This window comes from Hetaerina americana, unplaced genomic scaffold (genome assembly GCF_022747635.1).
Source record: "Hetaerina americana unplaced genomic scaffold, ioHetAmer1.1.p SCAF_822, whole genome shotgun sequence".
Lineage (NCBI taxonomy): Eukaryota > Metazoa > Arthropoda > Insecta > Odonata > Calopterygidae > Hetaerina > Hetaerina americana.
This window is the reverse complement of record NW_027287453.1, coordinates 1-61028: the sequence shown is the minus strand read 5'-3', so window position 1 is coordinate 61028 and position 61028 is coordinate 1. Positions and strand designations below refer to the sequence as shown.

Below are 61028 nucleotides of genomic sequence, written 5' to 3'. Positions count from 1 at the left end.
ATTTCACATTTCATTACATGCCAAACACGTTGACTCTCAAGCTATATCACGATATCAACTAGAAAAATAACTCTCGCGAGACCTATGTCCACAAGTTTTTCATTGCATTTAACTGCTTGCATATTTATTTAATATATTATAGATGATTTCCGTATTTCGGGAGTGGCATTAAAATTAGTTTTACTTTTGTCGCGTTATCAACTTTATTTTGAATGTTTTTCAGTAAAACACAATATTATTCCATTATGGAGACTACTACCTAGCCTTCATTTCCTGCGGTCGAAACGACGATGTGTCCGCCCGCCAAATAATTAAAGCCTATTTCCACATCTTGTTTCAGTGTCCAAATTAATCCCGAAACTACCCTCCTAATCGCCACATTTCACTCCGTTCAACATGGCACATTAAAACACCCCTTCACTTCCATTCTCACCCCTTTACAGTAGAATTAACATTTTCCCTCCTTCCCTCTTGCTCAGGCAAGCGTAGAGCTCTTCTCTTGGAGCTCCACACTTTTGATTCCCTACCTCTGAAAGCGAGACCGTTTATGGCTGGAATGGAATGAATGTGCGTGAGTTTCTTCTCTCCCCCAAAGGTCCTGAAACACTTGAACGTCTGCAAGGCTTTGCAGTTGCGGTAACCAGTAAAAAAAATAGTAAGAGGAACCCATTATACCTGATTGCGTGGATAAAATAGGAACGCTTTCACGGTAAATATTTAATGCTGTTTAGAGCATCGGATTGGGGCCAAAACAAACTATTTCATTAGGTCACTCAATTTACTCATCCTAGTTGTAGAGTTATTTCCACCCACGGTATTTCAAGTAATTGAATTGTGCAAGGACCATAGTTAATCCATCCACCACCTCAACTGTGCGTGACAAGCATTTCACATCCTTATATCCCGAATGCTCTGCTGCTTGCAATATGTTAAAACAGTCGATTGATTACACAATTTTCCAAATATTCTTGGGTATTGATCTAATGAATTTAACCCTATTTGAAAAAAATGCTCGATAGAGTTTCCTGCATTATTACCCAAATATTTAATTTACTCCAACTGGCGTTGGGAAATACTAAGGATAACGATGTTTTTGCAGTAATGGAAAAGATTATTATTACATAAAGAAAGCGTGTCTGCCAGGAAAAACGGGAAAATAATAAAAATGCAAGATCAAAAAGTTTAAACAACCTTCATATCTTCGACATATATTTGATTTAAAACATTATGTTGGGATCGTGGGTTGCATGAACCGTAATAAGGGAGTAGACTCAAATCAGCCAAATCGGGTCAACTTCTCCGATGGCTTCTTCAATGTTGGGTTTCCGGTTGGAGGAAAAATTTTCTTTTGATTAGAATTCAAATTAGATGTTTCAAAACTTTTTGTAAGGGGTTTCTCTTCAACATATATGGATATAAATAAATATATCCAAGAGATTTCATGATATCTTCTCACTATGTCGGTCCATTATAAGAGAATGTGTTGATTAATGAATACATATAAAATAATTTGCAGAACTTCGGAAATTTGTTCGCCAAAAATAATTTTATCAAAGGAAACTTTCGTAGGAAAAAAATGAATTTATTAGAGAAGCGTTTATATATATATATATATATATATATATATATATATATATATATATATATATATATATATATATATATATATATATATATATATCAATATCACACACGTACTTCAGAGATATACGAGTCATATGTTATCATTGATTAAGAATAGTCTCACACAGTTACCAATGCTTTTTTCTCATAGCCATTTCATTTTCCGTATTTAAGCGTGGAAGTTAAGAAATTCATTCCTCCGTTAAATATTACCCCATATTAGAACTTGATGCATATGGAAATCAATATTAAATGCATTTAGAGGAGCAAATATGTTAATTATAAATCAATAATGGTAATTCTCTATTGGACCATGATATTGATATTGATAAATGTGAAAAAGACAAGAAATTAAAAAAAAACCATTAAAATTCACATTTCACCTTTATTACCTCGATTAAGTCGTTTAAAAATAGTTTGCTAGATTCCTAGTCAATTACAAGGAAAGGATATAACATGGTATCACTGTCAAAAGACTGCTTAAGCAGAGTACTCTGCTACCTCTGCGATGGTAGTTTACCTCTTCTCTCTTAATTCAAATGAACCCAACCCTTTTAATATATTACGGAATAGGAAGGGAGTGTTTGATGAATAAGGGCCTTTACTTTTAAGGCATGACTGAAGAAAAAAAGTCTCTTCTAGTGGAGCAGGAAGAGGAGTTTGAATTACGACTGAGAAATCACTCCAAGTTTCACGTAGATTGACTTCTCACAATCATGATTTCTTTACGTTCACCTCTAAGTAGGAAATTTGAACTGTGCGATTTCCTTCTCGAGAATCGAATCCCTTTTAGGGAATCTCCTTCTCGTAAAGAAATGGAGCGAGGACCGTAAGTAAGACGCTTGGGTGCGTTTCTTCATGCCTTTGAAATTCGACTGCCACCATTCCTATCAAAATATATACAAATACGAGTATATGCATGGAGAAACAAGGGGTAAGAATTTTTCCTCCCCGTATGGCGGAGCATTCGGGGTTGTCTCGGAGAGTTATCGCACGACGAGGAAAAAAAAACCAAAAGAAAACGAGAAGAGAGATAAGAGAAACGCGCGAGAAGACGCGTCTAAAAGGGGACGTGGAGTGGGAAATGGAGCACGAGGGAAGAAGAATGCTAAGATGGAAAAGGAAAATAAATATCCTGCGATAGGAAAGAGCAATAAGAAGAAAAAACGATATCCTAAGGAAGGGATCTGATGAGAGGATAGAGGAAGTTAGGAGGAAGGATTGGAGGCAAAAGATACCGAAGACGTTGGCTTCCCCGAATATATAAATCGAAAAGAAAGTAAAAAAACGCGTTCGCCAGGCATCGCCGCATAAACATATACATGCGCTACCATTTGCTTCTCCCTTTATGAAGGACTTGTTCGGATGGAGTAGAGTGAGAGTGAGAGAGAGAGAGAGAAGGGACGAGCACGATAAAAGGAGGACAAAGCAGAAGACACAAGAGATGGGGAGGAGGGAGGAGAAACAGGGGGGTAATATTCCATTCTCGTCGACTCATCCTCTCTTTGAGCGGATACGTGCACACAAGGGCGCGAGAATTCTGAGCGATGAGATCAAGCTCGCAGAGAATGCAAGCGGGTCGACGGAAGATGAAACTGGAGATCGATTTAGATCCGAGGCCAACATCTTTGATAATTGAATTCGCAAATATGTCTCGGCACCGTGTTAGTTCGCTAGACTGAGCAATTTCAGTTAAGTCACGCACACAGTTTTGGAAATATATTTTCTGTACCTTTGGGGCACTCAAGGTTGCTCGGAAAGTCAAACTCAACGCTAACCACCATTTTTAACTGAATGTTACAAAAAAGGCCAAGAATGCTTTCGAGGTACATTTTAATATTTACCGACCGGACACGTAGAATTCCTCGTGCAACACTTTTACGCATTTAAAATGGACACTCTTTTCAAGCGATATGTCATCTTCAAAATAGAAGAGAGTATTTCAACTTTTTTTAAAACTCGTTGTGTTATTTTCTCTCACGGGACCATGCTTGAATTAGCACGTTACTTTATTGAATAATATCTCTGAGATTTTCAAAATAGCCCTTCGAATTCCGGATTTATGATAGTTTTCCTCGCAAATCATGGAAAGACATAATTTAAAAAGTCGGCTCTTATAGACCAAAAATAAGGAGAAACCAGGCTTTGCCGTCGGAATGTTAATACTCATGAGATATTTATGATTTTATATTGGAACACCTCATCACGGTCTGAAGGGACTTTGAAATACATCAAAATGAACAAGAGCATGACTCAGGACAGTTTTTCACCAAAAAATACCTGCCACTAATATCGATTTTAAATTTACGCGGCTCGTTGATCCTTGCTCTTAAAAAAGGCACAAATAAAAGGGATTGTCATGTGTTGATTCTGACTTAATAACCCTCTGTGCAAATGCTCCAGACATCGATTGTTTGCTCGTTTACACAGATCTGTAATATATTCCGCCCTCACTTGGACGAATCACCTAGGTTAGCCGCACTATCTCCATTCCATCCTGCAAAGAGCATTTTATCAGTGAAGATCGGCGATATATCTTATGACAGAAAAGTTGTTCGCAGGTCTCATGACCGTTAAGTCCCAACGCCCGGGCTGTAACGGATAAAACACTACTGACCTCCACCGAGGTTTCTGAGTTTGTGGATGTTTGGGACTTAGGCCGTCCTCAACCGTACCCAGAAATACCCTATTCGAATGATGAATGATGCGCTCAAAGGCAAATCCGTAGACCGCATGTTTGAATGTGGCGTATTTGATACCTCCTACTGTCAGATAATGGATTTCTCAGAATTGAATCGCAGGGCAATATTCCTCAGACGTTGGAGTATATATCTGAGGATTGACATTAGAGTAAAATATGTACATGGAAACAAAAACAGGCTCTACAATTTCATCGGTTGTAAGTCGTTTCTCGGAGAACAGGACCGCCGTACCATTTTATCATGAGGTCACACACCTATGCTATTGTGTTTCCAAGATATTTCCAGAAAAGTTTTGTATTTACTTCAGGGCTGATGACAGACTTCCTACCTTATCCCTTAATATCAGCCTTTTTTCTCCGAACTTGGAAAAATGTTGAGCATTAATTTTCTTTGTGACTTTCCAAAAGTGTCTTCCCTTCGTATTTTCCCAAATATTTTACCATCTTTCTTTCCGCATACATATTTTCATTTGGTATTCAGTTCACGACGGATAATATTTCAAATTTATGAACTGCGCGTCTCAGAATCAATGGTTCAGATATTAACTAGAAGCGTTCACCTGGGAATACACACACACACATGCATGCATATATATGCACATATATATATGCACATATATATATATATATATATATATATATATATATATATATACTCATATATACAGAAACATATATAAGGAAAAGGGATAGGAACACGTATAAAGGACGAACACAATAGAGGTGGGGAAGGCGGAATCGAACGGATCACAAGAGTAAAAATATTTCCTCAACCGGGACTCGAACACCGGATCTTTCCACTTGCCGGGCGGATGCTCTTAACCACTTGAGCTATCGAGGATATGTAATTTACCCTGAGATCCGTGGGTCTTATATGTCGCCAAGCGCCCCGATTCTTTAGCCAAGAGATGGCGTCAGGGGGCTGTTTCACCCACCAAAGGAGAAATAGACAATACACAAGAGGAATTGTCTATTTCTCCTTTGGTGGGTGAAACAGCCCCCTGACGCCATCTCTTGGCTAAAGAATCGGGGCGCTTGGCGACATATAAGACCCACGGATCTCAGGGTAAATTACATATCCTCGATAGCTCAAGTGGTTAAGAGCATCCGCCCGGCAAGTGGAAAGATCCGGTGTTCGAGTCCCGGTTGAGGAAATATTTTTACTCTTGTGATCCGTTCGATTCCGCCTTCCCCACCTCTATTGTGTTCGTCCTTTATACGTGTTCCTATCCCTTTTCCTTATATATGTTTCTGTATATATGAGTATTTATTCGCCGTTTGGCGGGATTTCGTGTTTGAATGTATATATATATATATATATATATATATATATATATATATATATATATATATATATATCCTGTATATATTCGATTCCTGGGTAAGGCACTCTGGGAACCTGCAGCTCCACCCAAGTTATGTGATTTTTCGGGTACCAGGTCTTCCTGGGAAACCATAACCGGCACAGGAAATGGAACTGGCCCCCCTACCCTGATGTGTTAATTTCACACGCCGTCGAGCTTAGTACTGGGTGAACTCTACCATCACCTACCAAACCGACCTTCGGGTTGATTACTGTGTTTATGGTTAGCAAAATTCAAGCTGTACATATTTTATTATTAAATTCTTAATTTTCCTCTGCATTATAAACATAGCCTTAAGGGCAAAGGCAGTAGATGAAGGCATTACATTTGGAATGAAACTATAATATAAGATGATGAGCCAATGACTGCATTCGAAATGCAATCTTGCATTACCATTTATTTTACATACCGAAAAAGATAGCCCAATATCACAAAATAATTTCCGCCATTCTATGGCCATCACTCCTTGACCTTGGGTAAAACGTGCAGCATGACGCCGATGCAGAAAAAAAGAGTATGCTGTTTAAGGAAAATATTGATAGTTTTTTTTCAATATTGAGTATCAGATTTAAAATGTATCAACACACTGAAATACAATAAGTACAAAGAAACAATAATATTGCATGATTATTGCGCACTTGACGTCTTATTTACTACAGCATTAATGGAGTGTGGATGAGGAGTAAAAAACTATATGGGGGCAGTACGGGAAAGGGAAGAAGAGGAGAATCCAAAAAGGCGAGACAGAGAGAGAATCGCGGGGAATGGGGCTTCATCTCGAGAACGAGAAGGGAGGTGGAGCGAGAAAAGATGGGGGAGAGAAGCGTGGAATTCGCCCGGGAAATATTTTTCGAGCGGATTGGCGGATAAATAATATCCGTCCGGATTCTTTCTGCGGCGAAGACGTTGTCGTCCCCATTACTCCCGGTGACAATGCGGCTCCCGCAATCCAATATCCTTGCATATTAAAGGAAGTCCTCGACCGAATCTTTTTCGCGTCTTTTATTTTCCCCACGCACTAGTCGCACCCATGAACTAGTCCCATCTAATCTATCCCAGGGACTAGCCTTTAGCTCGAGATCTAAGCACACAATCCGCCCGGTCTCCGAACACTCGTTCCTTTTCCTCTCTTTTCCCATGGCGTGTGCGCGATATCGGGATGGGCACCGACGGAGGCGTCCACAAGGGTGATCTGAGATTCTCGCATACACGTAAACAGACACAACAATTTGAATTTCCGGATAAAAGTAGTTTTTTTTATTTACTGTCCTTGTTCTCATTCAAGTACTGCGTAGGAAACATTTCATTTGCCTCGAAATCTCTCCTTTCTTACAGGGGATGGAGACCTTGACGTATTCGGGAGCCTTTTCCTAAACTTCCCTCCCTGGTCCCTGCCCTCATTCTCTCTCTCTCGATATTGTCGCAGAAAAGAACTCCGGCTGAGTCATTAGCTCATGCATTTGACTATTCATTATTGCAGAAGCAGGAAAACAAAGGCTTTTTTTTACATTTCGAGATTTTATTGTCCTGCTCGAAGGAGAGTTTTAATTATCTAACAAATCGTCATTCAAGAAAGTGGCTAGATATATTTAATTTGCAAATCATAAGCCAAAACGTAATCATATGTACAATTAGCCATTGCTTTGACCTCGCTGTCATGTCACTTTAACAATACTGTTACAAATACTTTATGACTATAAGTGATTTACTCTAAAGATCAGTGACCAAATATTTGGCTTGTGTTTTAAAATACTAAGGTAAATAAACTAAAATAAATAAAAAATGCTTCGATTTTATTACGCAAACTGTGATAGGCAGGCATTGATCTTTATAAAATTGCTAATTTTAATAGCATGCATTCAGCAAAAAAATCAATTTTCCTATTGTGAATATTTCATATGAATACCAGGATTTGGTTTTGAAACGTTGCGCATCTACATTTACATGTGTTTCGACCTGAAATCCATATTAAAATTCACCGTCGCAGATGAAAGTTAAGTGACCGTCAGGAAACCACCCATCTGGTATCTTAATTGGAAAAATAGAAAAGAGCACCAAATGTTGTATTGCTAATTTAACATTTCACTGCCCGTAAAGTAACTCCATAAAGTCACAAAAATGTCCTTACATTAAACATGCAATCGCGAGTTATTTACATCGTTTGATAATGAGGGCTTACTTAATAATCATCGAGTATAGTTGCGCAAAAAATTACATGATTAATTGACGGGATTAAAGGGACTCATCTCAATGAACCCAAAATAAAAGCATTTCCGTAATGAAATGCGGAGCAAATAGAATATCCTGCCATATATACTCAGATTAATTGCCTTTGCTATTCCCCAGATTTAAACTCGGTACCCCCTGATCACCAGCATAGTTACTGAACCATAAAAACACTACATATATCAATTTATGTATATATTTGGTTATTAATGTATTTAAATAATAGTTCTTCCATAGTTCATCTTTATTCATCGGTTAATGCAAATGCCTTTTATGCCACTTTAATGGAACGAATTATTTACCTAATGTTGATACGGAGAAATACCATTAAAACATTGAGAGAACTTATTATCTATAACCTATCAGTTACCTCACTATCAATCTTATAACCTAACAATTACTTCATTATAACCTTTTAAAGTTTGACCTTTCACTATAGAAGTTCCTTAAACACCAGTCGTAATTCTTGATATGAATCTCAACTAAGTAACGTAAAGTTACTAAACCTTCACGCTTGCTATACAGTCAGGTAGAACTTTGCCTTCGTAGCTTGGAGTTTTAATGCCAAATTAATGACCTTCCTTGAGTAACAAGGCTTAAGTTGCCTCAATATATGGATATTCTTATTAATTCAATCAACTTGCAATCAGGTCACTTTTATTGTTTTTTACGTGATATGTTTACTACTAGTTTGATATGTATGATATTCACCGAAAATAAATTTGCACACTAATTATTTCCCATCCGAGCCATCGCGTAACTAAAATGCGTGCTCCGTAATCCTGTAAATAGGACACTTGAAATTTCTTATCATTCTATCGCAGAGTTATGAAAGAACTGACGGGTATGGAATTTAATATGTTTTATGCGCGTTTCGCCATCGTTAGTTTCACTAAAGGGAATGTGTTCTGTAGAATATGAGTGCAACTTCGAATCTTGCGATCGTCAAAACAATGGATGCATGCTTCAAGTAGGGATGTTCGCGTTATTGAACAATACCGATGAATTGCACACGTAGCGAGTAAAATAACCTTCTAATTGGATAATAAAGAAGAGTATCAATTGTTTTATCGCCAATTTAAAAAATCATTACCTACGAACTAACTAATAACCTAAACCTAAAAGTTTTTTCAAGGTCGTTAAATGTAACATTCATGAATTTGACAGCCAAGGAATTCCTCAATAGCCATCGAAAAATGTTTAACCAGAAAGCCTGTGATGATTGGAGGGGTTTAAAGGGGCACCTGATCTCAGTGCACCCCGTTACATTTTCCAAATGAAATGTGATGCAAACAAAAAATCACGCATGAACTGAAATCGTATCTCATGTGAAGGTCCTTGAATCGATTTACTGATGAAGTTAAATGGAAACATTTGAGTTTCTTCTGATCCCACCGTGACTAAACCGAAACCTCTGTGAATATATCCCTAAAGCTTACAAACCCGATTTCAATGGTTTGCAAGCATGCATGTTCGAACGAATGCATGCATGGTGATAAAACATCACGATTGAACAGGCATAGAATATCAGACGTATTCGACCTCACGTTAGGGACAAGACAAAGATAGAAGACAGACCAACCACCCCTTCTCATATATTCACTTTCACGTCCACAGACCTACAACAACGACGCTCAAATTGGGGAGTCGTCGGCATGCGCCACCGCCCTACTGTGCGGCGTCAAGGCGAACTTCGAGACCGTCGGCCTGGACTCGAGGGGGCGCTTCGACAACTGCTTCTCGAGCTTCACGTCCCGAGTGCCCTCGCTCATCGACTGGGCCCAGAATGAAGGTGAGGGGACTGGGGAGGGTGGAAAGGAAGGGGCTGAGGGGCGGGAGAGTGGCTTTAAAATGGAGGAGGGGGGGTGCCTGAAAAATAAAGGTGTCGTATTAGGACTCTTACTATTCTCGACTGCACAAAAGGCTCCATCGCCACACGCCAATGCATTTCTCGCCCTACACTAATGCGTTGGGAGTCACGTGCTAGTCCAGTGATTGTCCAATATGTGTGTTTACCAAGCACATACACTTCAATAGGAGGAAATTCACCGTGCTTTTTACACCCCAATGGCCGTAGTACTCCTCTAAGTGAGCTCGGACGTGAACTTAAGGAGGATGTACTAAGGGCATGTACTTGTCTCGCCTGGCTTTTCCCGTACACTTGACGTACTCTCAAGCCATGTAGTCGAAGATATCGTCCATGAAATTATTTCAAGGAATTTTAGTCCATGTTAGATTCGTATTCCACACCCTCTCGTAGTGGCTATTTCTTTATCCCACTCGTACCTTTAAAAATCCATCTAAAGGTTATACCTTAAAGTCCTTTGTGACGTTGCAGAGTAGGCCAGCAAAACGTAATGTATACTTTTACGTAACAAATATCATTAAGATCTTCCATCTCCAAGGTCAGCCGCTCCTTTTATCTCTCCTTACTTATTAGTTGGTTGAGTTGGAGTTAATGACCATAAAAGAAAGCATCTTTTGACTAGGATTAAATATTTTAAATGTGAATTTTTTTTAAATAACTAAATTTGAAATAACTAAGCTTTAAAATTGTTTACAAAGATGGCAGTGGGCCTCGAGTTAATCATCTCATTACACGTGATTCACTGATGCACTACTTTCACCTCATCTTCTCATGAGAAATAAATGAAAGGGGCATATCCGTTGCCAATTATAAAGAATCAGATCATTTCAGTGAATAGCGAAAAGAATGATACACAAGTAATAAGGTTTTTAAAATTTATTTTTTAAAAGCTTTTTTAAAGCCTGTTAATCTTTAAGTACATGCTCTAAGCCACACATTGGGATATTTAAGTGCTAGTATTTCTTTACGGTGAAGAAGCACCTTAAAAGAAGAAGGGGCAAAGAGTGCGTACTTTTGGGACGCTTCCAACCCAATCATTCCACAGTCTGTAAGAATTTCGAGGAAACACCCAAAACGGAGCTTCTTTCAATTAATAATAATTGGTTTCATATTTCTCTTAGTAAAAAAAATCCTCCGCGGTTTAATTATTACTTAAAAACCACAATATAAGATAAAAGAGGCTGTAAATAATGCCATGAAATATCGAAAAAAATGGAATCTCCAAGTTAATGTAAAATAATAGTTTTAGTTGTCTCGAATCATAATTAATTGCAGCCTATTTTTTTAGATAATGAGGATTAGTTAGCCATATGCACATATCTTCAGGCAACTTGTAACTAAATGTTTTACCTATCAGCTTTTAAGGTGTATCGCTCAATGACCCAAATTAAATTTCAATTTGAATGATAACCAAAAACAGATAATAGTCGGCTCTCATTAAACATCTAGCGTAATCGAGAGAACGTTACGCTTCATGAATTTTTACTATCAAAGAAAGAGAATGCTCAATTTTCTACCCAGCATGATCCACTATGCCTGCCTTCCTCACAATGCCTCTTTAGAATATTCTAAGCGATGCTTTTCATTTTAACTTCCTACAAGATTCGTTCCAAAAGGCCAATTTATTTCATTGCTATGCTGAGATGGTTAGACCTTTAATTAAAATGGGACATCGGTTTTAAATGGGAAAAACGGACTTGAGCGTTTGAAACTTGCACTGCCATTCTATAGAAACCTATATATGTCCTTATCATCCTTTCCATCACGACAGGGAAATCGACAGGGGTGGTGACGACCACGAGGGTGACGCACGGCACACCGGCCGCTCTCTACGCCCACTCCGCCAGCAGATACTGGGAGGACGACGGGAAGGTCCCTCCGGGGGCCAGGCACGCATGCAAGGACATCGCGCGGCAGTTGGTCGAGGAGGAGCCCGGCAGGAACATCAACGTAAGTTTGCTCTCATCTTCCATTCACTCAGTCCATCCCAGAACGCCTTCCACCGTCAAAATCATGTATTTTTCATTCAAAGCGCGACTGTGGTTCGAGAGAAGGATAGAGCGTTCTCAACCACGGAATCCCTTGGTAACCAGGAGTTTATCCTCACTGGAAAAAATAGATGCGAAAGGCGATATCTCTTCCCGGGCGATCTACATTTCGTAAACGCAGCGCTCCAAAAGGATGAAGTATGCCCTTCCCATTGTGACGAGTGAAGGACTGGGAGACTTACTCGGCCTCAAACATCCATCCTCCCAGATCAAAACTGTGACCGGGATTCCCCGCTCCCCTTCCCGAGCGAACTCTCTCTTGAAAACAGATGGAGCCAGATGTTGTAGCCAGGCTTTCAGGCTGGTTTATGGAATCTTTTCGCGTCTGTTCTATCAATTTAATCTTGCTTCGCATAATTAGGTAATCCACTGCACGCCATTCTTCCGCTGTGTTTATTCACCAGGAACCTAAAATGTGTCATTATACATACTTTCAATACAAATGCATGTTTGCGCATGATTCTAACGATTGTTTTCTCCATTTATGTCATCTTATTCACTTTCTCATTCCTTCCTTTATTCATTCAATCATGTTGATAACGATTTTGACGCTCGGTGTATCTCGTAAATTTCCCTTGTTTACCCGGAATTAATTCCTTCGTTAGTTTCTCACACCTTCTATCTGCTGCCCCAGAACTTGTAAAGTCTATCTTCCCTTTCTATATTCTGCTTGCATAACATTCTTCACGCTATAACGCCCTTCAACGCTACAATACCCCTCAAAAGGTATTATCTTAACCAACTTCATCTGCTCTATACGGATTTCACCGAAGAATATCCTGTCTTCGCCCACCATATTAAAAATGTTGTCATCCCTCCCTAAACAATTTACCGTCTCCATTTTTTCCAGCGCACACATCTCAAAAGCCTCTAATCTACGCTCATCCTCTTGCTTAAAGACTAGGTTTTGTAAGCGTGCAACGTAGCTCTTCATAGCTCTAATATCTTTACTAATCATTTCTTCACGTCTTACCCTAGAGTCACTTTCATAAATCTCCTTCTTCTTGCAAAAGCTACACTCTCTCCGACGTTCTTCTCTTTAATGTTCCCACTTTTTTCCTCCATTTTCCAGTAAATTTCTCCTACGTCACGTTAAAAAAGCCTGAATTTTATTTTAGAGCAATTTAGAACATTGCATGTAACGCAGGATGTGAAGAGGAAGACTAATGTTACCAGAAATGAGTAGTAGTGCAAGGGAAAACGAACAATGGTTTGAAAATAAATCCGGAGTTGGTAAATAATTAAAAGTAAAGAAATAACACGATAATATAGTTGTAAGAATAAAGTAGAATTGTCGGGCATCGATATACTATGCTTATAAAACCTGTGTTTTATGCAGTTTTTACAAATCACTTATCTTATTTTGAAGGGAAATATCGATGAAACGACAAAAAAAAAGATTAAATCTTTACGCTGCCAGGTGGAGAAGCAATGCTCTTACAAGCAGAGGAGAAGCGCTTGGCAAATACGATGTAAAAAGAGGCGAGAGTACACAACGGAAGGTCTTGGAGTGATGCGCAAACAGCCTGGGTAACATTGGATATGATGCCATTGGTGGGGTTGTGCCGCAAGCGAAAGAATATCTTTCCCAACTCGCATTCCACTATCCTGACGACACATGCCGGAATCCCGTCTCGCATTGCAAGAATTGTAATTTTGTCTTAGATGACGCATATATAACATTAGTCTAAGCTACATTAATTCTAAGAATACCATACCGCATTAAAATCGATGATACTGGTGCGGTCGGAATAAAACTAATTTTTTTAAAAACGAATTGAGGATGACAAATGAATAGCTAGTGTGAAATTCAAATTCAGTAATAATAGACTGCATTCCATGATAATTTTGAAATTAATTGAGTCAAATTAAAAATTGAAATGCAAATGAGAGGGTATGAAGTGGAGATGGCTAAATTTTCAATGCATTTGAGCCGTATCTTGGACGAAAAAGCGCATTTTGTGGATATAAAAATGTCGATGGTAATAAAAGATTTACATACAATATTAGTGCCTAAGACTAGTAATGTGATGAAAGGAAAACGTTTGGTATTTTGAGCGTTACATTGTACGATCGCATAATATCGAGAACTATTGTTTGAGAAAAGGAGATCCTCGTAGATTGGAGATGTAAATATGGATGGAGTTGAGAAAATGGACGTAGAGGAAGAAGTGTTGGATAAAGAGGTACTTGGAGACAAGAGGAAGTTGTTCAGGGAAATGCTATGTAAGCGGGGGATATGGAGAAAAAGGTATTTGGGATGGCATTAAAGGCGGTGGGAAGTGGGATGAGCCTAAGAGGAAATGATGCAGAAAGGAATGAGGAGCTGAAGAAGGAAATGAGGCGGGGCCAACGGGGAAGTGCTCGTTCTGCAGAAGTGCTTTAGTAGTCCATGGAGTGTGCAATAATTTTCAAGGACCGTCCGGTATCTCCACCTGTAATCGGCAGGCTACTTAAGGTCAAAAAAAGTGAAAACATTAAAAAAACTGTAACGTGGATCTGTCATCAAAATTTCCATAATAACAGTATTTATCAAATGAATGAACTAACCATGTTTTTAATGCAAGAGAGAAACTAGTAATCAGCTTCCCAGGTTGAATTCCAACCAAAATCTATGTTACCTCGTGCGCGTTTATACTCATGTATGATCGATCGATTGTCTACTCGATCATGTGCACACACAAAGGCAACGTGCTTCTTATTCCTTGATACTAGGGAGGAATAAGAATAAAAAATATCAACAACTATTAATAAACTTATCCTGTAACTTTTACATTTTCTAAACGAGATAATCACAAGTTATCAGAGAGTGAAATGGTTTCCAGCAGCACCCCATCTATTCAATTTTCGTCAAATTATACGTCCGATCATTTTTATTGGGATATTATTCACTCACGGAAATAACAAGTTAAAACGGACGCAACTTGTTTACTCTGCAGTAACATCATTATGAACCACCTTAAAAAGGTTAACGCTTGAAGCAAAAAGTGCAATCATTTGTTGCTGAATGCTACACACTGTTTGATAGCAGTAAAAAAGGATTTTATTTTCTACGACATTATAAGGCATTCTTAACGATAAATAACCCATTCAAGAAAATAGCAATAAAGCAGCGAAAATTAAAGTTTCAGAAGAAGCTCGAACCGAAAACCGTAGGGCTTGGTCGTGAATACAATGATCCAAATATGATCTGATCGATTCGGTCATTTATTTCACGTGATGAATGCACGTACCTAATGATAGTGACATAATTAGAAAACGTTCTTAAACAAAGTAATACTAATTAGTTTTAATTGAAGTTTAAGTAAGAAATCGATGTTGAAGTAGTTGATCATTATGAATGATGATTCAATTCTCATTGGCAGTTTATCTTTAAATATGTTAAGATTTATTTCCCCAGCAGGGATGAACTTAAATGCTGAAAAATTCGTCACGCATTATTATCGAGTATGAATGATATTAAATCATAAACGTTTGTCATTAATGCATTTACTTTTAGGATAAATATGAATAAATAGGAATACTATAATTTTCCACAGCTAAAATATTTATTTATTCCAAAGTGTTACATTGATTATGCATCATCCTCAAAAGAACAAAAATAAAAATTAAACTACGAAAGAAGACCAGCATTTCTCCCATCGTTTCTCTAATGTGTAATGTCTTTCTAGCTTGCTATGTGTTGCTTTCACAATATTATGTAACATGATTATGTCCATATAATTTTCTAAATAAAGTAATTTTACGTGTTTTTATTACAAAATTTACCAAGTTTTTGGTGTGATCGACTCAAAAATGAAAAAAAGATGATATTTGCTGGTGTCACTGCGTTCCAACATACCCATTAATTACTACGATAGATGGTACGCGGCTGGGCCATTGCCATCTATAAGCGTTATTCATAAAAATTATGCATGGAGATTAGAGAGTCGATCCATTATTCTCTGACAAACGTTGGAGAGGATGATGTAGCGGGACGCCATTACAAATTGTCGTGCGAGTTTAACCCCCGTTGCCTAATGACGGAGCTATTGAATCAAAATCGTGGGATTGAGATTGATATCCTAAATATTTTGTGTTAACACTTGGGCACTACAACGCCGTTGTGACGCTCACATCACGCAAATGTGTAAAAGTTTCGGCACGCATCGTTAGGCTGCCTACATATTTAATATCCTGCGTAGGGGACCGATTTCAATCAACCTAATGAATACTCATCGGATGAGAATTTATTTCGTCCAGGGACAAACTCCATTCACATGTCAAAAGCGGATAAATGGCGGGACCCTTTTGCGTGAGCCAATGCTATCTCCTCAACGTAACTCGTCCCTCCCCCACCCACTGATTTTCCAGGGTGACCGTCCCGGACGCCTCTGAACTTCGACAGGCCGAGACGGGATGAGAGCGGGTTGGGGGTACATAGAAAAGCAAGCGGATGGGAAGCGGGGAGTGAGTGAGTGGGTGACCGAGAGAGAAAGAAATAGAGAGAGAGAGAGATGGAAGGATGAGAGAAAACGACCAGCTTTAAAGTGTCCACTCTTCCATGCATCTCGAGCCGAAACTCCCCTTTTGAAGGACCCATAGGACGGATAAGTCCGGGACCTTTTCGGCATTACCTTAACAACGAGCAAGCCCACCTCACCCACGCGCACACTCACGCAAACCCTACCCCTCCTGCCGGCTTGAACGCGTACAAACGCACACACCCACACACTCTCAAAACGCCTCATTTTGACCCGGGAGAGGTAGAAAAGCCCTCTCTTCTCCTTAGGCAGGTTTCGGGTGAGGCTGGAGAATGAGGGGTTGGACTCCTGCTTTCCCTGCGCTGCTGTTACCCGCCACCCCCACTCCGTAGGAGAAGAAGGAGAGGAAAAATATCAGTCGTGCCACTTTAACGTTCCCCGTTGGCCGCGGAGGGCAAGGAGGGGGAGGAGAGTATGCAATTCTTCCGGAAAGATATAGTATATGATTATACAGAAAAAGAGATAGAGAAAGAAAATTTGAGAGAATGATGGGTGAAAATGACGGTGGGAGAATTCAAATCTGGAGGGACTTTTTTAACTCATTGTTTTTATTTTAAGACGAGATATATCTAAAATGAGAGGAGAGGAACCTGAGAGAAAAAAATCTGAGACAGAGAGATCATCTCAGTAAATGTGAAATCTGTTTGGTCTGTATATATCATATGCGTATGTGTATCGTGTGTATGTATGTATGCATGAATGTAAGTACGTACTTATGTGATGCTATTGCAGTAATGAGATTATTAATCGAGAGGAATATAGAACACAACCAGGAGGTATTTGCCTGTTTCGTAGATTTCGAAAAAGCGTTCGATAGAGTGAATTGGGAAAAACTAATGAGTATCTTGCAGAAAATAGGAATAGATTGGAGGGAAAGGAGGCTAATCCGCAACCTGTACATGTCTCAGACTGCTCAGGTGCGGGTGGGAAACGGGGAGTCAGGATGGGCAGTGTTAGGAAGGGCTGTAAGGCAGGGTTGCCCATTATCACCGTTGCTGTTCAACCTGTATGCAGAGGAAATGATCAAAGAGGCATGGGAAGAACTCGAGGTAGGAATGAAAGTGGGTGGGGAATTCGTAAAATCAGTTAGGTTTGCTGATGACCAAGCTTTAGTTTGTCAGTCAGCCAAGGGGCTGCAAGCATTGCTGTGTGAATTGGAAATTCAGTGCGACAGGTATGGGATGAGAATCAATATTAATAAAACAAAGGTTATGCGATTTTCTAGAAAGAAAAAGGCCAAGCTTAACATTAAAATAGGAGGGAAAAAACTGGAGCAGATAGGACAGTTTACGTATCTGGGAAGTGTTTTGGACCAACACAGTCAATGTAGTAGGGACGTAAGGAGAAGAATTGCGCTGGCAAGGAGGCTTTTACAAAGAGGAGGGAGTTGATGAGGGGGACGTTGAGTAAGGATATTAAGAAAAGACTCGTGAAAACTTTGATATGGAGCGTAGCTATGTACGGCGCAGAAACGTGGTAATTGAAGCGGGAGGATAGACGTAGACTGGAGCTTTTCAAATGTGGGTGTGGAGAAGAATGGAGAAGGTGAAATGGACAGAGAAGAAAACAAATGAGGAAGTACTTGGTATGGTGGGCGAAGAGAGGGGTTTGTTGGGAGAAAACCTATGGAGGCAGGAAAAATGGATGAAGGGCGTATTGATCGGCAGTGGGATGTTGAAGACTGTGATAGAGGGGAGAATATTAGGCAAACGAGGAAAGGGAAGGAATAGCATAGGGATGTTGGATGAAGGGAGGAAGAAAGTAGTCAGAGATGAAGGGGGACCTGATGTGGAGTACGATGCTGGATTTTGTGTTTTGATAGGAGTCACAAAATATTTATTTAGTAGCTGTGTCCATCCAAAAACCTACCTTAACCAGTAGACTACCTAATGATAATAATAATAATAATATATATATATACCTGTATATATACCTGTATATATACAGGTATATGGTTAATTTTCATTATGCACATATTTTTAAATGTTTACATATGAAAATTAATTTCTTGGCGGAAGAAGTACGCCAAGGCAGTACAGTGATAATTTTTTGTATACATTGGGTAAAAATACACAAAGTAACGGAGACTAGGTCCGATTTGAATTCACTTTTAATGCAAATTTTTGGAATAGAACAAAATTTATTCTTTGGAAAAAATTATCTCACACACAGATGACAGCATATTTTATTCAGAATTATGATTTTATATTCAGTTACTTCAATAAGGAGCGACAATTAAGTGGTCGCATTCTTTCTTCAGCGTTTATATAATTTACTAACGTATATTATGTCTTATGTCGACAGCTTAGCAGACGCTTCGTGCGTTGAAAACAGCGTTATTATCGACTTATTTCTTTAAGAGTTAACATTTAAAGTGCATCATTTTGTATTTTCGAATTCAGTTACCTTAATGGCTGGCAAAATTAAATCACATTTTTCCACAGCATTATTACCAAATCGTCGACCCACAGACAAAACCGTGATGAAGAATTTGCCTACTTACATGAAAATGCCTGTAAAAACAATTAAATCCAAATCAACTCTACTTAAAAAAGCACTTTTGCTTTCAATAGCGTTGGAAGAATACAGGATATTAGGGTTTATGAGGATATCTCAATCGTGAAATATACATTGGAATCACTCAGGTCGTGTAAGCAAGAGATCATGAGCAAAAATGAGAGAAATAATTCATCGCTGTGGATTGGGGGAGGTTACGTAAAATAGTTTCCTAATTAGTAATTTCTCGAACACTAATTAGCTACTACTAAATACCATGTTCATACTTATCGTACTCACTCATTACCTTATCCTCGTTTCCATATCTAGTTCCTTGTTAGATATGCATGAAGTATATACTTGGAACTCGCAGTTATACCCTATTCGCAGTTTTTCCTTAATAATCAATAATTTATTTTAAAAATCTAATGTCCCGGTAATGAGTATTACTTCTACTCTGATTGCGACACAATTTATTATAAATATACAAGTTTTACGCTATTCTAAGCGCTGCGGTTTTCTTTACGTTCAATTTACTGCCTTGTATCTAGAATATCGTAAAAAAATGTTTATTTAAAAATATTAAGTACCTGTTATGCTTACTCCTTGCCTATTGTAAAATCACTTCCTTTCGTGTACGTTCATCTGCTTTTAACAAGGATATAAAAGGAACCACAAGGTCTCAACTTTGCAGGAGCCAAAATATATTTTTTCTAGTTATTTATCTATTAGAGATATCTAATGCTAGGAAGATAAGGAGGGAGTGGCGCGAGGTCACGATCTTTCCTCGCAAGAAGACCTCCATAGACTACCACTACGCACGACCCTACCGAATAGAACCAGACTCGGAAATAACTGCCCACGTGGTCTACGTAATTGCTCCTTCGAGTAGAGGCGGATAACTGGGGCGAAATGAAGGAAAGAAACAGCAGCACTAGCTCCTCCTGCCTCACCCATGATTCTGCGGGTCTAATTGGACCCGAATGCACTGCGCGTAGAGCTCTTCACTAAATACAATAATTCAGCTCACGTAAAGACCTTACTAGGGAGTAATTAATGAGCTGTTCTTCTCAGTCTACCCTTAAATTGGATCTCGAGTCACGAATATGTGCTTTAATAAAATACACGCAAGCGAAGCTGGTGCGCGAAATGTATCTAGATAATTCAATGGCAGGAGGAGCTTAAGCCTTGGAATTAGCAGTCAATGGACCGCAAATAGATTTTGGTAGGTCCTAGTATTTCACGGAACTATGTTAAGTGAAATTTGCGAGGTAGCAACTTTGACCCTGTTTCTTAAGCAAGTCGAAAATTCAATGCTAACGGTATTTTAATCCCTTAAAATTACTTCTGAAGAGAATTGCGACATATTTACCTCCAAATGTACGCCATGGAGTCTATGAACAAAATTCTTGACTGGCGTAGTGTTGGGCAAAAATTCATCTTCTCTAAGTAACGTAAAAGAATTTAGCTTTTGATTCGTCGATGCTCATATTAGTATATCACTGCAGGCGTTTTCCTGAACCATAAATCAAAGTAAAAGGATAAATCATAAAATAAATGAGGTATGGTATGGTATTGAGACAGGAAGATTTAAGACCTTTTCCTTGCATAATATTGAACCAAATTGTGAAATAAAGTGCCATTAATATTGCTAATTTTAATATGTGCTGGAGACATTTTTAATAAGTTCTAATACTACTCATATTTTTATTTTCCCATCCATAGTAAACATTAGCTCCAATGGTTATTTTAATATTTCACGTTCCATTCGATTCCCTATTGCCATTCGTAATGCAACCATCAAATCATTATGAATCGCTTAGGAAACCATGCTAGCTTATTCCCAGCATTCATTAAGAGACACTGAAATAATTATTTCTTGGAGGTACCCGTGAAATGTCGCGAAAAATCTTATTAAAGCCGTAATTTTAACAATTCATTATCTTAATGCCTTAGTGATTTTATCATGCAGTGGCTTCAGCACTCGTAAACGTTTCACTCTCAAAAAGGGCAAGTCGCGCCGGTTTTGTTGCGGCAAAGAATTTTGTTGGAAAATTATTGCACAATTTCCGCCATTTTATTGAATAGATCTCTTCTGTATGCGCGGGATTTTATTTGCATTCATCACTTTCATCCCGAGGCATTTCTGCCATAGCTCACAGGAACATTTCACGTTTTGAAACGAGCATCCATGAATTTACACCAATGGATAATCAGCGGACACAATGCGTATTCAATGAAAAATAATCTGACTCTTGATCAGTAAGAGATTTAAAGGATTCCTTCTCATGTTTCCCCATAGTGCAAAACACATAGACGTAGGCCAACGAGTATAATTAAACTCTAAATTACTTCGAATTAAAATCATCTTGAATAAAATAAATCATTAAAAACTTTCCTTAACATGTTTAGCTGAGGTATATTTCGTATCTGATACTTTAATAATATTTGTATGCATCTTTAAAAAATAGTTTCATAAATGCTGTTAGGATAAAAATGTGCTATAGAAATTTACACCGGAAAAATGTTATTACTATTCTTATTTTTTAAATCACATTTAATAAAAACGCCAATTTACTGTTTTTAAGTGTCGCGTTCCACTTCATTCCCAATTGCCATTAAGGCATCCATTAAGTATAAATCTCTTAGAAACCCGACTGGCTAATTTTTGGCCATTCATTAGAGACGCTTTGATTAAGGATTTCTCCGAGGAAGTTATTACAGCTGTAGGTATTATAACCATTCTCTTCTCATTGCTAGGGAAAGAGGGCTCTTCCATTTTATACGTAGTCATTAAAATAAGTCGAAACTCTCTGGAAGAAAAGCGGTCCCACTGCTCTGATTCTATTGGGCGTTCGTCGACTGAAACGAGAAGAATGAGCGCTCGTGAAATATCACGAAAAATCCTATTCTTGTCCTCTCATTCCTATTTATTTCGCAGAGGATTTTGCTGGAATCCCATTGACAAAGGTCACTTTGAAGGGTATGCAATATCATCCAATTTAATAAATTCAATAACTTATTTTCAGCCAACCTATGAGAGCATTTTTGTTTCCTTACAACTAAACTATATTAATAGAACGAATTTTGAAAAGCAGTGCTCTAAACCAGGCCAATTAGGTCGAATAAATGCTCTTAAAGAATAATGTTATGGTACTCACTTAGCCAAAATCAAAACTCTGAAAGTTATTTCCATTTGATTTAGTTTTATTTTCACTAATTTGCTCATCTATCATTTCATTTACGCATTATAGTTCTACGAAAAATGTCCATCCAATCATCTCAGACAGAAGCTGATTGGTGGGTGATCGAAATTGTGTCTAATAGTTTTAAACTTTAAATGGGACCCTGAACAGAGTTAACTGGACAAACGGATTTTAGCTTCCTTTATCTCGACTTCAGATGATGTATAAAGATAAATTAGATAAGAATGTACAATCTCGACAAAATGGTTTGAGAAGAAATATTTAAATAATCCCTTGAATTATTGCTGTTGTTTTGGAATTCAGGAAACGATATAAAATTGAACTGCATTCATTTCATGGCACACACCTATCATAAGAGGGAACGTCAGAAGTTACCTAAGAGATATTGAGTTTTTGAAAATACTAAGTGAGTGACTGAACTGTATCCCATTTTTACTGTCAACATTATCTCTTTAAACATTAATACGAATTTCCCATCGATTAACTGACAGCCCTTAAGTTACTGTATAAAAGTATTTGGCTTACTGATTTCCGCTCTCATTCTCGCTTACATCCAATCCATTCTCATCGCCTATGCTATGCTTTCCGCCGTTTGAGGTGTTAGAGGACCGGTTTAACATTTTTTCACCCTAATTCATCAATTCTTTCCTAGATTAACTGATCCACATTGTGCCATCAATAATCCTAATTGTGCAATTCTATTTTATCCAGTAAGCCATGCTATTTATTTTGGTTTACAGCTCGAATTATCAATGGCCGCTCCGATTAACTGATATGCGCTTCCGTCTTATTAAACTTTCAGAAATCACCTGCTTCTGATTTCAATTGAACCAAAACAGCCTGTAATATATTTGTTTCCACGCGTATATTTGACTCAGGAGTGTCATCGGTATTGAAATGATTTTCTTCCAATTCGCGAGTTCATGATCGTAATTTTTTTAATTTGCACGTAGATATTAAAATTATAATTACCTGAATTTCACAGGGAACATATCACATACAGAACCTCAAAACTTGCCTACACTTGAGAACAAACAGTATCATACATATTAGTTAGCCAAGGTTAAGCATCTGCCTACAGGCAGACCTAAATAAATCTAAGCAGCATAACTTAAAGAAACAGAATTAGTTTTCTTAGCGAGATGCCACCGATTCCATCATACTTAAAGATAAAGATGAAGTCAAAAAAAAGACAAATCCATATACCCAGATGTGGGGGGTTCTTCGAATTAGGAAACTCAGAAAAGTTTTTCGGGCCAAGGTTGCCAATATGCTAGTGAAAAGGAAGTCTTTAAAGACGTAAAGAAAAAAATGTGAGGGAGGATAGTGGAAATTAAGCTTAGTTGTACAATGAGTTAGCGGTTGAGGGAATAAAAATATAAAGAGGCGGAGAAATGGATTGAAAACTTCCTTAAATCCGCCCATTTCAAAATAATCCATAGGAAAGGAAGCATTGGAAGTAAGGCGTAGCCAATCTGAGTAAGTAGATAGCGGAGGATATCTCTTTGGAAAGACTACCCTGTGGTTTAAAATGTAAGGGAAGAGAATCACATTTTCGAAGTGATTTCCATTAAATAGCTCGATTATCAGGCCACAATAATCTAGGTTTAATTTTATGGGCTTGAGGTTTAGTCAGCGTTTGGAAAATTTCAATTTGTAAGGGGAAATCGCTTTATAAGCACGGCACACCGTCCGTTGGATAAGACGTAGAAATTGTTGACCGTTATCTTAGATGGGTGGAAGACAGTCTGACGCCGCCAACCTCACTCTTTAACTCTCTTCTTTCCACTTAATTAACCTTTCTTACTTAAGGAGGTAAAATTACTCCGATATTCGCGTGCACAGCTTAATCGTAATGCACAACATTATTGTTGCGTGAAAACAAATGGCTTGAGTAAGAAGAAGGTTTTCTCAAAGGTTACTCAGACGTTTCCCAACTACAGATGGAGGGATTCAGAGTGGAGAAAATATTACGGGTGATTAGACTGAGGAAAGAAAAGCCTTTGTATTGGAAAACTGACTCACTACGCCGTTTTCTACATCCAAATATGTGATATTATGCCTGGGTTATTTGAAAAAAAAACATTAATTTCCTCTGAGGGAACGAGCATGACTTCATCTTCACCTCTTTTTTTCTCTCAAATAAATAAAAGACAATGAGGTTATTAATTGGGAGTGATAAGAAAACCAATAATTGATGATAAATGCATACAATTGCTATAGTTTTAGAAATTATATCATGTACTTTATCGTCGGCCATTTGTTTCACAAGGAGCTGGGAAGTTATCTTCGCGTGGGCTATGACAGTTTCAAAAATCGACTCAACCATTTTGCAAAATACAGTGTAAATCATGTTAATTTAGTGATGAGACTTAAGAATGAGAAGTGATGTGTTACTTACCAATTTGTCTTTCATCAATAACTGCACATGATGCTGGGCCTGTTATCCAAATGCACGCGTTTAAATGTTGATGAAGTGTTCTGAAAGGAGAAAAACAGTGAAACGCAATGAAGGAAAACTGCTGGAGGAAAAAAACATGCGTTTTAGTTTATTTGTTTAAGAGTCTATGGCATATTTCCTGGATATGATAGTTTTTTCAATATTAAGTGGGGTCAATATGGTTAATTGATATGATGAATTTAGGTATCTTGAAATTATCCGATAGCCTTTCGGTCTACGCTCTTTGAGAGTGTAGGAATTACAGTACCTATTTATGTACCAAATTGGTTATGAAAGTTTTAAAAAATATATCTTTCTACAAAAGGTATTAGTTATATTTATAATTAACGATATTTAACGGAAAGTAAAATGTGGAAAGAGATATTCCCAAAATTAAAAACCCATATTTTTTCGAAACTGACGTCCACTACTTATTACAATGGTGTTTTAACCATTTCATTGTAGCTATAAATTTACTAAAATGTTTGAGTGTAATAATAAAATATCAATATAAAAAATATAGGTGAGTATAAAAAAACACAAAGAGTATTTCACAATGTGGTTATTTAAAAAAAGGCCTGGAAGGAGAGCGTAATGTATTTAAACAAAATGTTATTCGCTGATGATTGCTGTAACCGAGATAATGATTGTATTCTTTTATAAACTAATCAAAAGTCACAAAGAATTCAACTATTCAATGCATACATTAGCAACTTAAATATTAGTTAATACATCTTTTCCTCGGCGTAGGCGAAAACGTTTTAGTTTCAAGGGGATAAATATTTCTCACAAGAAGTATGGAGAATATAATCGAAATACATTGCTATGATAATTATGAATATATATATATATATATATATATATATATATATATATATATATATATATCAATTAATAATATTTGATCATAAACCAGCTGATATATTGTGCTTTTGACACCGAGACTAATATGAGCAAAAGATGTATCGATACCCTATCTAAATTTTCGACAATGCTTAGATAGCCTAACAATTTGCCATTGACAAAAGACAATTTTTGTTTGTCCTGTATAAGTTTAAAGAGTTCCTCTTGGATAAAATGCTTTTAATTTACTACAAAAACTTTTATTTTTTATTGATTTTTTGTTACCATTGGTTTTCAATGCAATATATAACTTGCGATGCATCTGCGTTGATCGTACTACGTGCAGTCTATCCATGTCTATCCATTTAAATTAGTACAAACTGAACAGGTTTTCGCTCATTATTTTAGAGCGGTATAAGGTGCTTTTTCACAGCCTTTTTTTAATAATTTCATCACATAATTTTAGCACCTAACCGTGTGTCTCGAAAGCCTTGAAAGCAGCCCTACTAATAAAGCATTACTAAAAACCTTGGCCTTTCTGAAGCGAGCGGATGAAGTGAGGTGGGGAAGAACGAAAGATAAGGGAGCATCGTGCGAAAACGCAAAAATAAATATTCGCATAAAAGAAAACAAAATATTAAAGCAAGGAAAGTGGGTTGGAGGCCGTTTTCACGCGACGGGAGGAGGAACGAGGGACTAAGGAGGCTGAGCAATGGGGAGGGGAGCGGAGGAAAAGGAGAAGCAGAAATATGTTGGCGTCGCCCTACTTTAAGAAGCGAAAGGGAAAAAGGGAGAGGGGCGGGGTGGGGTAGAGAGAAACGCTGGTGTGGGCGACGCTGGTTGGGATGGAAGGAGCAAAGGGGAGATGGAGTGGGGGGACCGGGAGTGGGGGGCCGGCAGGATAGCTCTTGTGGTGGTGGTGGCGGCGGGCGGTAGGGAAATGGAAAGGGTTGGATGGCGTGTACGTGATGCGGTTACATGAAGGCGGGTTATGCGCGGGCGTGGCGGAGGATGGGGTTGCTGGGGGAGTGTGGGGCAGGAGGGATGGTAGGAGGCTTTTGGAGAGTGAATGTGTATGTGTGTATGTGGGGGGGGGTGAAGTAAAAAAGAGAGAGAGTGAGTGAGAGTGAAGGATTTGGGTAAAGTGAGGGCATGCGAAGGAGAAAGAGAGTAGAGAGAACACAAAGAAAGAAGAGTGAGAAGAGGGAGTGAGAGAGAGAGGAAGAGAGCGGATTGGAGAGCGCGCGAGGGTGAGTCAGGAGAGCCGGCGGTCGTTACGTAGGTGGCGGTGACGGACCGGTATGGATTTTTCTTCGCCCGAAAGTGCGTCGAAATCCATTTGATCAGGACCCCTACACACCCTCCTCTCTCTCTCTCTCCTCCCCTGAATTTCTCTCTCTCACTTAGTCACTCTGCCTCTTCTCTTTCTGCTACCCTCACACAATCCTACATCCACAAACTGCCTCACTTCCTGAGCGGTTCGGAGTAGTTCGACCCACTGCCGACTACATTAGGGCCTTTTGGATAAACTAGATTAAAAGTGGCTTTGCAATGAGATGGATAGACGTAATGCACGGGCGAAATTGAGACCTCCGAACAGTCTACCCCGTTTAAAGCACCACGGTTATTGCTAAATTGAAACGTGTGAGAAAAGAGCAGAGAAGATAGTTTGACTCTCCTTGTATGTATGGAGAGCAGAGTAGAAAAATGAGCATGCATATTCCTACAGAATGACATTTAAAAAAAAACTATAAAAATACCTTAGAGACAAACTTCGAGAGCCTTAAAGCTAGCAGAAAATAAAAGACAGGAGTGATATATGATGCTAATTATATTTGATTTACTGGACTGTAAAAATATAACAGGCAGAAGCAGTAAATGGATTTTAAGTAAATTGGTGGAATTTTTGAATTAATAGTAAATCTAACAGACAGATACAAACGAAGAAGGAAAAGTTAATTATGAAAAGATTATTAAGCCATAACTAAAGAGAACGCGGGATATGTACGCTTGTCAAATATGCAAACAAAAGTCTCCTGAAATAAATCTACAATTTAAATCTCGCATAATACATTATTTGCTTTAAATTAGAACTTCATTCGTACAGTACGTAATTTATCAGTTAACATTGTGTGGATAAATTCACTCGCACGTTATTTACTATTGAATCCTATTTTATGAAAACACATTTACCCATGAATTACTCACTATTAAATTGAAGCGTTAAAATAGATAGTCTAGATATGAAATGTAGGTTTGAGCTGTGTTTCGAATGTCCATGCACAGCTTATTAGATTCTTAAAGTGTTCCCGAATGCCATAAACTCCATGTCCACTAAAGTATTTCCTATTCTCCTGCCACACATTATTTCTCCTTGGTGCTATCCGAAAATGCCAATTCCTTACATCCTTATTTACCGGTTATCCAACAATTACCCTTTTATTACAGATTTCAACATCCCAGCACCTTTCAATTTCTCATCCTTTCACTTTTTCGGCCATCGACAAATTTCTCTTTACAAATTTATCTTTTATCCTACCATATCTGGCATTAATACCTTTGTCCCCGTCTTCATGTGGCTTACTTCCTGCATCCCTCCTAATCCCAATGCATCAAATACCATCAATCTACTCTCGCTCCTTAAAAATAGTGTTTGAATCATAGAAGACTACTCTTATGTTCCATAATAACATTTTCATAAATCTATTCCTACCTGAGTCACTTAGTATTTTTTCTCCTCATTTCATATGCTCATTCTAATCATTACACCAGTTTTTTTCTATTCCTTTACACTAGCTTGTACTTAGGGAGTGTATACTGGTTTCATTTAAGCTTAATATTTTTTATAGTTTTACTTAATTATTTTTGTTAATAACTATTCTCATTCAATGCATTACACAATGAAATACGTTACGAAAGCACTGCGATGATTTTGGGTACCTTGATCGTGAAATATTTTTCATTTTTAGTCCTTTGAAACTCATAATTTTTCCTCCTTCTGTTTCTCTACTGTAAGCCCTCCTAATGCCATCTTTGCTATTAACTCGGTGTATCAGTCCAAATGCATAACAGAAAATCCATAATCCATCTTACTTCTTGGTTATTATTGCTCATACCTATTCTCCATTGGACACGCCTATTTACATTACATTATATAAAATTTACAAAAAGGACATATTTTCATTATATATTCCTTAATAAATGTATCATAATAAAATAATAATAATGCACTATATTTACTGCGTTCCTTGATCGATCGTTCTCTCAAAAATCAAAGAAATAAATAAAAGTATAAAGTGTGAAATTTTCTTTTTTGTTATTGCCCTGATTATTGCAATAGAGTACTGTATTCCGTTTCGTTTACAAAATTTAACTGTAGTTTACTTCATTTTTTTAACTTTATTTATGATTACCAATTACTGGTGTAAAAGATCTTATTAATGACCTCACAAGAAAGCACTCAGCAAGAAGTGGGTTTGTGAAGGTAAATACACGTATACTACCTTGATCAAAAATTTCCCGGAATTTATTCAGAAAATTAAAAATACAAGTTTATTCATCTAAATCTATATTGTCCCCTTCAAAGTAATCCCCATCGACTGCAACACACTTATGCCAGCGCTTGATCCAATCCTCGAAACATTTTTTATATTCGGTTTTCGGTATGTCCATCAGTGCTTCCTGCGATTTTTCCATTACTTCCTCTCGGCTGCTAAAACGCGTTCCCCGTAATGGTTTTTTTAACTCGATTGAACAGAAAGAAGTCACAGGGAGCCAAATCAGGTGAATTCGGTGGCTGTTGGATGGTATTTGTTGCATTTTTCGTCAAAAAATTACGAATAATGATAGCACTGTGCGACGGTGCGTTATCATGGTGCAAAATCCACGAGTTTTCTGCCCACATTTCTGGTCTCTTTCGGCGAATTGCTTCACGCAAACGTCTCATAACGCCCAAATAATACTCTTTGTTTACTGTCTGGCCTTCTGGCAAAAATTCATGATGCACTACACCGTTGTAATCCATGAAAACCGTCAGCATTGCCTTCTTTTTTGACTGAAAACGACGTGGTTTTTTTTGGTCTCGGCTCATTTGGTGAACGCCATTCACTTGCCTGATGTCTGGATTGCGTGTCGTACTCATAAACCCACGTCTCGTCTCCAGTAATGATCCTTTTGATGAATGTGGGATCGGATTCAGCCTCGCAAATCATGTCTTTTGCGACGTCAACGCGGTCTCTTTTTTGCATGAAATTGAGGTCTTTTGGAACCAACTTTGCTGCTACACGACGGAAACCCAAATCATTAACCACAATGTCTTGGGCGGATCCATAGGCAATGTTCAAGTCCTCCGCTATTTCTCTGATGGTTAATTTGCGGTTATTGACCAACATTTCTTTTACTTTATCAATTTTTTCACCGACTTTCGATGTCGATGGTCTGCCACTGCGTTCATCATCTTCGATTGACTCACGACCACTTCTGAACCGCTCGTGCCACTGGTAAACGACCGTTTTTTTTAGAGAATCGTTGCCGTGAAAAAGTTCGTTGTTGCAAATTTAAATTCATTTCGGCAATTGTAAAAAATCGCCAACACACACAGAGATAGATGTACTCTTGGCTACGTAACTTTTGCAAATGTCAAGTTATGACACTAAGATTTAAAGGGAATATCAACAACAGATGTACCAATTTAACAAAAAAAACAGAACTCAAATCGGAACGATGGGAGCGCCACACGGTGGTTATTCCGGGAACTTTTTGATCAAGGTAGTATGTACTCGAACTGATAGAAAATTTATTAAGATAAAAAAAACCTGGGATATTGAAACTGGAAGGAAAATGGCGTTGGTAAATGGGAAAATGATTGAGTAGGAAAAGAGCGAAGTCAGCGATCAAAAAATATACAAGGTCGCACACAAAAGTAGTAGGACCTATTTTTTCCCAGATAGAATGGAAAAAAGGTGGTTTCTCGGGCTGAGTTCGAGGGAGGAGAGTCTACGGAAAGTCTGGAGACCGGTAGTAGTTGGCTCTCAGCCTTTGCGGAGTGCACATCGTTTGTTTTTGAAATACTTATTACGTAACAGCGTTACGCTTCGTGAGCCGATTATTTAAAACAGCGCTACCCTATCAAATTTGACGTGAAAATGGGTAAAACCGAGAAAGAGACTCATGACATGCTCAAGGCAGCTTTTGGTGATAACGCCATGGGTAGATCAGGTGTTTTCCAGTGGCACAATTTGTTTCGGGAGGATTGAGAAGATATCAATGACGGCGAACGTTTAGAACGTCCTTCGACCTAAAAAAGTGACGAAAATCCTGAGGCAGCATGTCTGCCTGTGGAGCGCAAGGTCGCTGGTTCCATTCTCATGACATAATATTTTTCAAAAAAAAAATGTAATGGTTTTTCGGAACGAGGCCAATACATATTTACAAAGAAATACAATAATGGTATTTAGGGACGATACAACGAGAAAAATAAATCCCTGAACCTATGGTGAAAGGCAGCAGTTTCACTGCAGTACTGCGATGTGGAAGGCAACAAGAAACCACCACATAACTAACATGGTAGTGGTAAATAGCATATTTGATCAACTCCGAGAAGAAGATAAACATGGAAGATGCCTGGAGACAAAACACGATACCAAATTGACTACATCCTTGCCAGGAACTAGGAAATAGCCTAGTTAGGAAGTGTAAGAGCTACACCGGTGCAGATATAAATAGTGATCACAACCTGGTGATCATGGACAACAGACTGCGATACAATTGATGATGAAGAAAGCGAAACAACCCATTTGGAACACAAATATACTGGAAGAAAAGAGCGGCAGAGAAAGGTTCACCGAGGTCATCGAAGGGAAATAGAAGGAAAAAATGAAAATACCATCACAGACGGACGATGGAAAGAAATGAAGAATATAATTACCAAAACTGCAGATGAGCTCCTTGTGAGTGAGGCAGATATATCTAACAAGACAGCTCAACAGTGTATACGAAAGAATAAAATATAAGAATCGAAGAAATGAGAGTGAATACTTCTATAAACAGTTGCGGAACCAAGTAATACGAAAGTGCGCGAAGGCAAAGGAAGAATGGATAGAAAACTGCTGCGAGGAAATTAATGACAACAAAAGGAGAATAGCGAGATGGCTGATGAACTAGTGAAGAGGCAATTCAGAGAAAGAAAAAGAAAATCACAAAACATCCGCACCACTAATGGAAATAGACTAATACATAGACGATGGAGACCTTGGGAATAGATGGAAAGAATAAATTGAAGTCTTCTATCAAGCTCCGAAACCACTAGAAGATGGTTTAATTGAAGATGAAAGCATGATAGGTGAAGACGATCGGAGTCCGCAGATATTAAATAGCGAATTAGAGAGATCCGTGGATAACCTGGGAAACAAAAGAAGGGACCAGGAGTTGACAAAATAAACGGAGAAATAATCAAGACACACGGGGTCAAAGCGTAGGATGCCCTCTATGGGATAATAAAAGATAGCTACGACAGCGGATAGATATCAGACGACTTCTAGAAAAGTATAATGATTGCAATACAAAATAAATCAAAAACAGATAAATGAGAGGGACACAGAATATGGAGCCTGATGACTCAAGCATCAAAAATCCTTACTCGGATAATTAGCCGAAGAATAGAAGAATGGATAGAAGGATCTTCTCAGAAAACAAACTCGAATATAGGAAAAACCGAGGGCCAAGAGAGGCAATTCTCAGCTTGAGATTTCTGGCTGAAAAAATGAGACACGTAAATAAGCCATTATAATTGCCATTCGTGGACTTGGAGAAGGCCTTCGAAAACGTCGAATAGAACAAATTGTTCAAGATACTAGAAACGCTTGGATTGGACTACAACAGCAGAAGAATTATCCACAACCTCTACGAGAATCAGAATACAAAAATACAAACGAAAAATAGAAGAAAAATAGAAGCCAAAATAAACGAAGGAGTAAGACAAGGACGTAACCTCTCGCAAAAAATATTCAACATATAGCTGGAAGAGGCAATAAAATAAACACAAGAATTGGGTATCAAATGAGTCAAGGTAAATGTAGAAGAAATCAACATGCTACGGCTTGCAGATGACATCGCAGTAGTGACGAAAACGCGAGTGGACCTGCAAGCAACTCTTAAGTGCTATAAATCATGTGATGGGGGAATATAATATGAGCATCAACAAGAATAAAACTAAAATCCTTGTTTGCGGAAGAGAGAAGCTGAATGCAGATGTCACTATTCGTGGAGTGAAACAAGAACAAGTGGAACCCTTCATCTACCTGGGCAGCGGCATAACATGGGATGGAAGAAGTTCGACCGAAATCAAGCTAAGAACGCATGCATGAAAGAAAAGCAAAGTTGAAAGTACCTAAGGCTGGAAACAAGGAAGCAATTCATCAATGCTTTCGTGTGGATTTTGGCGCTCTATGGTTCCAAGACTTCGCACATTGGAAAAGTGGACCAGCGAAGAATAGAAGCTTTTGAAACTTAGCGCTGGACGAGAATGCTGAAGATTAAATGGACAGACAAAGTAGTGAACGAAGAGGTATATGGAAGAGTATAAGAGGATATTACCATATGGAGAACTATACAACAAAGAAAAAATAGATGGATTGGACACAAATTGAGGTACAATGGATTGATTAGGAATATAATAGAAGGAAAAATAAAAGGGAAGATTCCACGACGATTACCAAGAGACATGTACATAGGAAAAATTAAGAAGGACGTAAATTATATATAAAAAATATATGTATATATATATATATATATATATATATATATATATATATCTATGTATACACACACATAGAATGGCTTAAGAAAAAAGTTAATAAAACGAAGTCAGAAGATCCTTTAAGAGACAAGATGTGAAAAATACAAGGATACGAAAATGAACAAAGACATTATTTTATCATTATCACTACCCATATTATCAATTTATATATTTTCCACCACGTTTCCGGAAAAAAAATACGAATGGGGTTAAATTACTGGACCGGGAACATCGCAAAATTTAAAAACGGGACAAAAACGGAATTTTTATCTGGAATCTTATCTGATGTCAAGTGTTTGGTCAGAGGAGGAGCAACTTTGCTCGGAATGTTTCTATGCAAACAAACGAGATGAAAAATGAGAGAAGCGGGTAGCCGTTTCCCTCAGAACAAGAGAGGAAAAGGAGGATAGGGGAAGGAGGAGGAAAGAATATTTCATTCACAACAGCGACCAACCGCAGAGGTAAAAATATTTCCCAAAAAAATGTAATTCTTCAAAAGGCAACCTTCAAAAAGGTAATCATACGACTGCCCTCGGAAAACAGACAATGAAAAGCAACGCGACGAGGAAGGATGGCTCCTCCTTTAATCTCCAGCGACGAATGAGTGGGATGTGTCTGGAGGAGCAGAGGTTTGGGAGAGGGATTTTTAAATGGGCGAGAAGGTTATTGCATGAAGCATACTGCCGGTGAAGGCGATGGAAGGAAAGCATGAGATGGATAGACTCAAAGGAAAATAAGACAAAGATTGATCGGCATATAGCGTTGAAGTAAGAGATGTGGGAAAAGGACCGAAATTAATTAAATAAAGGTGGTGACTATACTTTAGAAATAACGGAGAGGGATCAAGTGAGAAAATGAAGGTACAGAATTGAAGGAAATTTTAAAGTCGGGAATTGAGTGGAGTTGGTGAAGCAAGGATAAGAAATGCACAAGATATTGCGTTGCCTTGAGGTATAGAATCGGAGTATCTAATTGAAAGATATACAAGAGATAGAAATGAATAGGTTGCTTTGATTATAGAGAAACACTGGCGTAACTTCATCAAAATATAACAGATTCTTGGAACTACCTTTTAATATCAGCTCTTTATTCATATAGCATCCTTTGAGACTACCCTACTATCTTCCTCCTTCAGGAATGTGTCAAATAAACCAAATTAAATCAAATTCTGCGAAAAAATGATGACTTAATAATCATATTAGCGATAAAATAATTAATATCTATATTCCGACGACCATATATTTGTAAAACCAATGAAGTCAACCGGAAGGTTGGTTTGATAGATAGAGTTTGATGGGTGTGGAGGCTGCCTTATATAAATCCCAACTACATGTTACATTCACACATCAGAGGCCCATTCCTTTCCCTGCGGTTTTGCAGGAATATCTGGTTCCCGAAAAAACACAAATTTTGGATGAATTTGAGGGTGCCCAGATGCCTCACCCGCGCTCGAATCCGGTCCGTGTGGTCAGTAACTCAGTGCTAAAAACTATTGGACTACCCTCACTGTATGCTAATAAATTTAAAAGTTTTTCCGCATCAAATGCCACGAAAAAACAGGAATAAGAGCGCTAAATATGGGCCGCAGGTTGCTCTATTGAATAATAAGATGGCATTTACAAGTACAGATGATTGCGCCCTTCAAGGAATTACGGCTACTTGGATTGCTTAGAAGGATGAAATTGGAGGCAGTGCATTAATATCTCTAGAAACTCGTATATGGAATCACTAAAATAAGGATAATGACGAAGTTTCAATCGCAATGAACGTGTACCATTATAATCCACACGTAATGATGTGGCGACCTTCATTGTTGCGTAATATCAATTTTCAAACTATTTCAGAAAAAATCAACTAGTCTTTAAGTTGGAACTTAACGAATACGAAAAGCCTAGTAAATCGCGATTCACAAGCCATAAATTTTTAAATAACTATGATACCCAAGAGTATTAGACTAGCCAATAAGGAACCAATGTAAATGGAATGGTTCATACGCTGAGGATGAGAAATGAAAGTTCATGAGGAAAACATCATAACTGCCAAAGAAGAAAGGAATTGATAATAAAAGTTTGAATTTGATAAGGTGTCCCATCCACATAGAAATTCAATTTTCCAGACCTTTGAACAAGAAGTTCATTACTAACATATATAAAGAAAATATTGCGTTTTTGCAAACTTTTTATTGCATCAGTCCTCTGAGAAAAATAGAGAATGGTCAAAAACTTGCGTGGACCTGAGGGGAAATAGGTTGGGATCTGGAAAATGGGGACGCCAAAGGTATTTCTGGCAGACATCTCAATTTCAGAGTTACATATTTCATGAGAATCGAATAAAAATAATAGTTTTAGACAGAAACATAGAAAAATTTCAGGTCAGCCCAACAAATGTACGTATGACATGATATACATGGAGCTTGGTGAAATCAAAGTTTTGCATTTTGGTGACACGTTAATTCAAGAGTGAGAGATAAAAATATTCTGACGGTTAAAATTGAATTGTCGTTTGATTTATTCGACTACATTCGCAAAAATGAAAATAATAATGTATTGATTTCTCCATACTCTGAAAAACTAAATTGTAAAGGATAAGTATACAAGTACATGTATATCTTCACCAAAAAGGAGTACGTATACAAATTATTAATATTCATTTTAAGAAATAGAATGATGAATGATAAACTCACCGTTAAATTTAATTTTCTAGGCAACCTATAGAATTTACATTTTATGGCTATAGAATTTTTACAATACAGTAAATACCAAGTTCCCATTTCGATTTTACTAGTGCAAAAACATGTCCACGAAAAAATATTGAATTTTTTCATAAGGTGTAAGCAATTAGGAACTGAATATTTTGAACCCAGAAAAAATATCTCATATTAAAATACTTCGAAATAATGCTTCGAAATAAAATATTGATTGCGTCATCCTCAAGCAAATTCTGGACATATTCTAAGCACGTAAGTCTGATGTCTGCTGCTAATATCAGGAAATAAATTCTGCATATTTTGAATATGCTAGTGTGTTTTCAAAGGAGACTTTCAAATTGGAAATACCGATTAAAACGTTTCCGGGAATTGGGAGATCTCATATCTTCGATAGAAGATTTATGAAGTACCAATAAGAGAAGAAGAAAAATGTATGAAAGCAAAGACAAAATGAGTGGCCAAATAAATGACAATTTCCTCAGGAATAATGAACTAATTACGGTCTATGCAAACTCATTTCTAAATTACCGTTCCCAGTTCAACCTAACCGGTGATAAATACATTTCTCAAGTGGTAAATTGAAATTATTTATTTGGTAATTTATTATGGACCAATTCCACCATATCAGGCCTAAATATTCACAGCTGATATGTATCGACGGTCACATTCGCGCATATATTCGCTGTACGACAGACTACGAAATGAGATGGAGAATTGAAGGCAGAGGGTAGTGAGAGGGTGGGAGAAAGACGGTGAAGAGGAAGAGGGATAGGGAATGGGGGACGTGAAGCGATCAGAAGAGAGGAAGCTTGGGATGAATTTGCAGAAGGGAACTGGCTGGCGCGGTGGATTTTTTATATTTTTCTCGGACTCTGTGTGAATCGGCGTGGATCGGGTGGGGAGAGTTTTGGGTTGCTCGAGTATGATGGCACTGCCGCTTCCCCACCCGATCCCCCGCCCCGGGAGAATGCCAAACAAATGCAGGTTGATCCGACGAGCGGCGGGGAATAAAAAAAAGAGGAAAACGAATGGGGTGTGGGTAAAATGGGGAAATGGGTGGGGAAATGGGGGGGGGTGGGGGTGGAAAGAGCAAACAAACAAATGAACGCGTTTTCACGGACGTTTTCACGCGGAGCGAGGTCCCTTTTTATTGGTTCGGGTAAGCAAATTTAGTTTGAAACGCCTATTGGTATTTAAATTTTTTTTTATCTGTGCCCCATAATTAAAATTCCATGTTTTACTTTCATCGTGTGCAACGGGGATGCAAAATTTTATTTAAGTCTTAATTTTTCGTTACCGTGAATGGCATGTTGAAAAAAACGCCTGACTTAATTGTCCATCCGGTGTGCGTTTTATGCTATTCAGCTCCACGATGCGATAGTGGCATTTGGAGCACATACCTCTATCTAGCTGGCATTTTCTGAATTCAATATCAATTATTAAAGCTTTAATTTATATATTATATCGCTGAGCAGAAGAAAAAACTGCTAAATTCCCACAGTTTTTAATTTGACCTGCATTAAAAAAACTTGTGGAAATAACATTATCACGTGATAACGCATCCATTATTCTAGTTCAGTGTCAGTTGGACAACAGTTTTAAGAGTACCTACCCATTCAAAATTAACGAGTAACTACGCATTTAGCATAAACCTACGGACTGGTTTCACGAGAAAATAAATTTTCATTTTTTTTCTAACACTGAATCAAAATTTAGCTTCAATTGAGAATGCGGATTAGAATTCCGAATTATTTTTTACACAATTATTTTGAAGAGAAATGCTTTGGCTAGTCTATTCAATCAGCTCATATACTGGATAATAAGTCAAATCCGATATGATTGTCCTAGGATGGAATTCACATCTGACTGAACAGTAATTAATCACCATTTTCCTATGGGATAAATGAAGAAGTACTGATCTAAAAATGTTTAGTTAAAGGTAACTTTACTTATTTTATATAAATCTGAGTTATTTAGTTAAATTAATGAAATAACAATAACATCGACACGATATCCCGCGAGCCACGGACGTGTGTCGGGGGAATAAGGGCACCTGCCACACATGCAGACACAACTAGCTCATTCACGCATTGGAATATATAGTATGCTGACCAATGCACAAAAAACTCGTGTACATACATTCCTATGCACACCATGCAAGAATTTTTTTATTTAATCAATGCATTACATGTATTTTAGTATTTGAGTTAATTTGATTTTTTCGGCCTCGTTATGTTTACTTTTTGTGCAAGGGAAGAACGAGTGCTAGAATCTGCAAGTGATGCTGTTAATATTTTAGTGAACTCCGGTGGTTGACTCCACGCATACAATTTGGTTCTACAATCATTCCATAGAGGTCACGAGAAAACCCAGAGGTGCCCTGCACTATTCTTAAAGTCTCAAGTGTTGCCTGCTCTCCCCGAGAATTAAGAGGCTTCCAATTTAATTCCTTCATCATTTCCGTCAAGCTAACTCTCTCTTCCGTATTTATAACAAACCTACATATGCTCTCTGAATCTTTTTCAATACGTCAATTGACGTTTATTCCCAAATACTTGCTACATATTATAAATTTGGTCTAAGTAACCTCTCTTTTTCTATTTCATTTTGTTTTGACCCGTCTAATAACATGGGTATCCAAACTACTGTAGAATCGATGTCGGAGCTGGACTTCTAAAATTTTACATTTAAAAAAAAGATCTTTTATGTTCCATCAATTCACCAAAATTTCATGTTTTATGAATAGTATTCTGTTTCTATATCATATCCATATTTAAGTTTGCACATAGAAACAAGATATTTAATCAATAATATAAAGGTAGACTACAATTTTAAAATTACTAGGTTTACTGGAAATAGAAAATTGGGATTTTTTTTATTTGAGGAGCATTTTTTAATATAATATTATGTGAGTTCAAGCATAAGGGAGGATAGACTTACAAATAAAACAAAAATTGAGTTTTACGGGAAGGTATATACATTGACGAATGGAGCCTTGAAAACAAAGGTAAAGGGTGGAAAGAAGGCAAGTTTCTTTCAAATGGACATCATGACAGCTTTGCTTTCAGTGCTTTATTTCGAGACGTATCTTAGCTCCTCATGGCCACGGTGACATTGTCACCCAGATTTTGCTCCAGTTTTTTTTTCAGGGTGCGGGGAATATTTGTTCCTTTTGAAGGTGAAGAACTACCACACATAAATAAGCGCGCTACTTTTTGCTGAATTTTCTGAACAAACATTCCCTTGTTTTTTTCACTAAAGCACACTATCATCCATGCGATAACAGACTATTCAAGGGGCTAATCGCGAAGCAGGTCCAATTTAATCCGACAGTATGTTAATAACTGTGGCTTATTTCATAGCTAACTTTCTACTCTACCAATTCTACATTTGAGTTTTCTGCAATCGAGTTTGAATCTTTGCTTGTCACCACGATCAGTAATGGCCGAGTGACCTATTACAAAATAACTAAGTCGTAGGCGAGTTTTGAATATGCGTCCATTGATGGGCGCGTGATCCTACAGAACTATGCAGCAAATGATTTTAGAGTAAAGTTAATTTTTTTAAATAAAGTAACCATTGATAACCAGAAAAAGGATATTGCTTTGCCTTTTTAAACTTTTTAAGCTAATATAAAGAAGCTGTCACCACTAGTTACGAATCCTGATCAAACTTCGAAAACATTATATTTTTGTTACTTCGCTAATCTCGTTTACTTCGCTGACTCAATTTCAACGGCTTGCGTAAAAGTAAATTCAATTTTCGAGAGAAAGCATGAATCTTAATACTCAAATTTGACAAAACCTAAACACAGCTGGTAAAGTTCTATTACCAACGTCCCTCCGAAGTTACTGCGAGATAAAGGTTGAAAACACAAATTTTTTCCCGTTATGCCTTATTTTTATCACCTTCGACGATCTTGTAAAGAAATATAAGGACCAACCCTCCACACTTTCACCGAGGCTACAACCCGTAGATCCCCTATTATCGATTCCACATTCGCTCCATCTGTCTTTGACGTTCCAAGGATTATTTGATCTTCCAACTCCCTATCACTCTTGCTTTAACGCTTTCTATCGAGTACATTTTGGTCAGCTCACATTCGTAAGGGTTAGAGTTGACCAAAGCTATGTTTCAATCTGTTAATGCTAAAGTAACTACAGCCAAATCTACATAAAATGTTGGCTTTCTGAATGAATTTAAATTAATCAATGTGAAAATATACCTAGGAAAGCATCGAGGATTTACCATAGCCACGAAGCCAACGTCTTAGGTAAGAACGCTCGCACAATATCTAAACTTTAAAAAGCCAATAAAAACAAAGACATAGATGGACATAATACTAATAATTTAGAAAATGTATGTTCTCTTTTATGGTCACTTAAGATCATTGACGGACTGAATGGCTGGAAATAACCTTGATTTTTGATGCGAGTGTCATATAAAAAATTCTCAATTTTCACAATTCCTCGGAAACTTAGATGAATTATTTTAACAGAGTCATGCATAACCTAGTAAAAAATGAAAATCATTTGACAAATACCGATTGATTAGACACTTTTTGGTAGTTTTAGTTCAGAAACAAGGACTAAATGAGAAAAGTACTCTTTATTACAATACCCGACGATGTACTAGAAAGTGTTATTTTTTCCATAAAATAGAACGACTGCTTAAATCAAAGTCTGATTCCATTTTCCAAATAAATTTTAATGTATTGTTATGAAAATTAAATTAAAAGTCAAATTTATGGAAAAAATGTACCACAATGGTCAGTTTTTCTCATCCAGTTTCAACGCATACTGAAGGTATACAACGCAATAGTAAAACCCACTGCGTACATTAAACCTTGAAAACCAGAAATAACTCTACAGACGCAATAAAAAAAAATTTCACATAATATTGCATCCGTTTTGACAGATTATCTACAGACAAGCATCATCTTTAAATAACTGGCATGAATATTTTTCTAATAAAAGCTGCGATGTGATGCATCCTGATTTATGCGTCGTCTGCTCCATTTCATGAGACATAACTATGAGGTAAACGGCGGTTACGCGGAGCAACGTTAACCAAAATGGATACGTAACGTCTAATCCCCTGTTGAGAGAAACTAATAAAATCATAGTTTCCCATAGGTCGAAACAACGCCTACGCCCTTCCATCATTTCACATACGGAATGTGCGCTGATTGCAATTTAGCCAGAGAATTCATGATTGGAGTTATCCCCATTTCAAGTTTGACAACCCACGGAAAATGAAGAATTCCCTGGAAAATTACGGAAACAGCTGCCACCAGAATTTCTTAAATGACCCTCAATGCTAAAGAAATAAGCTCCTTATCGGAATGTATTTTAAACGAAAAAAAACTTGTATATGTTCGTCCTTTCCTTTTTGTTTCAATGACATTACAGAAAATATTAGTCCAGAATTATACTCATTATTAGACCAGAACACTAAATAATTGTTTTCCTAGCAATAAAAATATATTTTACGAGTGATATAGACATGAGAACCCGATACTGCTCAAGTCATGAGAAGGCAGTGATAAAGAAAAAGTGTGTATTTACACCGACGGAAAAAATAATAATCAAAACCATGATTTAGTTCAAAGAACACTGTACGGCAATGCGTGTAGAGCGCTGGAATAAATAAACTGCCATTTTTACTTTTTATATATTTTAAAATGAATGTAATTTTTTTAAAATTTCCTTTAGAAATACATTTGAAAATGCTTCATTGGTTACCTTAAGGGATAGAAATGCTGCAATATTTTCACTTCATAAAGTCGAACAAAAATTGAAGTGGATAAAGGCTTACCAGCTATGATAAAAGTGTTTTAAAGCGACATGGATGCCTTTTGAGGCATTAAAACTAGTCTGACGTTGCTGATGCACATTTCATCATCCACCCGTGCGGCACGTAATAGCTTCCATCACCAGACGTCTGCCTCGTAAATCTTCTTAGGTTTGATCTCTGTGAACCATTCCCAGAATGTCGACAGGAATCATCACTCAAAATTCCTCCTCCAAAATGATCCTGAGACAAAAATTAATACCTTGAGCATGTATTGTAAGGTAGCGCCGTTAGTCTTCACGAAATTTCCCCTTGAAGAATTTGCACATTTTTCTTTGATTGATCTCCTGCCTAATGCCAATATTTGCACTTTTCAATATTTTAGCACCTTTGAATCCCAGTTATTGCAGCTCTCACAAGAAAGATCCGGACAAAAAGCGCAATTAATGCTAAAGAACCTCCATCGAACAAACCATATTCGAAAAAAAACTTAGATTTAATTTGCAAATATTCCTGCTAGTAGTAAATTTTCATATAACAAGGTGAGATGTAGTATAGCAAAAGCAGAAGAAAGCTCGCTGTCATTAGATCATCCCTTTCAGATTTTCAGGTATCTACCGGTAAAATTTCATCAAAATCAATAAATTATATATACCTGTAGTCTCAGAGTAATTGAAGAGAAATGCTTGCGTTAGAGTTCAAATTTTTTACCTTTAAAATTGTAAAAATTGCGCAGCTACCGCAATAACTATGTTTAGGAAACTTTATACCTCATATACCGTGCATCTACGTGTAAGTGCTTTCAAATGACATAGGGGCTTCATTAAGAACTTTAATACTTTATAAACACTAAATTGAGTATTGTTTTCGTTTAAACAATAGGATTAATGAATTTTATAAATAATCTTGAAAAAAAAGCATTTCCCATGAAAAAAAAGAACCAGATTGTATACACTCATAAATATGCATAAATTACATTCGCGTTGTCTATCACATTTTTAATATCAATTATTCCTTCACAAAAAATCGTTTAAAAAAAGGATCAGCGAGTATACAATTGTACGTTTTGCCAGAAGATTTTCCTTGAAAATTTTCAAGTTTTGGAATTGGACATTTTTTAAGGAATTGTCGGGGAACGTATTCTGTGGGTGTGTGCGATGATTGCTAAGATATCTACAATATTGATGACTGCCTGTTCATCTGACACAGGTGATGCTGGGCGGTGGTCGGCGCCACTGGCTCCCAAAGGTAGCCCGCGACCCAGAGTCATCCTCCGAGGAGGGTAGGAGGTTGGACGGGCGGAACCTGGTTGACGATTGGTTGAGGGACAAGAAAAGAAGGGGCGTCCGGGGACACTACGTGTGGAACAAGGGGCAGTTCGACGCCATCAACCCAAAGCACGTGGACCAACTGCTCGGTGAGTGAACCTTTCTCTTACTCTCTAACTCTCTAACTACCACTCTAGAAGAAAGGTATCAAATTATATCATAAGAATTGTTTGATCAATTTTCCCACCAAGCAAGTCCCGCAAGAATTGTATCCTTATTGGATATTTATGTGTGCTAGTAACGAGATGACAAAATCCTGAAAAATCTCATTTATCAGGGAATCTAATTTTTCAGGAACAATGGTTACCTGGCTCTCATTTGTGAGGCGCATTAAATCGTGACCTTTTGCTTATCATTTACGAACGTTGACCAAGGCATATTCTTATCGGATGCTTTTGTTTTTACGTTACAGTCCATATAGACGAGGCGGTTTTCATCGTACGTTGTTTTATTAGTTAATATTTGTTCGATAACTGAAAATTTTAGATTAGAATTAAAGGATGTTAATTATAATTACTTGATGAAGAGTTAGTAAGTGAGACATACAATGACGGTTTTTGACAAAATGCTAGACCCTGGTTGGTGTATCGTCAAATATTTTTGCATCAATGTTAATGATAGAACCTCACAATTAAATGACTGCCGAAATCTTAGATTGAATATTAGAATTGAGTTGAAGTTTTCATACCATAAAAACAGGTTGTTGAGATATAATAAAACTTCAGTGATGTAACCACTCTATAAGATGATATTCTCTAATGATTGATTAATTATATCGTTTAATAAACTGCCAACGGAACCTAATCATGAGCATTCGACGAAATAAATCGCAGCTGTATAATTATTTGATTGACGAAGCTTAGTTATAAAAGTCGATAGTTTTCTGGCTGTTAGAAATATTTTCAAGTATACAGGGTCCGTTCAATAAGTATCGTAGCTGGTTCGCTGTAGCCTCAGCGGAGTCGTAGATGGGGTCCGACTGGCAGCTCGGTAGAGAGGTTCCCCACCACTTAGGGGCACTTTAGTTCAGTCGCCTCTGGACATACACTGAGACAGGAGTTGGATTTTTGTGACGTGTGATTATTTGTAGTATCGTCGCGCCAGCTTGGAGTGCACCATCGAGCAACGCTACGTTGTGAGGTTTCGCGTTAAACTCAGGAAATCCGTGGCGGAGACCCTTGGACTCATTACACAGGCTTATGTGGATGATGCCTTAAGCCGTACAAGAGTTTTAGAGAGGCACAAAATGTTTACGGAAGGCCAGGAGGTCCTTGAAGACGAGCACCGCGTCGGACGCCCGACGACCACTCGAACCGATGCTCAGGTAGCCAAAGTGAAAAAGGTTTTGGGCTCTGACAGGCGTTTGACGATCACCCTTATCAGTGAGGTTACCGAACTTTCAGTCGGAACCGTCCACATAATTGTAACAGAGGGTTTTTCGATGAGGTAAGAGTGCGCGAAGCTGGTGCTGAAAGTCTTGAGCGAGGAACAACAACTGTCGCGGGTGGAAATTTCACATGTAATTTTAGACTGCGTCCAGGAAGATGAAGATTTTCTCGACAACGTTAATACCTCAAAGGATAGCTCAAAAGGAAATCAAAGGATATCGGTTTAACTCCATCGAGATGGTTCAAGCGGCGACGACGAAGGCTCCAAATAGTATCCTGGAAAACGACTTCCAGCGGGCTTTTGACGAGTGGCAGACGCGCCGGACTAAGTGTATCGATGCAGGAGTAATGTATTTTGAAGACTATTCGGTATTTGTAATGATAACTGCAGTAAAGTTTGATTTTTGGAACCAGTCCCAATACTTATTGCACGGAACCTGTAAATATACTTCAATTTATTGTTTAATATTCAGTAGATGCAAAAAAGTCTTCACTTGTAGTTTTTTATGAACCAAAAATTGGATAGTTAATACCGAGCAAAATTATCGCACTTAATATAGTTATAGTCTTATGAAGTACAGTCAGTAAAAGTAAGAAAAACGATGGTATTTTTAATGTAATTTTTAAATATAATTTCTCACTCGTATCAGATGAAAATTTAAGTAAAGTGAAAAACTAACCCCTCCCCCCACCAAAATATAAGTTATGACTTAAAAATGCTTTTAAGCATGATATACTTGTTTAAGCTTAATAATACATTTTATCCTATGGAAGAATGTTATTATAATTAAAAACCCTATGTACTACGAACAGAGAATCTTGATGTTTCAATAAATGATATTCCAAAATCAGCTGCTGGAATTTCATAAGCTAGCGCTTGGTGTTTGAATATCTTCCACGTAGTTACTATTGTTTAATATAATGTATTTCGGTGTTAGGTGAAAATACAGGAAAACTAACTTGGCAGAAACCACTAGAATTTTTATTTTTCACGACCATGTTTTTTTTTGCAAGAAAATATCATCAGGTGATCCAGTGACAAAGTCTGGTCCATGATTGCGGAAAATAAAAATTCTATTTGTATCTACCAAGTTTGTCTGCCTTCATCTACGATTGGTATGAAAGACTTCCACTAAGTAACGTCTGAGACATCATCTTATATTTCGGTGTTGTCTTATAAAAGGACGGACGAATTTCTTAAACTGGCTACACCTGTGGTTATATTAAGTATGATATAATTTCGCAAATGTAGGTGACCCTGGAAATTCGGGATTTTGAAAGCTGGTTGGATTATTTGTTAAAAGTTAGCTCATTTGGAATACAAAAATATCTCATTTTGCTTCCTCTTCTACTTGACGAAAGGTAATTTGAAGTTTGATTCCTGAATTGAATTTTTCGCCGACAAGCAAAGGAAATTAGACAGAAGTAATGTAGGGAATCATGCCTTCGTGGTAAACCGAGTCTCTAGAGGAATAATGAATGGAAAAGTAAGTTCTTCAAAGAAAGAAATAGCACAATTTCAATCGAAAATTGCAAACGCTCGATGTTTTCCAGTGTTGTTGCCAGCGAAGGTCGGTCAGAACAAGGCTCACTGCCAACAGATGTGCGGCCATTTTCAAACCGCCTATACCACTTCTTTGTCAGTGTCATGCCCATGCTTTCGTCCCCAAAGGCCTTCTGTATCATTTCAACCGTCTTCGTACAACTCTTGCCCAGATTGAAGCAAAACCTGATGCAAATTCGTTGATCTGTTCTTTCTGTCATTTTCAAAAGTAAATAAATGAGACGAAAGGAAAACACACGTTGGACACAAATATACGCTGCGCGTGACCCAAGGCGTCCGGCCGGTAGCTACGGCATTCAGAAAGTATATATATATATATATATATATATATATATATATATATATATATATATATATATATATATATATATATATATATATATATATATATATATATATATATATATATACATACGAGGATCATCCGGAAAGTAGTACCCGTTCGTGAAATAAAGACACAAAAGTAAATATTAACAAACATAAAAAATTTTATTTGAAAGAGGATACTTTAAACTACTTCTCAACATAATCTCCAAGCAAATTAAGGCATTTGTCATAACGTGTGACAAGTTTCTGTATTCCTGCTGCATAGTCCTTCGCCGCCAGCTCATTGAGATACGCGAGGGACCCATCTTGCACAAATTTTTGCATAATGCAGATGGTGTTTAACAATTTCATGAACAATTGTTCGAGAAACATTGGGAAAATGCTCACAGATGTCATCAATTGTGACGCGCCGATCGTTCCTCACGAATTCGTCAACTGAGCTCACCAGTTGGTCTGTAATGACAGACGGTCATCCCGAACGCTCATCGTCGTGTGTGTTCCCCCTCCCCATGTTGAAGTTGCGACACCACCGCCGAACAGACGACTCGTCCATTACATTGTCTCCATACACCTCCTTTAATTGGCGATGAATATCACATGGGCGAACGTTTCTTGCATTGAGGAATTTAATCACTGCCCTCACTTCACAACTGGCGGCGTTCTCAATTTTTTTAAACATTGTAAACAATCACAGAAACAACACAGGCAATGTTAGCGTCACGCAACTTGGCTCAGAGAAGGCAGATAAGCCACTGAAGCTATCTGACCTCGTCCAGCGGCTACTCGCGTCGTCAGCACTTCATGCGGCACGAACGGGTACTACTTTCCGGATAACCCTCGTACATACATATATATATATACATATATATATACATACATATATACATACATACAGACATCAAATAATTTACGGGCACCAGAGCTTCCCGGGAAAACATAGCCGGCGGAAATATGCTAAGTCTCCTGTTTCGGTGCGTCTCCTTTCATTTACAGTAAATAAAAATTTTAAAAATTAATGGACCTGCTTTAACGCAATGATGAAAGCAGTGATTGTTCACGGGATTTTTGGTTTCATTCTATGAAAATTTTCCTGAAACCCTCGAAAGCAACAATCTATGAACACAAAAATTGATAGAAATACATTTCGTTGCCCTTTGTCCTTTGGGGCAAACAATTTTATCCAAATTGGGCGAAATTCATGTCTAAAGGAGGTTCTTATTTTTTAAATTACAATGAGGAATAAGATCCGCATACAGGGTAGTCGCATACTGAAAAAAACAGGCTAAACTTTATACTATCTGGGAATACTTTTAATTACTTCGTGTTTATATCTGTTTTTTTTAGTACAAGTTTTTCCTGGCACCAATTGAAAAAAAAATGAATCTAGAAGGGCTTTCAGACAAAGGTAAAATACAATTTGAAAACCCAAAATGCATAAAAATAATATAATTTAATTTGTCATTACAACTGGCACCACCTTCTTGGCATAATGCATTCATTTAAATCATTTGCAAAGGAAATGGTAAAAATGGCATGGTAGGTACTGAAGATAGATATGGGACTCATATAAATAGCTTTCATTCAAAGAGAATTGAGGATGATCAAGTTCAGTAAACTGTCAACTCCGATGTTGTAGTCACTGCTGTGTGCAATAGAAAATCAATGTTATAAATAAGGAATGAGATTCAATGCAAGAAAAAAACATTGAAGAAAGAGGAAAGCCAGGATAATCGTGAAAATGGGAGGGCAAAAGCTAGAGCAGGAGGAACAGTTTAACTTTTCTCTAACCACCATGGACCAAGATGGTGCAAGTAGTAGAAATTTAAGAAGAAGAATTACTACGAAGATGAAAGGAAGAATATGAGTAAAGAGACGGGAGGGATGCACGCTGTTTTACGGAGATTATGGATGAGAAATAGTCAGTTGGAAGAGGCAGAGGAAATGAAAAAAATGGGAAATATAGCTTAGTCAACAGCATTGAGTGATGGTTGCCGTTAAGCTTTAAAAAGCTATGTGAAGGTCTTCTCGACGGTTTGATGTTTGCTTGTAGAGTTGGTGGTTAGGGTTGAGGCATTTATGGAAACTGAGTAACAGTTTTCAAATAAAGCATTTTAACCGAAGGTATGTTTTGCGACTGTTAGACCAGCTGATGAGAAAGATTTCCAGGATGCGCGGTGGTTGTTCAAACGGTTGTAAAGTAATTTGGTCCATTGTCCTATTAGAAAACCAAGTAGATGCTAAGTTGTAACAGATAGGCTACATGTTGTAAAAGCAACAGGAAGATGAGATAGATGGTAAATACTTACTAAACAAGTGAAGGTAGGTGGAAGAGAGTAGTGAGAATGGGACGGGTATGACGTCTGGCTCGATTGCACGGTGATGTGGAATTTAGTGGAGGGGAGATTTAGAGACAGAATTAATGGATTTGAGTGGGTCGGAAAAATTGACATGGTGTTTAGGCGTAACGGAAGGACATATAGGAAAAACTTTTACTGTGGTCTTATGATTTTTGCGCACGGAAAAAGGTACCTTTTAGAATGGAATTTAGACAGCGGGGAACGTAGAGAAGCTGAACCTGTAATACATTTTTATGGTAAACTGAATAGAGTATTAAAGTTATTACAGGAGTTAGGTTGGGAATCACTCACGGAGATAAGGATAAATTGTAGATCTTGTATCTATTGGAAGGATATCTCTTCAGAAATAATGTTAAAATGTATTACTAGCCCCATCGTATTAATGTAAGAGAGATCATGTAAATAATATTAGAGAGATTAAGAGTAGAACTGATATATAGTATTTCAGATTTTCATTTTCCCTCGTAAGACAAGGGATCAGAATTCAAATAACATTTGTCCAATTCCGCTAGAAGGAAAAGATGTTTTTGTTAAAGGGTAGTCTGGTTCGTAATCACGCTCTTCAACACACTTTAGCGGTGACTCGCGGGGTACTACGTAATGAAATTATTCGAGATAATGCAGCCCAAGAATATAACTAGTACAGATGAAAATAGGGAAATAAAGGCTTCTATTACAATTGTTCTCGATAGTGAATATGATTAATCCAAAAAATACTAATATCACATGTTGAAACCAGAACATTATGAATATAAAATTTAAATGTTTCATTTAAAAATATTTAATTGAAAATGCTATGCACTTAATAAAAAATAGTTGAAACGCACACTTTGAATACAAAATTACAACAAATATTTTGGTCTTATTCTGCTCTGTCATTTCGTTATTTTTTTAAATAATGATTTTACGTCTCTTGAATACGATTTATTTATGTTACTTCGTTGCAATTGGTAGGTCTATTTTCATACTCACACATGGACTTCGAGGCAGATCGAGACAAGAGCGACGAAGGGGACCCATCTCTGGCGGAGATGACAAGGAAAGCAATCCAGATACTCTCCAAGAACCCGCAAGGATTTTTCCTCTTCGTAGAAGGTGAGAGAAATTAAAAGGTGTACATTTTACGTGTTATGAAGGTACCTACAAAGATCAACGTTTTAGTCAATCTGTCCCATTGAAGACTAAAAATTATAGAAACACCTATATTTTTATCACTTTTTGCCTCGTAAAAATAGCTTTGGTCCAGAAACGCAAATAATTCCCGAATTATTAAAGGGAATAATGCACATCCTATGTTATTAATTTAAGGCCGGTAAAGGGAAAATTTTAGTAGTATAACACATTTACTTGTATTTTCATCTACTATCCCTTTACAATCTTAAAGGTCTTACTCTTCTACATTTAATTAAATCTCCATAAAATTTTCTCGTATACTAGAGCGGCTCTCGTTGCGTCATTATCAAACAAAATCATATTATTTTCTGTTACATAATTTTCTTTCATTTAATTGCATCAGTTGAATAGAAAACATTCGTCTAGCTTTAGTTACTATATCTAGTGATAATATATTATGATAATATTATAATTTAAAATGTAATCCATCATTTGAAGCAACTTAAAATCCCCTTTTTGGCCACTGAATTTGAATCCGAGACGAAAAATTAGTAATACTTCTCTATTTACTTTCTTCAAATCGTAATATGGTCGTTTTGAATAATATAGCGTTACATTTCCCTTAAATGACATTAACTTCAACTATTAATGCTACGAATTTTTATGGTCTACTTGGTACGTATATTAATAAACCGATATTTTGATAATACCGTTTCGTAAAGATATGCAAATTAATAAGGAAGTTGTTTAAACTTAATAATCTTCATCATGATAATCAAAATATTATTATTTTAACGGGTTGGTGCATGAAATAAACGCGGTATATGATCCAAGTGTATATCTTTGATGGGGGAAAGCCTTGGGTGTTTTGATGACCCCTGTAGTCAACCTTGTACGGAAATTGGTATTTGCTCCTGGTTGGGTCATCAAGATATGTCAAAGAATGGGAGTCAGATGAAATAATCTATGTTACTTTTGCTCCTCAGAGAGACATGGCTTCAAAGGCGTGTGACCCCGTGTGGGAAGGCCCATAACTAGTAGAATTACCTTCAAAACACATGGTAAAAGACAATGAGAAATCATTTCTTTCATAATTATATCCTTGATAAAGCAGAGATATGGACGGTGCAATATGGATACTGGAGTTTACGGGGCTTATCTTATGGGGTCGGATAACCAAAGAGACTGTTCTCAAGAAGTAAAAGGATAAGTTAATCATTATTGTGATGCATGACTAAATACATTAGTACAGGTATAGTAGTTCACACACTTGGATAGTAGTGTTTATGAAAGATATGACATAATTACTGCATTTATCATTAAAGGAATAGCTTGGCGAAAGAGGGAGGATTTCTAAGAAGAAGGGTCTTATTGTCAGATTACGTGAGTAAGCCCATTACCCAGGTTGAAGATACGGTGCACTAAAAGAGGAAATAATGCAGGTCATACAATAGTAACTCCTCGACATACGTCGGACGTAATTGTTAAGGACCAATCAAAAACTTTCATTTTAGAGAACGCTCACTTTTGAATGAATGCATTACGGGAAGATATGAGTATTTGAGTGATTTATGGAACTTCATATAAAAGGGAAAAACCATTTGCGATCAGGAAGCTTATTAAATCGCTATATCTGAGTTTGCTCTATTGCAATTCCTGTTAATTTCAACTGAAAATACTCACACCAAAGGCAAAACGCCGTTACATTTACAGTCTTACTTAATTATAGGAACAATAGTGCCTATTATTAAAAAATTGCAGCAATTAAACCCCGAATATTCCATTACATTTTTCCATTCTTGATTTTCAATATTCACATGATGAAAATAATACGTGAACAATTTTCTGAAGATTACTATTATTTTACACTTTCCTTGGTCGGTATATGCACTACTTATGTCAGCAAGTAAAATTGTAATTACACTTATAAAATCCTCTTTATGCATTATATACACTGATAACGTATTAAAACTGTGCTTCATTATTTCAGGTGGACGAATTGACCACGCCCATCACTACAATAATGCTTACAGGGCCCTGGAAGAGACCCTAGCTCTAGAGGCAGCCCTGGAGGCTGCTTTACCCCTGTTGGACCCCGACAGAACGCTCATCGTTTTCACTGCTGATCACTCACACGTGATGACCCTTGGCGGAATCGCCACTCGAAGGGGCAACCCGATTTTCGGTTAGTTGGTACAGATATTTCTGTATTCATTCCCCATTTTACCATATGGCTGCAGTCAGAGTGAAAAAGTATTCCTGGACTCATAAATAACCAAGTGACAGTGTGCTTCTCTAAATACGTAATTTCATACGAATTGTCTCTATTTGTTTAGCTATGGTTTGAAACTTTTACCGAAGAAAATAACCTTTCTGTCAAAAACGTAAAACAAATCATAATGCTATTAAAAATGGAGTATTTAAAACTACGTATGTATGCACATACGTGTATTTATATGTATGCAAATTTTCTCTTGCTGATTTTACTTAAATTAGTTTATCAAAACAAAATTTACGAATTTCCTGAAGAAAGACATCTTGAAAGGAAATAAATAAAATTGAAGAATATCATCATATTTCCGAACTTATTTTAATGAACACTGTACGCGAATAATTCGTTTATTGTAGTTTCTATTTCTGTAAGAAATGACGGGGCTCAAATTTTTTTAAATCTATAACCGCAGTCTAAAACGGAATTCTCATTCTCTCTTAGCGTATTAGTGAAAAGAAGGGATCAATTGACTGTTTTTATGATTCAATATATCCCCCTGTGTACAGGAGTGGACGCCAAATCCTCCGACGTGGATGGCATGCCGTACACAACCCTTCTTTACGGCAACGGACCAGGGTTCGGGCGGGAGAACCTCAGCGGCGTTGACACGGGGGCTAAGAACGCCGTGCAGCAGTCTGCCGTACCGCGGCAATGGGCGACTCACGGTGGGGAGGATGTGCCTGTGTACGCGAAGGGACCGGGCTCCTCCCTCTTCCGGGGCTCCCTCGACCAGACGTTCCTCCCGCATGCCATGGCCTACGCCGCGTGCATCGGGGAGCACAAGGAGCGGTGTAAGAGGAAGAGGAAGGGCTCATCGCTCCCTATCCCGCCCTCGGCCACCGTCCTCCCTCACGGGCAGCAACCCTCTTTGCTGCCGCTCGCGACAGGCGGGAGACAGCAGCAGGCCGGAGGGGGGTTCCTGGGGTCGGGAGGGAGCGCCGTAGGAGACCCCAACGCCTGTGACGAACAGTCCACGAGGACGGCGGCGGTCGGGGCGTCAACGATGTCGGACGGATCACGGAGGCCGCCGGCTGGAGGAACCGTCAGTAGTGGAGGAGTTTCCTCACACCGAGTGGGGGCGATCGTCACGCTGGTGGCTGTGATAGCTCGGATTTTGGTCGTGGCAAGGTGCAGGACGGTTTGATGAGCGAACGAGCGACTGATGATGGGCGGTAAACGGTTGGAACTAACAGTCCACCTCCTCCCAATCCTCACACACAACCTCGAACTACTCATCAATTTTTTCATCCATGCAAAACTTATGTTGATGGGTAAGAGGGTATAGCTCTCATCGCCTCCAGGAACTCTCATGCGTTCGGAAAACATTTGAATATTCATTTCCGTTTATCGCCGAGTCGAAAGATGAAGAGGGAGATAGAGAGCGAGAGACATCAAATATACGATGATCATCATCATCCCCATGATATATTTTCGGTACGGAGCGTTTATTGCTTTTTAATTCAATTTTTCCAACTAATTCAAATAAAAATTTTAACCTTCATTTGTAGATTGTAATGAAAATTTCGAAACTGGTCGGGAATATGACTAATTATATTAAAAATTTTTGTTCTTCTCGGAAATGTTTGATATACTCTTAAATCTCGATTCATTTAACTATCTGAGCTCAATAATAGGTTCTCAGGGATCAGAAATTTGGGAAAACTACAGACGGTTTTTTGTGTGCTCCGTTGTCAACTTTATTGATTGTATCTTGAGTTTTCCAAACAGTACTTAGAAGATAAAGGTTTGCCAACCTCGGAGAATAATATTTTCTCTTCTATACACGTACTTTTAGTATATTACAACGGACCAGTTACTTTTAAAAATGAATCGCGATGAATTAAGATAAATGATATGAGTGCGATTCAGGTATGGAATGATTTAGCATGAATCATTAATTGGGCAAAAATGAAATTATTTTTAAGAGGAATACTTTTTAAATGGACTAAAAATAAGGTTGCTATTGAGAAGTGAATTGTATTGTATGGATTAAATAGTAGGATTAATAAAAAATGATGACTAGAGAAGCTTGCCTTAGGTGACGGTTTCATCTGGAAATGTTTCTCCCATTTATCTAAATTCTTTCGAACCCTGCGAGTAAAGTGAATTCAAGTTCCATCGTTATTCAAATTTGGCCAATGTTGTATACACTTTCGGTTAACATGAAAATTCACAAGAAATGGTTGTTAACCTGCGACAAATATTTTTGCTAAATTTATAGCATATTTAAAAATAATGTACACAAACTGAATGAGGTGAAATGCGTGCGCTCGCGTACGGAGCCACACTCCATTCTCTGAATTCTGGACGTTGTTTTGGCACTCGAGAGCAGGTGGCCGGAAATTGACCGCTTCCCATAATTGAAGAACACTCCAATGCATGGTGTTTTAAAAGTAAGAACAATAAATTAGCGACTTCCCCAAAAATATCCAAATGCATGAATTTTCAAATAAAAAATAAATAAATGAGAAAGCGAACGCGAGGGAAGTGAGGTTTATTTATCTGATGAGAGTTCTTCTTTTTTAATATGAAGCCTCGCAACGACAAATTTATTGCCACTCTCCCATCCCATGAGGAATGTCCCGAAACTTTTCAACCACTACGATATTTACTTCGATCGCACCCTAGGTACCATTTATCTGCAATATAATTTACATTTGGGAGAAATCTCGGAGTTCAACACAAAAGTAATTGGCTGTAGGCCTGAAGTATATGAGTGAAAATTTGAATGGCTTCTGTATCATACTTGCAGTTGCTCTCGAAACGCTATACATTATGCATTTAAGAGCCGATGACACAATTTATGTTCCCTGATAAGTAGATTGCTGTCATTGGAAATGCGTAATCAACTAAGTATGATGAAAGTTCATAGATTAATTAATATTCACCAATTGTCATTTCACAATCTCTATTTATTTCATGATATTTGTAATTTAAAGACTCGAAAATAGGTTCCCATACGGCCAATTAAACTTAACTATACTCAATATTCATCTCAGATCTGATTTTTGTATGTATCCAATCGCATGCAAATACGAAGAAAAAATAATTTCATAAATATACCAGTTAATATGTGAATAAGAAAATTTCAATCAATATGAGCAGTGGTGTAAAAATACGCCATTTCTTTAGCTGCACTTTCACCCGTACATATTGGTGGCTATGAGATTTATTCCATTCATCCTTATGTTAAATTTATCTTACTCTCACAGAAAATCCACACTGCAGGACTTCAACGAAAACATCATATCCTTCCAAACAAGCTGGTGGAAAATATGTTACAACTAGAAAGAGTTTGCAGCTTTCTGTTACACTTCCAAGATCACGTCCTTTCGCGATTGTAAAGAACAAAATAACTCAGCAGTTTTCAACGCGAAGAATTGGTCCGCTACATCTCCTTTAAAAAAATTGAGACATTCTGTCTCAAAATGTGTTAAAATAACGACGCTCAGTAATGAAAATCAAGAACAAAAAAAACAGAAAGCTTAGATGGAATGAAATAATGAACCTGGGAGCGATTTAAGGCAAACAGTATGGGGAAAATGGAAGACATTAAAGGCACTTGGCATAGAATTTGTAATTGATCTAAAAATGGACTTTTTGCAATGCATTTTTGCCATTCTGTATCTTCTGTATCTTACAGTATATTATTCTCAATACCACCATAAATTCTAAGACCACACCCGCACCTACACGTGTAGATAGGCACATTTATTGAATACAACACAAAGTGGGATTTTAAAAATTACAAATTAAAGGAATAGCAGCTTTAGATAATGCTTAAGATTATTCTTGAGTTAAGGATATTTTTAAACTACATATAACGTATATGTGTGCCTGACAGAACTTTCACCGTAATGAAAAAAACACAAAGTAGAACAAAAAAAGATAATATGATCTATTTGGAGAGAAATTTCTACAATTCTTCCGAAAAACATTTTCTTTAGTTTCCCTAAAACAATGTTCACGTAATTTCCAGTATGAAGCCATTTTTTTACCGGATGAAAATATTTACAAGCAACAGTTTCCCTTTTAAATTTAGAATAAGGAAAAACGAAAGCTTCTAGCCATGCAATACAATACAATTTTGTTCCTTATATTACAGGAGTATCCTTCACGTCGTGGACGGGTATTGGTCCCAGAAAAATTCAGTTATAAATGAATCTGGTTAGTAGTCACAGGAATGATTTTACCTTCCCTGAGCACGCTACGGCTGAAAACCCTGCTCTGAAGAAGGTTTAGGAAGTTTCTAAAACATCCCTTATTCGAGAAATATAAATATTTAATAAAAATATTAAAAACGTTCAGAAAACAAGTTTTGGTAATTCCGATTTCTCACCGAACGGTTTAATTCAGTTTTCTTCCCATCAATAGCTAAAACTGTTAAGTTCAGAAATATACTCCGTAAAAATGAGTTTCAAAACAAACTTCCTTTCAGTCTCCTCCCGGACTCCACCAGATGCACCAATCGCCTCCCGTGAGGGCGTTCGGTGGTGTAAGTTCGGCCGTGTCTAACCCATTGAGCGTGTGGGTGTCGGGGGCGAATGAATGGTAGCGCGCGGGCTCGGCATTCCGGCCATCGTCGCTGGGGAAGAATGAAAGGCATGCCTAAACGCGGGACGGGATGGGGTGGTCGGAGTGGGATGATCACCGCGCCCACATACCAACGCCACCGCGGCTTGGATGCCGCAGCCAACATCGAAGAAGCGCGGGTTCCGCACCTCCTCCCATTTCCCGCTTGGTCCCCGCCGCTCCATTCCCACTCCTCCGCCACACTTAAACTCTTCCTTTTCTTTCTCGTATCTTTCGACTCCTCTCTAACCAATTTTCTCACATTCTGATTTTTTTTCCTCCTTACGGCTCCGGGTTTTCTCCAGCCGCGGCGCTCCTCCGACTAGTAATCCTTGAAGCAGGTAACTTGGTTCTCCTTTAGGGTAGTTTGAAAATATAATCGGGAAATTCTCTCAAGTTTCACGTAGTTTATACGCTGACTCAATAAATATGTTCTGCATCGAAACTGTGAAATACTAAATACACTTCATTAAATGGTATCCTATTTTTTTATTTTATTTTATCTTTAATTTATTGTGAATAAAACGTCTTGCATGGACACTTTGCCTAATGATCTGAATTAATTTGAGTGCGAAAATCCTTTCTCATCAAAGCGGTTAGTTATCCTTGGCACTCGGGTGCTTGGTTATAATAGTGGCACAAGGGTAAGTGTGATTTTGAAGATTTTGATTCGGTGGCTATAGTATTGACTTTGACCGTTTCCATGGCCTACTCAACCTATTTATTGCCTGTCGCATCTCCATATGGTTTCCTGTTCGATATAACTGCGAGTACATCGTACCGTCCGTTGAAGTGAAAGTTGATCTTTTGGAAAAATTCCTCAAGATTACGAAAATTCGGACGTCAGTTTTGAATCCATCCTCTTTCGATCCTCTAAAACCCAATCTAAGAACTAATTACCCTTTACACTTTATCCGTCAAATTCTATAATGCTACAGCTGAACACGAAGAGAAAGTAACTTTAAGGAACCGGAGAAAACAATCAAGGGCAAAGGTGATGTAATTGTTTTACAAAGTAATGACTGACCTTCCGAAAGCAAATGTTTTAGTGGTCAAGGTAAGCACTGTTTTTACAAATTTTTTCAATTGACTTTTCATAAAAATCTGGTTTTTATATTTGTGGTTTCTTTTGAAGAAGTAATCGGGAGTTGGCTCGACTAATAAGCTCTTGGGAGACATGTCAATGTTGTACACATTAAAACGTGAAACGAAGATTATGTAAGACATGTGAGAAAAGAATAGTTGACACCTGGGTACCTTCTATGCACAAACCATGGAATATTCCATTGATTCGACCAACAAGGTATCTAAAATTCTGCATGACCGCGTGACTTCCCTTCATGCCAAAAATGCGTACGTGATCGGAGAAAACATTCAGTGTACAAATACTTAATTATTTTGGACTATTCGAGGCACTATTCAGTGCACTTAATTTCATAGGAAAATGTTTGCTTGGAACTGGGTACACATTTATAATGTAAAAATCTTACGACTGTATATTGTGATGTTTGTCATATTGTATATTGTAATGTTTATGCTGTTGTAATAACGATTTATGTACATTAAAGAAACTGAATTTGTATCAACAATACCTTTCCCCAATACGCTATTTTCACTAATAAATATTCCCGTAGACTAGCTTACGAGTACATACAGTAGCTATAACTAACTGAAACAACCAGTGCGAGGTATTCATTTTTTCGGAGTAAATGACTCTGATTAACATATTTAAAGATCATTAGGTGTCAAAGTAAATTGCTTTCGTAGTCACTTAATAAAACTGGTTTCTCTTTCATAATCTACAATTATTGGGAGCTAAATCTTAAAGGAACTTAATGAAAAGAAGTTACATGACTATTGTATCTTTAACTCACGTAGTAAAGAAGATCTATTTTTATTGAGCGTATTATGATACGGTGATTCTATATCAAAGAGGTCAGAATCATGTAGAAGGAAAAGTCTACGCAAAACAATAATAAATTGATATTCTTGAGTTCGATGGTTTCCACTCAACTACGTGGAAGTTCGTGTTCGTGTAATAAGAAACATAATGTATATGTCCGGCAGAGAAATTTGATTGGCAATGGGATGTTGAAGCCTGTGGTATAGAGGAGAATGTAAGACCAACTTGGAAGGGCCAGGATGGACGAGGATAGATTCGCTGGACGGAATGAATGAAGAAAGGAAGTATATGGAGTTAAAGAGGAGCTTATTGTAGAATAGAATTTTGGGATGTGTTTGTAAGGATACTCAAGGGAGTTGTCGCTGTGCGGTTATGCTGTTTGTTTTCATCCAAAACGAACCTCAACCAGTGGATTACCTATAGTAAATATTAATGCATTCGTCCACTGAATTTTATTGAAATAAAAATAATTTTATCACTCAAAAAAGCGTTGTCATCAGGTACCTGAGATAGGGTAGGGTACATACGATACCTGATAAGAACGCTTTAGCGTTGAAACTAGTTATAACTCAATAAAACATGATGGACGTATATATTATGTTCTTTATTTCATGATATTCTTGTATAACTACCACGATTACAAATGATATCACTTAACTTAGGGAATGAGTGACGTATAGACTTAGTACAATGATTTTGTCGATGATGAAGTTTCTTAAACAAAATATTAAGTATTTTAACCAGCATTTAAACGAGGAATTACAGGAAAACTTCATATACTTCACAAAACTTTAATGCGGTACGACCGGATTCATGACGTGATATTTTCATGTCACATTCCATATGCCCTGAAATATGTAAAATGCGATGAAATATGTCACAAGCTATGAAAGCGGTCGTACAGTGTTAAAGTTTGGTGAAATTAGCAAAGTTTTTCTAATTCCTAAAGATATGATTCCAAAAGGTTGAGCCTAACATCATTGAACGGACGCATTTATATGCTAATAAAAGTCGACGATTTTCTTTGACGTAATGCTGAATTTTAAAAAATGGCCAAAAAATGTACGCGTCATTTAGATGGAAAATTTTTAACGGTTCATGCCCAATAGAATCTTTTTAGGAAAGGTATATTTTCGAATTATAGAATTGTATGAATGTAACGAAAGCAAAGCGAGTAACAGCCTGAATAGGTACCTGTCTATTCAATTTTAAATAGAGCGTCCTTAAAAACTATTTTTTCACAAAACGTTTTACAGTCATTAGGTCGTGAATTCCAAGGAGCGTTTTATTCCTCAGAGTTACTCCACGTTTTATTTATTTGCCGCACGTGTTCATTGTTATAATTACTTAAGCTTATCCTTTTAATAATATTAAGTTAATTTTAAGTGTGTGCATTGGTACGTAACATGCCAGCTTTATTTGCTAAAATTGAACTCTTGGTATTGTTTCTCACGGACAAAAGATGAATGGTAGCCTAGTCCTTTTAGCTTGAAAAAAAATTTTAATTTTAGACGACATGCTGTTCACGTTTCATTGAAATTAGTTCGAAAGATTACTATGAACTTTTATTAAAAATAAAATCAAAGAATAGGAAATTCCCATAAGATTGAAAGCATGCAAATTCATTCGCTCCATGAAATAGAAAATTTATCGTGCGATGGGCTTCAGCGTTGGAGGCAGGGAAAACAGGATAATATAAATAAAAATCAAGGGAGCGGCCATTAATATCCATTAAAATCGGTGGAAATAAATTTCGCAGAGGAAATGGAATTTGGCCTATGGTGACACTGAATTAAACTTCCTGAGTAAAATTCCCCGTCGGGAAATATATAGCCTTATATGGGATTTGTATGAAGTGAAAATGAGTGCAGACTAAGAGAAACATTTGGAAGCGAGCAGAGGGTTAATAATCGGCGTTGTACCTGTTATACTCCTAATCTGAGGCAGAAATGCATTCATTACATCCAAATTCCTCTTTAAATGATCATGAATCAAGTTTGTTAGCTATAAGCTATTATTATTAATAATCAAAGAAGAAACAAAAATATTCAGATACCCCGTACCAAGTGAAAGTCCTCTCTATTAACACCACAGGGAAGTTTTAAGCTAATTTCATTTGACATAGTGTGTCAACTTTCGGAGTTTGAAATGCAATTTCCCACAGCTTAACATCGAACATTATAAAAATCATAACTATTAAAAAGTAAAACAAAATACGGTGGACTTAAAAATTGTCAATGAAAGCATGTTAACTTCGGTCAGTAAATTAAAATTATGTTGGGTCTTCATTACAGTGATAAGGGTCTGGTCGATATGGCTGACAGCATTTTAGCTAAAATATTCCCTTATAATACGCTCCCGTATATCAGTCAATGGTGTGGACGAAGTGAAATTTAATTGAAAATAATTTAGGAAATTTTCTCCGGGAATCACAAGAGTCAAATTAAATCTTCATTCATTCCAGGCAATCTAGGACATGTAATTGTACACCATTTCTCAAACGGTATACAATGGATACGTAGGGAGACGCAGATGACGGATACTGTCGCTCATACTCCTGCAAGAATGCCCT

General features: G+C 37.5%; 1 protein-coding gene across 1 annotated transcript; it reads left to right on the top strand.

Annotated features, from left to right (window-relative positions):
* Window positions 1-9531: 9531 nt before the first annotated feature.
* Window positions 9532-53125, top strand: LOC139698339 (alkaline phosphatase, tissue-nonspecific isozyme-like; the record flags this gene model as incomplete). The annotated part of the gene is made up of 6 exons (XM_071597243.1): window positions 9532-9706; window positions 11553-11731; window positions 42842-43049; window positions 49551-49691; window positions 51700-51894; window positions 52488-53125. Coding segments are annotated over 6 exons (1536 nt in total), but the record flags the coding sequence as incomplete, so codon positions are not given.
* Window positions 53126-61028: the final 7903 nt, after the last annotated feature.